Source organism: Erythrolamprus reginae, chromosome 1 (genome assembly GCF_031021105.1).
Source record: "Erythrolamprus reginae isolate rEryReg1 chromosome 1, rEryReg1.hap1, whole genome shotgun sequence".
In the NCBI taxonomy this organism is placed as follows: Eukaryota; Metazoa; Chordata; class Lepidosauria; order Squamata; family Dipsadidae; genus Erythrolamprus; species Erythrolamprus reginae.
Window position 1 is genome coordinate 230,750,832 of NC_091950.1, and position 71,923 is coordinate 230,822,754.

At 41.8% G+C, this 71,923-nt stretch overlaps 3 protein-coding genes across 3 annotated transcripts in view; all 3 read right to left on the minus strand.

The window, feature by feature from the left end:
- Window positions 1–1,209: 1,209 nt before the first annotated feature.
- LOC139156631 (cytochrome P450 2K6-like) lies at window positions 1,210–14,762 on the minus strand. Its single transcript, XM_070732487.1, has 9 exons — window positions 14,481–14,762; window positions 9,658–9,820; window positions 9,265–9,414; window positions 7,201–7,361; window positions 6,774–6,947; window positions 6,200–6,344; window positions 4,510–4,694; window positions 1,926–2,067; window positions 1,210–1,557 (listed from the first exon to the last, which is right to left on the minus strand). The coding sequence occupies exons 1-9, from the start codon at window positions 14,661–14,663 to the stop codon at window positions 1,370–1,372; spliced, it is 1,491 nt and encodes a 496-aa protein (XP_070588588.1). The 5' UTR covers window positions 14,664–14,762; the 3' UTR covers window positions 1,210–1,369.
- A 14,719-nt stretch (window positions 14,763–29,481) lies between these two features.
- Window positions 29,482–59,122, minus strand: LOC139172026 (cytochrome P450 2K6-like). Its single transcript, XM_070760713.1, has 9 exons — window positions 59,045–59,122; window positions 54,725–54,887; window positions 44,720–44,869; window positions 40,661–40,821; window positions 39,877–40,050; window positions 35,191–35,329; window positions 31,980–32,164; window positions 30,291–30,432; window positions 29,482–29,669 (listed from the first exon to the last, which is right to left on the minus strand). Exons 1-9 carry the CDS (start codon window positions 59,078–59,080, stop codon window positions 29,482–29,484), a joined length of 1,338 nt encoding a protein of 445 aa, XP_070616814.1. The 5' UTR covers window positions 59,081–59,122.
- Window positions 59,123–69,347: 10,225 nt separating this feature from the next.
- Window positions 69,348–71,923, minus strand: part of LOC139156632 (cytochrome P450 2K6-like) — a 12,707-nt gene continuing 10,131 nt past the window's right edge. Inside the window, exons 7-9 of the mRNA XM_070732488.1 lie at window positions 71,832–71,923; window positions 70,843–70,984; window positions 69,348–69,867 (exon numbers count right to left, since the gene is read on the minus strand). The exon at window positions 71,832–71,923 is cut by the window's right edge and continues 93 nt beyond it. Coding sequence (XP_070588589.1) covers window positions 69,698–69,867; window positions 70,843–70,984; window positions 71,832–71,923 — 404 coding nt within the window. The 3' untranslated portion in view covers window positions 69,348–69,697. The remainder of the gene's footprint in view (window positions 69,868–70,842; window positions 70,985–71,831) is intronic.

Below are 71,923 nucleotides of genomic sequence, written 5' to 3' on the forward strand. Positions count from 1 at the left end.
CTAGTATTGTGTGATAGAGAAAATAAATTTTCTCTATCCACCTTTTCTATCCCATACATTATTTTATACAGTTCGATCAAGTCACCCCTTAAACACCATCTTTCAAGGCTGAATTTACTAAATAAACTAAAATAGTAACTATAATTATCAAAGATGTAGCAACTATCCTGTGATAAAAGCAGAGTGGATAAATATTGATTATTTTATTTAAATTGATGGAATTGCCGGTGTCTGCAAATGGAGAGACATGCAAGAGGGCTCTGTCTATGACAGTGATGGTGAACCAAAGGCACACGTGCCCTATGTCAACTCCAGCATACATGCATGTGCTAGACAGCTGGTTTCTGGCCTTGGGGAAGGCCCTTTCACCCTCCAGAGGCTTCCCTGAAAACCCAGAGTGCGAAAAACCTCCCAATGGGCAAAGAGAAAGGTCATAAAAATGGACTTCTGGTTTGCCCGTTGTGCTGTTTTTTGCACACCGGAGGCTTCATAGAAGCTTTCTGAAGCCCCAGAGTGTGAGAAATGGCACAATGGGCAAACCAGAAGCCTGTTTTTCCCAACTTCCAGTTTGCCGATTTGGCTGTTTTTTCACCGTCCCAGGCTTCAGCTTAGGGTATGTGTGCATGCGTGGGGGGGAGGGAATGGGTGTTGGCACGTGCATGTGTGCTAATACATGCACACACACCCTTTTGGCACGCAAACCACAAAAGGTTGGCTATCACTGTTCTATGGCAACTTGCCATGAGGGACTCGGCATGGTCTACTTGCCGTTGCCACCTTGCTGCAGCCATTTCACCATGGAGCAAGAGTTACACTAATATCCAGGTCAGTGCCTCCATTCTTCCTCCATACTTTGGATCCTTTGTTGCCAAATGAGATGTAAAAGTTTCAGATCATTCTTGTAAAGGAGGTGGGATATTCTAGCAGATGTTTTTCATGTTTGATAGCCATGGTTTGAGTCATTCAGTGGTGTTGACAGTGCAATAACAAACAATACCAGTCATCATCTCCTTGAAAAACATCCATCTAGATATTCTCTTCCAATCTATCACCTTTGACCAGCTACTGTGTTTTCCTTGTTTCACCAATCTTTGCACAAAAGCTTCTGATGTTTTTACTGACTCCTGTTATTGTTCTACTGTTATTATTAGCTATTGCTTATTATATGCAGGGAATGTCACAAGAATTGAAATCCATTTTTAAACTAACTTTTATCTCAATTTCACTTTTATTGTGCTTTGCAAAATGGCATGTAAGCTTGGAAATGTATGAATAATCATAGCAGTGACAGGTTAGAAGAGAATATTGAAAAATTCAAAAGAACACATATGGAAGTGAAGGAATCTAGAAACTAAAATTGTGATTCATGTTATGAACGAGGCAGAGCACACAACTTATAAGGCATAGGAGGAGCTGTAAACCCAATTGCCGGTGTCATGTCCAGGTCTTCTTTTGATATTCCAGGGGGTGGCTGGAAAGTGAATCTCTGTAGGAGGCTGGTAAAGAACAAAAAGAGCTCCATTTTGGCAAGAGTTTCACCTAAGCAGATTCTTTGACCTGAAACCAATGAACAAAGATGGGGAAACTGGTTTCAGTGGTTCTTCAATAGCATTTTGCAGTTCTTGCCATGAAATGGTGGCTCAGAGATGACAAATCACATGCATGAAATGAATTTTACAATAGAGATTAATTGTATAGGAATAATGTAGTTTTTTAAAATGAACCTCCAGTATATTTCTTCTACCCTGAATCCCTGAAAATAGTTTGAGTATCCTATTATAGTTTTTGCCATTTGTAGAATGTTGAGTGGATTATTCTGGTGATTTCTTTACAAATTTCTTCCTTTGCAAAAGGAAGACATTTGCAAAAGGAAGAATATGTTATTGAAACTCTCATTCGCTGTATGATATGATAGAAGACTTTACCTGCAGAGAAAGGCATGAATGCATCCCTCTTCATAAATTTTCCTTCAGAGTCAAGAAAATGCTCAGGATAGAATTCATGAGATTTCTCCCACTGAGATTCATCATGGAGCACAGAGGTCAGCAATGGAACGATGTGCATGTCCTGCAGTTATTAATGAATTATTAAAGAATTAGCACTCCTCTTTGATTTAGTTGCTAAAAAGCCATTCCAAATACATGGATTTTCCAATGTGAATTGTGACTGTATGAATAGCTTTGCAGAATAACACTACAGTAGACCTGCCAGCTAGGAGCCAGGTTTGGCCGATAGAACATTTATTTGGAGGAAGGAAAAATTGGGGAATTATCAATATATGCTCTAGAAGAGCTGCTCCTCCCTAAAAAAAAGCCCTACAGTAATTTAATGTCTCAGGGGTAATTGAGTAGCTTCGGAAACAAGGATATATAATAATAGGCTTTTAATTTAAAGGCAAAAGACCTTCACCGGATTATGATATCAGAGGGTCTCAAACAGTAAAGAATAGTGATTTTTATAAAACAGATATTTTTCTTTAATGAAAGAGTCTTTGACATTAAATAAACTTAATTAGACTAGCATGGGAAGGCTGGCTATTTATAAGTGAGGACAATGATGGTGGATTTTACAAAACAAGGAGTTAAGAATACTATGAGCTTGTGTGCTTGCCTGTGATTATGGAAAGCCAGCTGAGACTAAAAAGTTTTAAAAATGGTAGAAAAATACAACAGGAAAAAAAAGCCTACTTTGTTCTCATCATAGTAACTGTTAAACTTCTACTTTCTCATGACAGCAACCACAAGAAAAACTGCCAACCTGGAGAAGGATCCTAGAACAAATTTCTGATAAGGGCATTTCAAGATATTTATTTTCAAGCATTTAAAAAATGACTGGAACGTTTTAAAAAAGAATTGGAGGAAAGATTTGCTGGGACTGAAAAAAAATCTGAATAACCAAAAAGAAAAAAGAAAATCTCTATCCTACATAAATAAGTGCATAAACATACAGAGTAAATAATGTTGATGCATGAGAAAATTATAGATCTATTGGAAAATTATCAAAGGAATGTTAAAATCAAATCAGAGACCAATTAATAGCAGAAGGGTATAGTTGCCCTACTTATAGTTTTCAGAAAAAAATAATATTGATAAAGGCTTATAATATGGAGTAAAATGAAATATACTGATAATGAAAATGGTTCTTTTCATTCATGGAGGAATGTTTGATGAGTTGGATAGATTTTGCTGAAATTGTAAATTAACCTTTTTGATTAAATAAATTATATTTTTATTTATTCAGGACTGAAAACCTCTTATGGACCTTTTGTATAAAAATAAAAAATGAACTTGTGAGTTATGTTTTCAATAATTAGGCAGGATAGAATACAGAAAGAAGCAGAATATGACTCAATTTTAGAGAGAGAGGTTAAAATATATTTGTAGAGTGGTACCTCTACTTAAGAACACCTCTACTTAAGAACTTTTCTAGATAAAAACTGGGTGTTCAAGACTTTTTTGCCTCTTCTTAAGAACCATTTTCTACTTAAGAACCCGAGCCCAGGAAAGGTTCCCAGGAAATTTGACAGCGGCATGAAGTCCTGGCCAATTTCCTGCCATTTCCCGCTTTAATCCAGGCCATCTCGGGCTTTTCTGGGCTGCCAGAGGAGTCTTTCTGTGGCGCTTAAGGAGGCTTTGGAAGTCCAGAGCAAACAAAGCATTTTCCTTTCTCTGGGCACTTGGAGAGAGAATAAACCTCTGCCAGTGCTCAGAGAAAAGAAACACTCACTTCGCTCTGGGCAGCCGAGGAGTCAGCACAGTGAAGGAAAGGTGGCGGCTACAAAGCGAGTGAGCGAGAGGAGAGGGGAGCCCTTCAGCATGGAAAGAAAGAGGCAACAGGTAACAGCAGCAGCAGACAGTGTATGGGAGGCAGTGTATGGGAGGTAGCCTTGGGCCGGGTGTATGGGAGGTGTGTGCTCCTCCTCACCGCCTCAGAGTCCCTCTTTTTTTTTTTAAGCCTTAAAGTTTTGGATTCTTTTTATTCCCCTTACCTCACCTTCTTCCTTTGGCAGTGACTCTCCTCCTCCTACCCAAATTCTGAGCTTTTATTTCGTTCCTAATGAGTTTGCAAACATTATTTGCTTTTACATTGATTCCTATAGGAAAAATTGCTTCTACTTAAGAATGTTTCTACTTAAGAACCTGTTCACAGAAATTAAGTTCTTAAGTAGAGGCACTACTGTACATATAACTGCTATGAAGAATATTAAAAACCATTTCTTTAATTATTTTCCCTCTTCTTGCACTTTTTGTTTTTTTGTGTTATTTCCTTTCTTTTCTTTTTAATCTCATTGTTTAATAGTTTGTATCAGCTTTACCTTCCTATTTAAAAGTTAAAAAATATACTAAAACGGATTGTGATTTACATTTCAGACATATAGAAATGTTGAACACTAATAATATCTATGACACAGATATCAAACATATCAAGAGGATAATATGATTGGACATATTAAGAAGAAATACACTAGCCATCACTAAATGAACAAAGCACTTATATGAGACTAATCACCTTTGGAATGAAATAGCCTTTGAAAGTTATATCCACTGTAGTTGCTCGTGCTACATTTGCTGGAACAATATCAGCAAATCTTTGAACTTCATGGATAACTGCATCAGTATAAGGCATTTTTGCTCGATGTTCAATCCTTGGCTGAGCAGATCCAATGATTCTTGAAATTTCTTTATATACTTTATCTAAGAAAATAAAACAATTATAAGATGCTTGTTAATGTTTTAATTTTGCATTAAATCTAGGATACATTTAACTGTGAAAGGTAAGTATCTTCTCCAAATTTAATTCCTAGCCAGATGTTTGTCAGAATTGTCAGAATTGTTTCTTTCTTCAAGCATTGGACAAAATTTATTTTTGCTAGTATGAGTACCTTATGGTGCTACAATAATGTTGATGCTTGAGCAGGCTACCTGCTGTTCTATGGTGCGTGGTGACTGGAGAATGGCACAATTGTCCTTGTAGCATCTCAGGATTTGCTGTGTGGCATTTACTTTCATATGGTGGGGGTTTATTTTCTGTTGATAGGCTCCTGTGGCCTACCCAAAGCAGCTTGATTTCCATGAGTTCTTTATTCTCTTGTAGCTCTTGTTTGTTTGTTTGTTTGTTTGTTTGTTAAAAAATGCACAAGATAGCAGGTATTGATAAAAACATAAACATAAGCAAAGTCGGTGCAGGTAAATCAGTAAAAAAAATTAGTAAAACTGCAGACTCCCAAAATCACGCAAAAGCATACCCTGTTCTTACATGATTTCTGGAGACCATGCAAGAGCAGGTCCTTATTCTCACATGTCTCCACAGCCTGTAAAATGTTTGTAAGAATGGGGCATGCTTTCAGGGATAGTTCTCAGCTCTTGTTTAAATGTTGGTATGTAATCCAAAACATCATGGCATATCACTTTTGACATGCATTATCAAAGGTTCTTTTTCAATGGCCTTGCTCAGTGATGGCAAACCTTTTGGGTGCTAAAAGCCCATATGTGCATGCTGTCATGCACACACGTGTGCCCACACCCATATTTCAATGCCCCCCATGGGCCACATCCCAATGCTCATACATGAGCATTTCCTGGAACCTGAGGAGGGCAAAAACGGCCTCCCCATCCTCCCAGAGCCTGTTTCACGATTTCCAGTAAGCCCGGTGGGCCCGTTTTTTGCCCTCCCTAGGCTCCAGAGGCTTTTTTGGGAACTCGGAAAGGGTGAAAACACCCTCCCAGAGCATCCGTGCAAGCAAAAAATCAGCTGGCTAGAGCACAGATGCACAGTGGAGCTGAGCTTGGGGCATACATGCCATAGGTTTGCCATCATGGGCCTAGCTAAATGAATGTTGGAGGTAACAAAGACAACAAAGGAACTTGGGGGGGGGATTTCACACCATTCAACACATTACACCTTGTCTGACAACAATTTCAGCCATTAAATTTTACTTTCGTAGATGACATGTTTCGTTGCATTATACCTTAATTTTACAAAATATTTGAATATTGAAATCCAACCAAATGAAAATAGACTAGACAAGACTAGACTAGACTAGAATAGACTAGACTAGACTAGACTAGAATAGAATAGAATAGAATAGGACACACAAAGAATTTGTCTTTGGTGCATATGCTCTCAGTCAGCTGAAGGGAAAATATACATTTGTCAAGAATCATGAGATACAACACTTAATGATTGTCAAAGTGCTTACTCTGAATGTCAGGATATTTCATCATTAGTAGTATGGTCCAGCGCAATGTGGTTGAAGTCGTGTCCATCCCAGCATTAAATAGGTTATTCACAACAGCAATTAGGTTTTCATTATGAAAATACCTTTCTGTTTTGTCTTTCTTCTCCTGCAATATATAAATAATCTATCTAAGCACATTCAGTATACTCTCAACAACTAAATAGCAGAAAGCTGGAGAACATTGAATAATAGGAACATCTCCCAGAATTTTGGATTTCAGTCTCCAGCTTTCTAAATCATTAAAAGGGATGGTGGAAATTGTAGTTCTAAACACCATAAAGTGCTGAGTTCCCTACAATTTGTGATTAAGACATTCATATAAATGGAAATAATGAGCATGAAATTCTTTAAAATGTCTTCAATAAATTCATATTTTCATAAAATCATAGGGTTGGAAAGGACCTTGAAGGTCTTCTAGTACAATCCCCAAGGAGGAATCTTCATTTTCTTCCTTATTTTTCCTGAAAATCCCAAGACTAACTTACAAAGGTAAATCACTGAGCTTTGGAATTCCTGGAATAAAACACTTCCTTACCTCTGCCTGTCGGACAAGAAATGAATCAATAAGGCTCCTCTGGTCATTTTCATCCAGAGCTTTGAGGTGTTCTATGAAAGTGGTCTTTATGAAACCATACAATTCATTTCTGTTATTCAGAACTATGTTACGAGCACCAAAAAGAAAACCAAACAGGGGGAACATATTATAGAACTGAAAAACACAAAAATGATAAAAAGAGTCACAAAGAAACCAGAATATTTTCATGTGCGCAATGTGAAGATTTTTATTAAACCTATTCATATTACAAGTGGGAAATGGTTGCATACAGTATATAAGACGTCAGGGCTTTTCTGTCATAGTGAACCTTGGAAAACATGGCATATTTATTAAAAATCCCACAGTACATTAAAGATAACACAATAAACGCACTATGAACTCTTTTTAAAATTGAAAAATAATTTACCAAGACAGGAGGGCTTCCTGCAAGCCGGACATTTTCATTGACTAACTTTATTAGTCTTTGAAATGTGGGGTCTTCATACTCATACCGCTTGCCAAGTACAATAGACACTATGATATTGCCAACAGCAGAATTCATAATTGCTGTATTCTCAAATGGTTGTCCTATATATTAAAATTAAACAAAGTTATTAAAATTAATTTACAGCTATGAAAGAACATCAGCTTTAAAAGATTGTTCGGCAAAGACTTCCCACCTTAGACCAGTACAATCATCTAGGACAGAGGTCCCCAACCGCCGGTCCGCGGACCGGGACCGGGCCGTTGGAGCTTTTCAGCCGGTCCGCGGCGCCAGGGCCCCCTCGGCCTTTCCGCATCACCAGCGGCGCTCCCCCCGCCAGCCAGCCAAGCCCCGCGCCCGCCGGAACCGGCTCCTCGCTCTCCCCCCGCCGCCCGCCGCGTTTGCAGGAGGTGGGGAGGGTTGGGCGGCCCGCCAAGGCCAGGAGGGACGCCGCTGCCCCCCCCCTCCTTCCCTCTCTCCGCCCGCCGCTGCGCCTCCTTGACAACGAGAGGAAATGCCGGCAAAGGCTTTCCTCAGCGGAGGCCGGCGAAGGTGATATTGAATGTCGGGGGAGAACGGGTATTTGCACGCGCTCCCTATCTCCCTGCTAGCCCACTCGGAATATTCAAAATAAGAAAAACCTTTGCCGGCGAAGGCTTTTCTTATTTTGAATATTCCGAGTGGGCTAGCAGGGGGATAGGGAGCGCTTGCAGCCGCCCGTTCTCCCCCGACATTCAATATCACCTTCGCCGGCCCCGCCTCTCCTCCAAACCCCCTTGCTGAGAGCCCGGGGCGAAAGTGCTCTCGCAAAGGTGAGGCGGGCAGGGCGTGCGCGCGTCATCGCTGAGAAGAATGGAGAGAGAACGAGAGTGAGTGAGAGCAACAGACAGCAAGATAGAGAGAAAGTGAGAAAGAGAGAGTGAGAAAGGGGGGGAGAGAAAGAGATAGCAAGAGAGAGAACAAGAGAGAGAAAGAGCGTGAGAAAGAAAACAAGAAAGAGTGAGAGAGAGAGAAAGCAAAAGAGACAGAAAGAAAACAAGAGAGAGAAAGTGAGAAGAAGAGAGAGAAAGAGGGGGAGAGAGAGAGAAAGAGAGAGGGGGGAGAGAGAGAAAGAGAGGGAGAGGGAGAAAGAGAGAGGGAGAGGGGGGAGAGATAGCAAGAGAGGGAGAGAGGGAAAGGGGGAGAGAGGGGGAGAGAAAGAGAGAGGGAGAGAGAGAGGAGATAAAGGAAGAGGAGAGAGAGAAAGGAAGAGAAAGAAAGAAAGAGGGATAGAAAGAGAGAGAGAGTGAGAGATGCTCAGTGAGCCTTTCTTTGAAGTTGCCTTTCTTTCTTTCTTTCTTTCTCTTTCTTGCTTTCTTTCTTGCTCTTTTTCTTTCTCTCTTTTACCTTCCCTTCCTCTATTTCTTCTTTTCTTTCTCCTTCCTACCTTCTTCCCTTACTCTCCCCTTTCATAAGTTTCCTTGCTTCCTTCCTCTGTTCCTGTCCCTTCCCCCTTTCTTTCTTTCTTTCTTTCTTTCTTTCCTTCCTTTCCTCCCTCCATTTCTTGCTTTCCTTTTCCTTCCTCCCTTCCTTCCTCCCTCATTCCCTTCTTTCACTCCTTCCTCTCTTACTCTCCCCTTTCACACCTTTCCTTGCTTCCTTTGCACCCTTCTTTTGTTCCTGTCCCTTCCCTCTTTCCTTCCTTCCTTCCCACCCTCCGTCCATTCATTCACCCATTCCTCTCTTGATCGCCCCTTTTACGGCGCCACTGACAGCTAGCTCCCCCCCCCCCACCGGGCCATGGAAAACTGGTCTAGCTTAAAGCCGGTCCCTGGTGCAAAAAAGGTTGGGGACCTCTGATCTAGGAAACTGATAGCCAAGGCTGGAGAACATGGAGATATTGGGAAAAGGATATTAAATAGGATTCAAGTATTTGAGGTAGCTGTAGAGGTGGATTCTTAACTTTTCTGCAATAAATCTGTGAATGTTTAGCTTTAGGTGAATCATCAGAAGAGAACATCAACTTACCTTCATAAGATTCAAATGCTTTTATCAAGATCCTGCACTCTTCAATTATTTTATCCTCTATAGTTCTCTTGCCCATTCCATAGTCCCGTAATGCAGATAAGGTAAAGCGGCGCATCATTTTCCAATTCTCCCCATGAGAAAAAAGGATACCTAAAGAGAAAGTGCAAAACTAAAAGATATATTTGCACTACTGAAAATTTTGCCTTTATAATGAAGAGAATGTTTATAGCAGTTGTTTTTCCCTTGTAGAGTCAGAAAGTTTCCTATGTCTCCTATGTTCTCCAACAGAAATCTCCTATGCCATCTCCATACTAACTTTAAAAAAAAATTCCACAGCTCTGGACAGATATTGACAAAGTATATTCCCTGATACATAGAATGAGAAAAACTTACCAAAGCCCTCGTGAATTTCATCAGAAAGCTGGATATTTGGCCTCTCTGCAAATGCATCAGCATGATTCACAAGAGCTTCCTTCACTGTTTTGTATCCAGCCAATACCACTATTTTCTGGAATCCCAGTTGAATCCTGAAGACTGGGCCATATACTTTTGACAACTAGAATTGAACACAAGGGGGGGGGGGGAAGCCACCCAGACTCCTCCAGGAGTTGGGCAGCATATAAATAAAAAATAAATAAATAAAAGTGAAGATCACCATGAAAACCTCTTTATGCATAGTAATATGCATCAGATGTAATTCATGTTTCACAGATATAAGAATATAATAATGATCTTTTTATTGTGAAAGCAATCTTGTGTGCTATACTTGCTGTTCAGAAACCAAAGATCTGCTGGGATAAAATAAAGGTGGCATAATTGCTTGTGAGGGATGTCTTCTTCAAAGGTGATGAGAAGTGGCAAAAATGGACAAATCCAATAAACTCATGCAGAAATATACAACTATAGAGTTGGGGCAGGGAACACCTTGCAGAGGGAAATTGAGGATAATGGTGGAGAACATGAGCACAATGGGAGAAAAGGGGAGAAATTGGAGAAAATAGCAAGAAGCACAGTAGCAAGTTACAGAGCGTGAGAGTTGTTCAGGAAGCCCACTGATAGAAATAGTGACACAAATGAAAAAAAAAAAGGAGGAATGTAGCTGGAATTAGATGCATTGTTCCTGATATGTCGGACTTTTGGAAACAAATTTTAGAAGAAGTTTGAACATTTCTGCACACATTGAAATGAAAATTGAAATGAAAAAATTAAAGCTTATTGGTTTATTTTGCTGATAAAATGTGCGCCTCCCCCATTTTTGTGAAAAGTGAAAATAATGGCACACAGCAAGGCCGAGGGGAGGGGGTGGCCATTTTGTGGCCAAAATAAATGAATAAGAATCATTTTTTTTTTCAGTTCATTTCTATTTTTATTATGATCAGAATTGTTCAATTTAGTATATCAAAACTTTTGGGGGGAAATTCCTTAGAGATTTGTAGCCTAAAAAATATATAAAGTGAAAATGGTTGCAAGCAGCCGGGGGAGGTGGGAGGCCTTATTTCTGATTTTAAAAAACCAATAAGAATCATTTCTTTTAGTTCATTTATATTTTTCTTATATTCAGAAATGTTCAAACTACCAATCCCACACCAGCTTTAGTAAAATTGAACACATTTTGCAAGCTAAACTATCTATAAATTGAAAAAATGTTCACAAATAAAGGGGGGTTCTGCCTTTTATAATCAAAATAAAGCAATATGCATAATTCTTTTCAGATCAATTTTCATATCATTGTGTGCAGAAATGTTCTGTCTACTTTTCAAGTGAAAAAAAGGTTTCAAATTGACCAAACATAAGCACTTGAAATGAAGAGTTTTTGGTCTGGGTACAAGTGTGACTTTTTTTCAGCAAGAAAGAAACCCTCCACCCCCCCAAAAAAAATTTCTCATAAAGAGAACCCCTGAAATGATGAAAAGTCATGAAATTTCAAGTTTCAGATATGCAGGGAAATTTTTTTACAGGGTCTCAAACTTTGATTTCGGGTCTCACAGACCCGAACAGAACAGCAGGGTTAAAACATATTTCTCATGCTATAGGCATGGATTTACATATTACTGATCAAGCCAGCTCTGCTTTACAGACTTTAGTAGCATCTTATCTTTCAAACAATTTATGCCCTTGTGGTTTCAAATAACAGACAGGAAATTAGAAATTAATGGGGGAAAGCAATTTCTATCTAAATATCTAATTATAACAATTCTACTTCCATGTCCATACATTATTTGGGGTTTATATAGTTTTCATATTCAGTTATAAAATATATTTAAGTTTTAGTAAAACTCATTACACTTTGCATTATTGCTTCCAAAACTCAGAAAATTAAAATATTTAATATATTGTGCAGTATATATTGACTTTAGTCAGATATATATATTCTGATGAATTTACGTCAAGCTCCAAGAATTTGTTCAAATTGATCTATCAGATACTGTATATCTAAACAAGTATAAATATTCAGTGATCCTCATACACTTTCAAATTAAACCGAGTTATCTTGGTGTTGGAATATTTTAGCCTGTTGGTTTGATCAGTGGCTCAAGATGTGAGTAATAAATAAATGCATATTTATATATTATAACCTAGGTTATTCTAATCACTGGCCTTTAATTCTATGGAACCAGGCAGGACAGGACTTACTATTGATATGAAATTTGGATGAAATATTTGTTTATAATTATTATTGTTATAGTAATAATTTATTAGATTTGTATGCTGCCCCTCTCTGCAGACTCGAGGTGGCTCACAACTAGACCTTTGCATATGACCAGAATGGAGCCTGCCCATTAAAGTTGCAGTTGCTGCTAGATTCTTTCTGATCTTATGTAAATCTTCCAGATATTTCTAAGTTCTTAATTGCCAGGCAGCAGAACTTGAGAAGTTTATATAAAATGAGTTTTGTAGCAGGAATATTTAATTTTCAAGTTGCATTTTTCCTACAAAATGCAATTAATCAATATTTTGAAACTGCAGTTTATCAGTAATCAGTGTTTACTTCTTTTCCCAGAACAATGTCTCCTCTTAAGCCATGACATGTTTTTGAAAATGGCTGTTTAACATGAAAAGTTTTGTTTTCTTCATAAAATTTTCCATCAAGAGATTGCTTGTTGTGCACTGAAAGAGTCCTCTATATTTGAGAGCTAAGGGGTTCAGTTGAGTCCTTTTTAGACTACTATAACTGACTTGCATTTTTTTAATTATTTATTTATTGCAATTAGAGCAATAAAAAACCAAATGAGTTAATTTCTGTACCTCTTTGCTTTCATCTAATGGTTTTCTACCCCAAGGGTGAAATGAGACAATATAGCAGTGTCAGTTAGAATTCTAGTAATTTCTGTGTTTGATACATCAAGCTTTCGAAATGAACTTCCTTTTAGGTAGATAAGATAATAACTTATCTTATTAAGATAGTGGGAGAAAGTACAACTTGAATAATGTGACCCATTACTGCCTGAGAGAATCATTATTTTTGGTACTCTTCCAGAAACTGAGATATCACCACAAACCCAAATGCACATTACAACTATTAGTCTGAAAGAAAATTTTCCATAATGGGAAGAAAATTACCCATAATGGGAAGAACAAAAAGCCATTTGCTTCCTTATCAATGAAGGCTTACTTATTTAATTGTATTGGCAACATCAATTCAAGGGTGGTCTGAAGGGAGAAATTGCTGTTTTTCATGTTCCATCCACATCTTCTTGATTCAGATATTTTACTGAATGAGCAATCCAAGGATAAAATAGAGAGCCGTAAAGAAACTGTATTTATTTCAAACACTTAATAGCTAAAATTATAAACATCAAATGGTTTGATCAGCAGTGCAGAGCAGTATTGTGCTCCACCATCTCTACATCTCAATACCTTGCACCTTCTTGATCTTACTGAACTTTTAACCGACTTGATGAAACCATCTAGTCAAAGTGTCAAGGAAAATCTTTTGCTAATAGCCAGCATAAAAAAACCCAGAAGAATGTTGACTATTTGTTGCTGCATTTGTTCATTTCTAGTGGCCATACATATATTTTAATATGTTTCTTACTCATTCCCTCTCAGAGATCTCTGTTTCCGAATCATAGTACAGTATGGTTCATTCCATAACTTTGATCCAATTTGGATCAAACTTTGATCCGCAACCCGATTTGGTTGTGACCTAAACCTAATTTTGGAAATTTAGTGCTTACAAAAATAATGGTGTGGAAGAGGAAATTGGCTACATGAGGAAAAATTAATAAAGTTTTTGGTCGGAAACCAATTTTGTTGTGGTCAGAAGCGTATATGAACAGAGGTTCTACTGTATTCCTAATGTAGGAACCAGGTAAATTTTAATGATGATGTTCATCCATCATGTTCAAAGAGGACCTTGACATTTAAATTGGGAGGATATCAAAACTTGAACATAAATTGGATTAAAGCAAGGGCCAGGTGTGCATAGTCAGCCTCACTCTCTCTTCCCAGATTTCATCTTGCTCCAATAGCAAAACAAGAGTTGAGACAATTGGTGATGGGCTGGGCTTAGTGTTTGACCAGAGCATCTTTTGTGTCTTACCATGCTCTTAGCATACCACATCTCTTTCAGAGATCACCTTACTGTCCTATTCTAGTAGATTCCATCCGCTCAGTCCAACATATGTTTGGGATAGACAAGTCCCTGTCTCACCAAAGGTCAATGACCCAACAGCTACTCTCAACCTTGTTTGGTCAGCCTGTCAAAGCTGTTGCCCAGGTTGTGGCAGCTGTTCGTGCTGCAGCTATTAGCAGCCACAGGTGAGAGCTGAGCAACAGGTGGGGACTAAATGTGAGCAAGCTGCCCTAAAAGCTGCCCTAAAATGACCTGCCATAAAAGGGCACGGCATGCCCCTACACCAGAGGTCCTACCCCTCCCTGAATACCCCATGCACCCTAAAATTTAATACATTGTAAGACAGTGGAGCAATCTTATTCTATCACCTCTTACAATTCACCAACATTTACCTGGGAAAAAGATATTAACCCCACCCTTCACCTAAAAAACAACCAAAAACCTCTCTCAGTTTAACTGTCCATTGATTAGATTAGGTCCACAATACAAATAACTGAGCTTGTAATTCTAAGCATAATATAGCACAGTTATGTACAATCACTATTAAACAATAACATAAAATCAGAATATCTCCAAAATCTCTTGACCCAATTTTATCATGTTAGTTTAGTTGTTTTGGGTCATAATTTTAGCATATTACCTTTAGCATTGTTCTGTGTGGTCTTTTCATATCCATAATAAGGAGATTTCCAAGAAAGGGTAAAATTCTTGGTCTTGGTGGAAGATTTTGAGAGTTGTTATTCCAGGAACTATTCATTTTCAAAAGGAATATAGTCAGAAGAATAAAGAAGAGTGATATAGGAACGAGTTGAGTCCAATCCATTTTCCTTCGGCAAATACTTTCTGTAGTATTTAAAATGGAAAATGCAATACAATTTGATCAAATATAGTTCCTGCACAATATAATACTGCACAAATACCTAAAACTGTTGCACTACGATGGAGATAATTTAAATATGTTTTCAGTGAATCATTATCTTTCCTAGAACAATAAAAATCCCATGAGCATCTAAGAGCCAAATTGTTGGATTGACTGACAAGGTTGACTGACCAACTGATGGAATCCTATGGTCCATTAACCATAGTTTGTGGTCAAAGTCCTGCCTTGTTTGTTCAGCAAAATGATAACCCCCCTCTCTCCTTCTCCCTCTCCCTCTCCCTCCCCTACTCCTTCTAAAAAGCCTCACTGCTAATTCCTGGTTTATGTAGTAGCTTTAACAGGTTGTTTTATTATGATGATTATCCAAATGTTTTCATCAAAAAAGGTGGACAGTAGGAGAGTGTTGTGCTTTTCTTTATTCAATTGTAATGATCCATTCCCTTTAAGTCTTTGCCGGTGTCTCAATGCCTGGTATGCTGGAGGTATATCAATGTGTCTATTAAGTGAGTTGTTCAAAAACCAGGCTTCTTTCAGGAGATGGCCTCCTTTTGTTTCATCACGAGCCACAACTTCAGTCTCTTGGAAGTTAAACTCAAGACCTTGCTCCTCCATATGTATCCAAATCTGGGAGCTTTGTTCCTGGCATTGGACTGCTAGTTTGTGTTCGTGCACCCTAGTTTTTCGTCATTTTGCCATTAATATGATTGCTACAGTTAATGTTGCTACAGTTACGGTTGCCACAGTTAATTGCTACAGTTAATGTGGTAGGATACTAACAGGCACCTGCTTCAGCACCCTAAATTGCAGAATACTCCAAGTATCACAGGAGACACGCAGGCAGAAAATTAACACCCTTTAAAAAAAGGCAGAGGCATTGTGTGCCCTGAGGACCCAGCAGACAGATCAAAGTCGAGTCTACGGAGAGGGTCGGCATGCAAATCTAATAAATAAATAAATAAATAAATAAAGCATTGGTGCACAATCTGTCCTCCAAAGTACTTACGGACACACAGACTTGGGTCTCGCAACGGGATGCTGGTTTCAACCAGACTGATGCCAAGGCCATTGATTTTGCTTCAGCCCTAGAGTCAACCATTTATCAGTTCAGAACCACAGAAGAAACAAAAAACTCCATCAGGCAACATCTGGTAGGGCTCCTCATAAGCCATAGGCAAAGCAAGATGCTGTCAAAATCAGAAACATTGGTCCTTCAGGAATTGAGGAATGACAATTCAATTATAGTGCTACCAGCAGATAAAGGCAGGGCAATGGTAATCATGGACAAGATAAATTATAATAGCCAAGCCCATGACCTGCTTAATGACAGGAGTGTTTATCAACTCCTGGATAAAGTCCCTATGGTGTCACTTAAAAACCAAATTAAAAATATAGTTGATAAACTCAGGAGACAAGGGGAAATAGATAAGGAAGTGAAAGATGAGGAAGTGAAAGCCAAAAGATTCAGCCATGGCATGATTTTATGGGTTGTCAAAAATCCATAAGGTGGAGATACTCCTACGCCCCATTATCTCCCTCTCTGGCACCCCCCCATTTGGCCTAGCCAAGGGGCTATATGGCCAATTGCAATGCCTGGTTGCGGGGACCACCACTACTATAAGATCCTCTATGGACTTTGTACAACGGCTGAAAGGAGTAGTGGTGGAGAAGGATGAGATAATGGTGTCATTCGATGTCACCTCACTGTTCACATCTATCCCGCATGAGCTAACTATCCAGACCATCAAAAATCTATTGTTAGAAATGGAACCAAGAGATCACAAAACCCTAGCACAGATTACCTCATTCCTCTCTTGAAATTTTGCCTCAAATATCTATTTTACATTTGACGGCCATATATATGAACAAACAAGGAAATGATGAAGGAAAAGATGATTATACGGGCAAGGAATTTTGGTCATACTATAGAACTGGATAAATGGCAACAGCTTTGGGAAAGAAATAAACTGACAATGGCAACAGCATATAAAGGAAAGTTGAATAAAATGTTTTATAGATGAAACATGTCCCTGGAAAGATAGCTATAAATTTTTAATAGATAAATCTATGAAATGTTGGAAATGTTACCAAATACTTGGTTGTTTTTATCATATGTGGTGGACATGTGCTAAAGCCAAAGTGTATTCAAGTTCAATTCAAATATGGATAGAAAAAATATTGAAACAACATATAGAATTGAAACCAGAGATATTCCTGATGGGTATATTGTCAGAAATTTAATAAATAAAGTACATATTTAATTATTCATATAATTACAGCAGCTACAATTGCATTTGTGCAAAACTGGAAATCAACAAAAGCCCCTTCTGAAAGGGAGGTAATTAAAAAAATACTAGATTGTGCGGAAATGAATTGATTGATAATTAAAAAAATTAAAGATAAGGAAGACTCTGAATACTATAATGTATAGGGAAAATTTTATGATTGGTTAGAAAATGAATATGTAACAATATATGGTATATATATAATATGTTACAATATATAGTATTATTGGTTACATTGGAGGAAAATAGAAAATTGAAGATGGTAGATCCAGGTGACAAAATTAGGTAGCTGAGTGTTCTGTCTGGGTTCCCCCAGACCTCAACACCAACTGGAAAAAACAGCCAGACACTCTGGTAAAAGCCAAAAGTATTTTATAACTGGAAAAAATAAGCACAGAGGAAAACCTGTTCTTCCCAACAGACAGGATATAATACGGTACACCAGGGTCCTGATGTCCAGACAATACAGCAAGCTTCTTGCTGGCACCCCCCCCCCCCAAGGTTTCAATAGTCAAAGGCACAAACCAGGATTCCAAGACACCAAAGTTCACAGTCAGGTCTCACGACTCTCAAAGATAAAACTCCACAAGCCAGGAAGGGTGGGTCTGCCTTTTAGCCTTTCCCAAGAGCACCACACCCAAACCCAGCTGTTGCCACTTTAATGCTGAAAGTATTTAGCCAATTGACTCCGTCTCTGAGTGGCTCTTCGTTGTCGCAGATCAATTATGGCTTGTGCACTTTCCTCTAAGGAATCCAGGCTGCTTGCTGGGGAGAGCTCCCCCTGGTGGGACTCTGGCTGTCCTCCCTCTTCTTCAGCCTGGGATTCCTCCTCGTCTGTCTGCACCTCCTGTTCCTCAGCCTCTCCTTCTGAGCTGGAAACCGACAGAAGGTCAGCCGTTCCCGGAGGGGCCTCAGACGGAACCACAACACCGAGGAGGCAGCATTAAGATGGTAGTTAATATACCTAGGAAAATATAAGATATATGTATAAATATGAATACTGAAAAAAATAAGTTTAGGAGTTGCACTGGTAATTAAATGGAATTAGGGATATAAATTACTGTACCTGTCTGTTAATTATAAGATGGATTGAGACTAGATACACTCAGGGAAGGGAGAAAAGGGAGAAAAGGAAGTAGAGAAGGAAGGAAAGAAGGGGAGAAGGAGAAAGAAGATAGAGGGGGAAAGGAAGATAGAGGAGGGTAATGATGACATGGAGGGAAAACAGGTGGGCAACAAAAGTATAAAAGGTACAAATTAGGATGTTGATTTATGTTTTATTGAATAGAAATGTATTAACTAGGTATATTTGGTTATGAATTATGGTATATGTATGGATGTATAGTGGAGAAAAATAATAAAAATCTAATTTAAAAAAGAGACAATGAGGAGACACATCCTCTATTGGTTGCTGAAGAAACCATGGTCTGAGGAGTTACACACAGATGAGGTTGGGCTGTCTGGTAAGCAGCAGGCACAGCTGCCATAACTGCCTGAAGATGAGGAGTCTGAGCTATCCTCATCTTCAGGACTCACCTTATGAAGAGCAGAGGAAAACAGAGGAACTCTGCAGAGCTCTTCTATTTAAGAAAGAATTATTACTTGACTATCAAGAAACAGCAAGCTCAAACCTCTGGGTGGATGACTGGCTTTGTTCATCCATTCAATGCACCTTCCTTCCTGGTTGGAAACCTCATGACTTTTACTCTAGATCTGCCAGCTGATGACCCTTTTGCAATGTTTGGACTTTTGGAATTGCACTGTTGTGTCTGCTGTTCTGAATTAGAATTTTTATTACAAGCCTGCTGAACTTTAGGGGACTTTTTTCTCCATTGGGGGGAGCAAGTTTGCACATTTGTGCTTCTTGTTTCCTTGGCTCTTTGCTTCTTTACTTCACAAAATGTATCAGTTAATTTTGCAAGCACCTCTCAGTGTATTTCTGTGTGCTTGGCCTGGGACTGGACATTTGCTGTAATTATAGTAGCAGTCATAGTTCACCTCTCTCTTCTTCCAGTTTTTCTTCTTGAGTTTTCTTTACTTAAAATCATGACTGATTAGAGTTCTGAAATCTAATTAGTAGAAATGTACTCCTGGACTTTAGGATCTTTGTCAGAATATTCCCACTCAGTGCAACTTTTAAACTTATTTAATCATTGCATTGGTTATTATTATAATCCTATTTAAGAATCAGAGAAACAATGTGTCGACAAGCATTATACACAAGCACATACATAGACAATACCTCCCAGTGGCTACTACTTTAATTAGAAACATCAGGAGCTTAATGATGAACATGATACATTAAGAGAGAAGCCAAGGTTCATCAAAGATCACTGCTCTGTTGTTCCATAGGACTCCATTACTAACTAACTAAACACGTTTGGCAACACTTGACAAATTCCTTCCTCTCAGCCATTGCTGTAAAAAGGTTTTATCTAGGAAAAGATTGTAAAATGTGTAACTTGCATATTTAGAAGCTGGAAATGCAAAGCAAGAAAGGTAGAAGTCATATTTGAAAAGCAGTTGATTTTATCTGTGGGTGATTGTATAAGTGGTTGTCTTCTGAAGTAATATGCTAGAAGTTAGTGATACATATTGTTTGCTTATAAATAATATTAATATCTCCTTCTTTTAACCCAGTTGTCTATGTCAGTGGAACACTGTAGCAATAGCAATAGCACTTGGACTTACATACCACTTCATGGTTTTTACTGCTCTCTGTAAGTGGTATACAGAGTTAGCATATTGCATCACAATCTGGGTCCTAATTTTACTGACATCGAAAGGATGGAGGGCTGAGTCAACCTTGAGCTACTTAGAACGGAACTCCTCGAGTGAACAGTGAGTTAGCCAGCAGTACTGCATTCTAACCAGTAGTGGGCTACTACTGGTGCGCACCCAACTGTGCACCAGTAGCGGCCGCCAGATTGTACAATTTGCACACAACCACTCTGGTGTCAGTTCTATGGACGCTGTCATCTTTTTTCTTCAATTTTTCATAATTTTTTTTGCTTTGTGCGCAAGCACAGAAGCAAATTCTCACTAGGGGATGCGCACAAGAGAGAGATTTTGGTGATATTTTGCTGAAATCCCTTTCTTGTGTGAGATTTTGATGCATTTTTTGTTTCCTGTAAATGTGCAGAAGCAAAAACCCGCTTGGGGCATGTGTGCACACGTGTACGACCAAAAGCAATCCACCCCAATTCTAACCACTTGCCACCATGCCTCTTGTACATGTTAGAGAGGAGTTTTGAGGGGGAGATGTAACCCACAAAAATAAATCTAAGTTGCTCTCAAAGGAAAAAAAAGGTAGGGCTTCTCTGACCCAATGTCTAGAGAAAAGCTAGGTCTTCAAGGTCTGATGGAAAGAAGAGATGTATAGGCCCTCCATATTTCAGGCTGGAAAAGGTTCACTTATGAGCCAGAAGATAGTGTTTAATAGAGTGAACCTAGAGTGAACCTACCTATACAGTTCAGCTGGATTGTATATACAATCCATGAATCCTTCAAATAACCAGGTTCCATGCCACCTAGGACTTTAAAAGTGGCAACCAGCATCTTGAACTACCTCCAGAAAAAAAACTCACCCAAAAGTAATGGAAATAACTTTGGGGCCTATGTGTGCTGCTGTGTTCTTGCTTAGTTAGAGTTGCTAGGTGACTTGGGGAAGTGGGCTCTGATCCATGAAACCCTTGTGACTAACAAACTGGAAAGGTTTTAAGATAGTATAAAACAGAGATGGGTTCCTCCTGGTTCGGACCGTTGGAGTGAACTGGTAGCAAGCCACTGGTGACATCACAATGACAATATTGACCTGGTTCAGTCAGCGCTGGTCCACCAATTTTTTTTAAAAAATATTTTTTCCTTTTAAACATGTACAGAAGCCAAGTTACTGGCACTGTGCATGCGGTCTCCATCTTGTTTTCAGCTTTCCCCCCCCCCCCCGTTTTTTTTGCCACTGCACATGCACGTGCAAGGTGTGCCCATGCGGTGTGGGAGGAAGCGAATTAGCTCCAGGGTAAGTAGGAACTCACCCCTGGTATGAGACCATTTTGCCTTGGACGGGAAATGAACACTCGGACACCAAGCTGGGTAAAATGGGTCACTTTATTAAATATTAACAGAAAGACCTGCAGGGGTCGCTAAATGGGGCGGAGTTTCCTGAACACAACATACTTGGGCAACTCAAATGGGCGTTACTCCATGCCTGGTCAGGGTGAGGCATGCCCCGCCTACTCCCGACCGGAAAGCCAAGCCCAACATGTGGGAGGGCTCGCCTTGCATGACCCGGTAAAAGCTAGGGGGGGTTAAAAAACACATGCCCGGGTGTCTGATCACTTTGCCTCCCCCTGCCGTGTAACCCATATCCTGGTCCCGTCAACTGCTGTTGGTATGACGGCGACTCCGCATCCCCTCCATGTGGGGGTATCAAAACCACACACCACGGCCGTAGGCCCCGTACGACCGGTGGTTCACCAGGACATGACATCACTGTGGCAAGTCCACCAACAAATTGTATGTCGAGCCATATGCTCTGCAAGCCCCGGGGGTCTGCCATGACTTGACACCACTGAGCCAAGTCCTTCACCAGCACCAGGTCGTTGTCACCAGTGTGCAACACCAACAATCTGGTCCATATGCTCTGCAAGCCCCGGGGGTCTGCCATGACTTGACACCACTGCCAAGTCCTTCACCGACACCAGGTCGTTGCCACCAGTGTGCAACACCAACAATCTGGTCCATATGCTCTGCAAGCCCCGGGGGACTGCCATGACTTGACACCTCTGAGCCAAGTCCTTCACCACCACCAGGTCGTTGCCACCCGTGTGCAACACCAACAATCTGGGTCCGGCCCATCACTGCTCCCGACTTTTCACAACGGAAGAGGCCCGTCTCCAACGAAGACCTCCGAGCTCAAGCCTTTCCGCTGAAGCCCCAGCGACTCAGCAACCTCCACATTCCTGAAGATAGTGTTGCAGCTCAACGTTCAGCCACCAAGCCACGCTGTGGCCGCAATTCACTACTGTGGGCAACGGAAGGGCAGCTCCTTCGCACTTTGCACGTAATAAAGTGGAGCAGGGCCAGGACCTAGAGAAACAATAAGGATACAAAGACAGTGTTAGCCACCGGATCCCAAAAGCGCTTGTACTCAGGTGCTCTGAATCTACTTCATGAAAGCCACTGACTTCCATCTGCCCCCGGATTCATTACTTTGCTGAGAACTTGTTGAGACCTGCATTCAGTATTGTTGAGGGAATACCACCCGATATCCTGCCGATCCTCCTGTAACGGCCCCTAACTGTTATTTATTCAGTGGAGGCCTGTCTTATGGTAAAAAAGGCACCATTCCCTGGCTTCATTGTTTTACTTGCACTGAGTCCATCATACCCCGGCATATATCCTTGTTTGATATACCAGGCCAGTGATCAATCCACCATCTGCGTTACTGGTCAGCCACTGTGCATAACCAACGCAGTTGCCGCAGCCCCCATTTAACATCAGTTTGCAGGCCCAGGGAACCTTGCATGATCCACTACTATGCGATCATGACAGCACCTTGCAGACCTACCATGTCCCAAAGGCCATTTTTATGGCTGTCGTGTGAAACCGCCTCGCCTCGTTGGGTGAGGATCTGGGTCTCATCCAATGACCGCTGCCCTGAAACTGGGCCATGTATAGCGGCTTACTAATTTCTCCCCAATCTGAGTCCTTTCCTTGGACCATCTCCTGATCATTCCCCCTATCCTCAAATAGTTTGACACCGAGGTCTTTTGTTAGGAGAGCTAAGCCCACCTGTTGCCCCTATGTGATGGCATGTAACCATGTGGTCCAACCTGCACTCCTTTGCTTGAGCGATGGCGCCATCCACCAATTCTGGGTACCCTGCGCCCCAGCCTATGCCATGTGGCTGCCAACCGCCTGCCCATGCACACGTACTCCCTGTTAACGGACTGGGCCTCCTGTTGCTGGCTCGATTCACTCCACTGATGGGCCAGCTGTACACCTTAGTCGCAGCCCCCTGTTCCTGTATTCCTCTCAGGAAATCATAATACTCTTCCTCCAGCATTAAAACGCCAGGGAGATTAGCCAATATGCTCTGTGGCCTTGCCTGCTCACCCAGGGAGTAAAATAATTGCAAGAAATTTATGAAGATAAGCAAAGGCCCATGCCAAAGCTTTCTTTACCGTTAGTGCATGGATTAGTTTTACCAACATGACTTAATCGATATACCATAATATTAATGGTACCCTCCTGACACCACGACTTCAATATTGCTTATGATAATACCATTTTCTGAATTATTAATTAAAAACAATATAATGCTTAATACTTATATTAAGCTTAAAATCAACTCAAGCGTGAATTTTATTCCGATAAACTAAAGGGGCTGAGATAAGCCGACTAATTTATTTATTTATTTATTCGATTTTTATGCCGCCCTTCTCCTTAGACTCATGGCGGCTTACAACATGTTAGCAATAGTACTTTTAAACAGAGCTAGGCTATTGCCCCCACGATCCGGTTCCTCATTGTCTTACTTATGAGAGGATTAGCCAGGACTTGGGAGATTTCCAACCTTCAGCATGGTAATGACATGGGGATCTGCAGGCTGTAGTTATGGTGTTAATAGTATCTTTCAGTTTTGCTTGTACAGAAAAGGGGGCCTGCTACCAACTGCACCCGTACTGTTATAGCCTTCAGTACAACAACTTTACATTTGGAAATGTGGCGAAATTCACAATATTAGTAGCACCATTCGGGGAGACATAATGACTTCCATGCGCAACTGCTCCAGGATCCGGCGCATCATGAAATAGGAATAATAATAATAATAATAATAATAATAATAATAATAATAATATGCCCAGGAGCAAGCACCTAAAACCCTGTTACCAAGTAATCCTTTAGTGCAGTACATCACTAGTTAAGTATGGCCATAAAATTACCAAAGATAATTCCTCAGGGCATCCTTGACCAGGAGGATTGCAATTAAGCCAACTTGAAAGTGAAGAGGAAAACATACAAAAGTAAACCTCCGGCCTGATAACATGTATATATTCTCAACAAAAGCTTTAATAAGCAAATTTTTACTGTGCAAGGTGTAGAACATAGCTCGTTAAGTTCCACATGCCATAACCCTTTATATTAACACTGTCAACCCTTATTAAAGACTGAGAGCAATTATTTATTTATTTATTTATTTATTTAAAATTGAGGTTAAGGGAGCCGCATGAGGCTATATTTACTTACCTCCCAATAACCTAATTGCTATTTTCAATGTGGTAAAGAAACATACGCCGGGCCTGTCTGCCAAACAGCTTCTTAGGTCCCCATTCCACAGTGCCTCAAATAAAGGCCAATATATATTTCTGCACAGTGCTCTCGGTAGGAGTTCCTTACGTAGGAAGAAACAAATCCTTTATATTCAGCAGCGCTGTTCCAAAGGGAGTGCAGAGATTTATAATATTTGATAGAATTGTAATAAAGATTAACAGCCTCCCCAGTAGCCGAAAGCACTCATCATTTGTTGTAATGTTTCTTCTAAACCCACTTATGAGCAGAAGCCAAGGTTTTAACTGCAAGGTTGCTGTCAGAAGCCAGCTAAGTCCCCTGAAGCTATGATGAACCAAAGGGGCCAAGGTCTATATTAAGGCTACAGTCTCTTGATTGCTAAAAGCCATTCTCACTGACAAAGTAGTCTTTCCATAGATCCAGTTGCTCAAACACCACCTAGCCTGGTTTCATGGCTACTATCCCTGATTGTTATTGTCCCTCTTGTGCGAAAATGCCATAGGAGGGCGCCATTATCCACTGGGTATGAAAGAACTGATATCCAATGGTAGTGAGGGCGGGCTGCTGAAAAGCCTTTCGAATATGACATTTTTGATCCCCATACCATTTCTATGTCCCCCACATTATGGCTCGATTATATATCTCGTCCAAACCAGTGCTCATAACCTAGCGGCTTGTTTGGCCTACCCCGATATTTAACTTGCGTACAGGGGCCTTATTTCTCCAAATATGTGTATGCTAAATGTGTGTATAAATTAAATTGCACAACATTGAATCAATATATACCTATGTATATATAAACATCTATAAACACCAATATATATATACACACTTACATACAAAACCATGCATATCTACATATATACCCCCCTAATGGATGAATTAATAGTAGGTTAAATAAAACTGAACCAGGTGGTTCCATTAATCCAACCGCTTGAAGCTTTCTAAAACTGAGATAAATAGCCCATCCAGCCCCCATTGTATTTATTCTGCTAGGTAATAAGGGCTAAATCATAGAAATCCCTACCTCGAGTGGAAGTCCCACTTGATTCAACTTGATTAAGAATATTATTTTTAAATTCATTGTTCAATAAATCAGTCAAAATTAGAATGCGTAATATATAAATGTGGTCTTCATATTGTCAATATGCCTGAATAGATCGGGGAATAGTTCAATATTGGTAATCAATGCTCACGTAACCCTCTTAGATAATACAGGACCACAATGCATTACAACAACATTTTTTCCTCAGGTTTAAAGCATTTTACAAGCTTGTTCTCTCTAACTACAGTATCAACATGGAATATCACTTATTGTGGCAATTGTGTGGGATTGCAGTGACATTTATTTAAGGGATCAAACCAATCAGTTTCAATAATAAATTGTTTATGAAATTATATAATTAAAAAAGATTTTATTGATCCTTAAATCCATTTACCAAATTATAAAATCAGTCTATTCTTATAAGCAAATTGAAATGGGTTAATAATCATCAGCTGCATAATAACAATATCAGATTGTGAATTTACTAGTACTGTATTTCAATTGCTCTAATGAAAATACAATTACTGCAATAAAAACACTCTTAGATCCAATTTCTGGCTTAGAAAATTCAGTATTGGCTTTCTTCAATCTACAGTACATGTTAATATTCAATGGAAATTAACAATGGGACATTTAAGTAGTAATAGGCAACTACTTTGATAAGGTAAATGGAGTATTTTACTGAGTAATCATAAAGATTTCTAAAATATAGAAATCTTGCCACGTGGATCAAGCCAGGCGCTGCCCCGCGCGCGACCCACTCGAGGCCCCTGGACTCCGCGGCCAAACACCAACCACGTGGGGGAACTATATTCCTGGACTCAGGGAGCCCCCGTCGATGTTCCCCCACTGCCCCGCTGCAAACCCTAGCTGCCCCAGGCGATCGCCGTCAATCCCAGGGACTCCAAAACGGTGGCTGCCCACAGGAAGGACCTCACACGCCGCCAGCCGCCCCCGGCCGTGAGTAAATACAGTGATCCCCCGATCATTGCGAGGGTTCCGTTCCAGGACCCCTCGCAATGATCGGTTTTGCGCGAAGTAGCGCTGCGGAAGTAAAAGCACCATCTGCGTATGCGCAGATGGTGTTTTTACTTCCGCCGCACCAGCGAGGAGCCGAAGATTGGGGTTTCCCCACTGCCCACGCAAACTCCTCGCTGCTGCCGCGCCCGCCGCTCGCCCGCCCTTCGCCCGGCCACCCGCCGTTCGCTCGCTGCTCGCCCAGCCACCCGGGTTCGTTTGGCTTCAGGACATGCCGGCGGCGACGTTTTAAAACAGCCGCGCGGCTTCCCAACTGAGTCCCGAAGTTCGCCTTTGACTTCGGGACTCAGTTGGGAAGCCGCGCGGCTGTTTTAAAACGTCGCCGCTGGCATGTCCCGAAGCCAAACGAACCCGGGTGGCCGGGCGAGCAGCGAGGCGAACGGCGGGTGGCCGGGCGAACGGCGGGCAAGCCGGGCGAAGGGCGGGCGAAGGGCGGGCTGGGGAATTCTGGGAGTTGAAGTCCAAATTTCTTCAAGTTGCCAAGGTTGGGAAACACTGCTTTAAGGTAACCAGATGTCCCAATTTCTGTGGGACAGTCCCGCTTTTTGCCAATTTGTCCCATGTCCCACTGGGTTTTTAAAATGTCTCGATTTTTTCACATACCATCCGGCAGCTTGAACACTGGCTGGAGATTGTGTTGGAGCTGCTTGCCATGCAATTGGGTGGCTTGAAGGGATCAGCCGACAAGCAGCTCAGCTTTCACCCTGGGGGACTGGTCTGGATGCGAGGGATGTCACGGAGGCTAACTCAGGGGCACAGCCCACTCGTTCCTGCCACACGGGTGGAGTGGCTCACGAGGAGGATTCCCCTCAGCACATCCAGCCACAGAGGAGACCCATGGTGCAGCGCTGATCAGTCCCATGGGAGGGGGCTCAGCTCCATCAGCCCCCACTCCAATCTCCCATCTTCAGGAGCACCCCAGGGCCTAACTGCCCTCCGCCCGCCAAGGGCTGCCCGGCAGCCTCAGCCACATTCCTCAGCTGCGGAGAACTGGGCAAGTCCCCTCAGCGCATCTTGGGGGGGGGGGGCAGAGCCCAGCCAGAGACAGATCGTAGCAATGGCTGTAAAACCCGGAAGTGGTGCAGTTCTGTGTGAAACCAGAGGAGAAGCTAAGAAGAAGTGGCGTAGGCTGCTGTCTTGTCCCCGGAGAGACAGAGATGGAGGGAAAGAAGGGTGGGGGAATGAGAGTGGGAGGAAATGTGAGAGAAAAGGAGAAAGAGAAAAATGAGAAACTGATGGAGGGAAAGAATGAAGGAGAAGAACAAACAAATGAGATAGAGAAGGAGAGAGAAGGAAAAAGAGAGGGAGAGGGAAGAGAAAAACAGAAATGAAAGGGGGAGAGAGAGGGAGTGGTATACAGAAATGAGAGACCTGGAGGGAGAAAATGAGAGAGAGGGAAAAGAGAGAGAGGGTGGAGAGAAAGAAAGAGAAGGGAAAGAGAGAGGGGGAAAGAGAGGAAGGAAGGAGGAAGGGAGGGAGGGAGGGAAAGAAGGAAGCAGAGAAGGAAAGAAGGAAGGGAAAAATTTCCCACAGAAAACACTGGGAGCCACAAACCCACCCCCTCATGGCTGGACACCAAGACAACTAGACACAAGAACAGTTTTTCCCCAAACGCCATCACTCTACTAAACAAATAATTTATTTTATTTATTTATTTATTAGATTTGTCCCTCAACACTGTCAATTTTTTTTACTAAGTCTGCACTTCTATTTCTACTAGTTTTTTCTCATCATTCCTATCACCCATCTCCTTCCAGTTAGGACTATATGATTGTAACTTGTTGCTTGCATCCTAAGATTTTTATTAATATTGATTGTTTCTTCATTGCTTATTTGACCCTATGACAATCATTAAGTGTTGTACCACGATTCTTGACAAATATATCTTTTTCTTTTATATACACAGAGCATCTGCACCAAAGACAAATTCCTTGTGTGTCCAATCACACTTGGCCAATAAAGAATTCTATTCTATTCTATTCTATTCTATTCTATTCTATCCTACTATTACTATTTAATACTACACCATTTGGTTCAGAATATTTTTTTCCTTGTTTTCCTCCTCTAAAATCTAGGAGCGTCTTACACACTGGTGCGTCTTATATAGCGAAAAATACGGTGCACCAAATTTTTAATCTAGATGCCCCCTCGCTCCCCCCCCCCATCAATGGTGTCCCTTTTTAGCAATGTTAAAATCTGGTCACCTTACTTTAAAGACAAGTGTAAATTAAACAAAAACAAGAGAACTGTTCTTTTATTGTCCTTATCTAGTGATTAATATAACAACTAAGGGCCAATTCTGATGTATCCTCTTTGTCTGCTACTGATAGTATTACTCATTTGGGAACTGACTTTTCCTCTTGGAAATTGATTATCATATATTCCAATTAAAAAATAATTTTTGATGTTTGCTACTTAGTGTTGGGTTAACCCAATGAAGTTCGGGTTCGGCGAACTCACCTGAACTTTGCTGTGAAGTTCGGGAGAGTTCGCCGAACCCGAACTTGAACCCAAACCCGAACTTTTGCTTGCAGCAAGCAGCTGTGGCATCCTTTTCTGTAAAAATAAACAAGGAGGTGGGGAATTCCCCACCTCCTTTTGGTTTCTTTTATTTTTACAGAAAAGGATGACGCAGTGGTGCTGCAAGCAAAAGAAGGTGGGAAATCCCACGAAGGAATTCCAGGGGCAGGGCCTTGATGTCACGGAGACTCTTTCCTCCCCGTTTCGGCTGACCAGGAAGTAGTCTCTGTGACGTCAAATCCCCACCCCCGGAATCCCTTCGTGGGATTTCCCACCTCCTTTTGCTTTTTAAAAAATTCAGGTTCGGCATGCCGAACACTGCAAAGTTCGGCATGAACCCGAACTTTGCAGGTTCAGTTCACCCAACACTATTGCTACTATGAATTTTGATGTACCCTTGTCTACTACTGATCTTATGGGACTCCGATTTATGATATTCTTAACATTTAAGAGACAATATGTACAGTATATAGACCACTAAAAGACCATATCCAAAATCAGATGTTGCAGGGGAGGGGGAAAGCTCCAAGAGAGATAGATACAGCTGAGCAATTCAGACTCGACTCTCTGAATATCCTAGTTTTTAGAAATGTGGTAGAGCACATAATGTGTAAGTCTTGGGTGGTGTGGTAAGCCCAACTGCACGCGTCATGTCCAGGTCTTCTTTTGATAATCCAGGAGCTGGCTGAAGGGTGAATCTCTGCAGAACATTAGTAAGGAACATGAATAATTCTGTTTTGGCAAGGGTCTCACCTGGACATGCTCTCTTACCTGTAACAAGGAGTAGAGAATGGAGGATTTGAGTTTATTAGTATTCCTAACAGTATTTTATTTCACCTTCTCATGACATATTGCTTTGAAAGTTCACTGTAAAATTCAGAATGACAAATCCAACCCAAGAAGGAAGGTTAGAATGTAGCAAAATCATGCTGACTAATGATACTGAAGAATAATGTAAATTTTGAAAGACTGATGTACTGCCACTGAAAATGCCCTTACAATTGGTCTGTAAAACTGAAGTAAATCATGAATTATATTACAGTGCTGAAACAGCAGGTATAAATATTTCTGTTTCCAAGAGTGATTATTTATTTAAAAATCTTAGAATGCCCTGCCAATGAAATTAAAAGTAGAGATGTTTACATCTGGAACCTTTAATGCCTGTGGCGATATTTTCCCCCCCTAGACTGTGAGCATATAAATTTAATAAATTATTTTTATTAATATTATTATCACCTTCGTCACAGGAAATTTCTAAGTTAGGAGTGACTTGGAAAAATAACAACTAAAAACTATTGCTAGTAAGGTTTACTTCTACTAGCCACTTTGAGAGATTTTAATCAAGGAGAAAAGCTGAGTCTCCTTTTAATACTATTTAAAATAAGATGCTACCTGCAGAAAAAGGCAGGAATGCATTTCTTTTTACAAATTGTCCTTCAGTGTTGAGAAAATGCTCAGGGTAGAAGTCATAAGGTCTCTCCCACTGAGATTCATCATGGAGCACAGAGGTCAGCAATGGAATCACTTGGGTGCCCTATAAAAAGACAGGAATGGGTGATTTAAAAATCAAGATGGCATATAATGTACCAAGTTATTCTATAATCCTAAAATCTCCAATGTGGTACACTTTGCCCAATCACCTACTCTGGACTGTATAAAGAGATTTTTGAATTGTTGAACTACACTGTGCATTTATTTCTGTCTGCAACCATAAAATTGACTTATAAAAGACTTTTCTGCTGCACTTCAAACAGGAAAAAAACCCTTCAGCTGTTTACTGGATAGCAAACAGCACTTGGTTCCATGGTTCTTAGGGTGCTAATATGAAGTAGAAGGTTTCTTAATCCAAGGAAATTTTTCAAACATGAAAACTTCAAAGTCTTCATTCCAGTGCTTGTTTTGTATGGATAAAGGAGTCCTTACACAGCAGATTCTCATACATTACTTGTGGGTGGCAAATTGAAAAGGGTCAATACATACAATATTCTCTGAGACTGTATTAGGATCTATGAAAAACATTATCACTTAAATTATTCTGAAGCATATCTTGCATCCCTATCTGATCATTATGGTGATATAAGCTCGGTTTTTGTTGGCTGTCATAGATTAATATAGCTTCCCCATGCAATATACACCCTACTCTATCTGTAAGCAAGCTTGTGCCTCCATACAGTATGAACAAAATCAAATACCATATTTTTCAGAGGATGAGACGCACCCTTTCCCCCCCCCCCAAAAAGAGGATGAAAATCTGAGTGCATCTTCTACTTCAAATGTACCCCCGCCCACATGCTCTGTGCCATTTTTTGATGGTTCCAGGCAGTGGGGATCCTCACATCCACATGGAGCCCAGGGAGCTGCATTGAGAGCATCCCTAATTTGGAGGAAAGGGGCTTAAGTTCAGGAGGAGGGAAAAGGAGATGCTGCACTGGGATCGTTCTAGCTGCCAAAACATGGGGCATGATTCCTAATGGAGCAAAGAGTGCCGGATGGAGGGAGAGGCAGGAGGAGGCAGCAGTGGCCAGGATTGAAAGTGGGACGCAGAAGTCAGGGGTAACTTGGGTCCCTGGAGAACTGCAAGGGGGCTCGCTTCCCTTGTAATTATGGCAGGTCTGTATTCGAGAGACGTGGGAGTTCTCAAAGACGAGGAGCTTTCTGATCAGATCATTTTAAACAGGAGGCAAAAAGCGTTGCTGCCTGGGACAGACCGTTCATCTGAACACCTAACTAAGCAAGCTCTTGGGATCTCCAGCCTTTATTGATCCCATGTCACCGGCAGAATGAGAGCAAAGGATTTAATACAAAGTTTTCAGGTGGCAGATCCCCCTCTGTTTTGGGAGAAGGGGAATCTGCCACCTGGTTTCTCTTTCCTCCATATCTTTGCATTTCAGGCACCCTTTTTGCAACCTGGGAGGGAGATCTACTCCAAAAAATATAGTATGGCCGATTAATATATTCCTAAAATTAATAGCATCTGTTGGAAGTGATTTATGAAAGCTTTTGAAGACTTTCTCATTATTTTACTGTAATAAATGGATGTAACTAGCCAGGATTAGAAAGAGAACAATATAAATACATCACCCTTGGAATGAAATAGCCCTTAAAGTTAACATCCACTGTAGTTGCATGTGGCAAGCTTAAGGGAAGGACATCGGCATATCGTTGGACTTCATGGATTACAGCATCTGTGTATGGCATTTTTGTTCGGTGTTCGGCTCTTGATTGAGCATAGCCAATAACATTTGTAATTTCTTCTTGGATCTTTTCTGAAATAATAACCAATGACATCCAGTAAGATAATCTCATTTTATTGGTTATAGGTGCTGCCTCTTGCCAATCTTAAATTGAAATTGCAGGAGATGTAAATTTTCTCTGGAAATTGAGGTGGAACAGTACATTCACTAGTTCAAATTAAAGATATAATACTGTGATATATCAGATCAAGCAATGCAGTAGCTTAGAGTGAAAATACCTCCCACTCTCAATGGTTGACAGTTCAATCTTAGATATTGACATATGTTTCTCTGTCAGGGTACAAAGAGAAAATATCTGCTGCAAACTCTGTGTAAGCATCAGGAAGAGCATTAGGCCACTGAACACTCAGCTCCTGTCAGTCACCCTGAACCCACCTCAAAGCAAGTGACTAGAAGTCTGTAAAAAGAAAAAAAAATCTATGATATATCAAACAACACCCTGGCAGAATTCACCTGACTATCTAGTTTGTAAAGAGATGGTCTGTCATTGGTTCCCTTCTTGAATAGGTAGAGGGTGAACCAGACAGCAGGGATTCTGAGTGGCAGACCCCACAGTATGGAAGAATCTTCTTTGGAGCCTAATCCAGTGTTTCCCAACCTTGGCAACTTGAAGATATTTGGACTTCAACTCCCAGAATTCCCCAGCCAGCGAATACTGGCTGGGGAATTCTGGGAGTTGAAGTCCAAATATCTTCAAGTTTCCAAGATTGGGAAACATTGACCTAATCCATTGACACCACCATAAAGTTGTCTAAGTTGTCAGCTGATGGAAATCATAGACACAAAGATATGTCTTATTTCATTACTAAAAAGGTTTTTCAACAGAAAAAGGGTTGCTGAATCTCCTCAGGTTGATGACTCTGCTGTAACTCCTCTTCATCTTCCGAGTCTGAACTGGCCAGGACAAAAGCAGTCCTGATTCAGCAGACATTGGTACTCTAAGGGGGCTTAAGCTATTGAGTACCATATTTTTTACAGTATAAAATGCACCTTTTTAGCCCAAAAAAGAAGATGAAAACTTGGCTGCATCTTATACTCCAAATGTAGCTCCACCAAGCCACCTCCATCCTTTGGCCTCTGCCTCCCAGCAATATGCCTCCTTGCAGCAAACAGGACAAAGCCTGTTAAGCCAAACAACTGATTAGCAGCTTCCCGACCCTCAGCTGACTGAGGCTGCAAGCAAGCCATGTGCTGAAACTGAAAGTAAAACTAGAGCTACAATGAGACAAATTGCTAGGAGATAGAGGCAGAGGCAGATTTTTATTTTCTTGTGCTAATCAGACTGCTGAAACTGGATAAAAGGAGATAAATCAATAACTATAAATGTCTGCAGGTATTCAAATTGTTAGGCCTATTTTTTAAAGATTGATTTATTATTGTTTTAGATAACTTAACAAAATGAAGAAACTTTTCAAAATAAATGCTTGCTCTGAAGAGGCCCAGTGCTTTTGTACCTTCTTTTAAATAGCAGAGAATAATATATACTTCCAGAAAGCCACATCACTTTTAGCAGCATCTATAAAAGTATAGTCTGAAATATAACAGTATTCTGTTTAGTATGAAGATATAGTATTCCTCTCAGGGCAGTTGAGTAATGATCTGATCGCTTATGTGATCGCTCAGATCTGGACTGGTCTTGACTCCAACTGGAATGCAGAGTCGGCTGACCTTAGAACACCATCTTTTGGCTGTGGCGAGGGGGGCATTTGCCCAGGTTCGCCTGGTGCATCAGTTGCGACCCTATTTGGACAGGGAGTCTTTGTTCACGGTCATTCATGCCCTTATCACCTCGAGGTTCGACTACTGCAATGCTCTCTACATGGGGCTACCTTTGAAGAGTGTTCAGAAACTTCAAATCGTCCAAAATGCAGCTGCACAAGCAGTATTGGGCCTCCCGAAGCATGTCCATATCTCAACATCACTCCACGGACTGCACTGGCTGCCAATTGGTTTCTGGACACAATTCAAAGTGTTGGTTATGACCTATAAAGCCCTACATGGCATAGGACCAGATTATCTCTGAGACCTCCTTCTGCCGCACGAATCCCAGCATCCAGTGAGGTCCCACAGAGTTGGTCTTCTCAGGGTCCCGTCTACCAGACAATGTCGACTGGTGGGGCCTAGGGGAAGAGCCTTCTCTGTGGGGGCCCTGGCCCTCTGGAACCAGCTCCCCCCAGAGATTCACATTGCCCCCACCCTCCTTGCTTTCCATAAAAGTTTGAAAACTCATCTTTGCTGCCAGGCCTGGGGCCATTAGATCTCTCTCCCCTGACCAACGAATGTATTTGGAATGATCTATTGATTGAGTGAATGAAAATTAAATGTTTTCAAGTTTTTAGGATGTTTTTAAGTCTATTAATTGTTATTAATTGGGTCAAATTGTTTTATTATATATTCTACGTTTGTTGTGAGCCGCCCCGAGTCCACGGACAGGGGCAGCATACAAATTAATTAATTAAATAAATAAATAAATAAATAAATAAATAAGGCAGCTGAGTTAAACCCTGACTTAGTCATATTTTGAGTAGATCTATTTAAATAATTGGGAGGAGTCAGTGTGAGTACATTTAAGAAAACGTTCTGGTTTTAATTATTCTGGTTTGGGTTTGTGTAGATATGACTTTGTTGTGCCCTGCTTGGAGTATCTGTTGGTCTTACTGGGCTTTACATATTGTAAGAAATATAACAGACATCAATTTCTCACACGATCACAGTTTTCTACAGTAGTAACTAATAACATGTATTCACTAAATTCTAAAGCTATACCATTCTTTGGATTTGGTGTCCAAAACATGCTCTGGAGCATAGAGAAGGATGGAAAAGAAGCACTTCCTTTAAGGCAGGTTCTCCATTTGTATTTCTGCATGATTCAAATCAGTACACAAAATTGGAAATTGAATTATTTGTCCTTTTTGCTTCCTTCACTCAGATATCATTCAAAGCCATTGTCACTTATCTTAGTTACTCCACATTTAACACTGTATACCTGAAATCAAGGTTCTGAAATAATAGATGTTGTCAAATTGTAAAGCACTTACTCTGAATTAAAGGGTACTTCATCATTAGAGTAAAGGCCCAAAATAGAGTGCTTGAGATTGTTTCTATACCAGCAAGAAATAGATTTGTCCCGGACTCTACTAGATTTTTATGGTGGAAATACCCATTGTTCTGGATCTTCTTTTTCTAGAGTTAAATAAAAGAACTTGGTTTTAAAATTGTTTTTAAAAGGACACACTCCTGGACACATCACAAAGAACGTGCAGCCTTCTCTAAAGTGATCTCTATTTGCACCTAAACAAATCAGCAACTTTCGAATCACCCTGGTGTATTGAAGGAACATCACAGCTCCTTTTTTGCCTCTCGGCCCAACCCAGGGCCATTTCCAAGGCAGTTAATTTTATTGATAGCTGACAATTCTATCTATATGTGTCACATGGTTTTTTTGCTGAATTTGAAAATTAAGGGAGACTAGGATAGATCTATTTCGGCCTTATTTTGGCCTCATCAGCTAGCCATACCCACTGGGACTTGAACCTGCAACATTTGCCTTGTAAGGCAGAGAATTATCCTCTAGGCCACAGTATCCAATCCCTTCAGCTCTGCACCAGGGAAGGGTTACATATTTTTGTGTCGAATCACCCTGGTGTATTGAAGGAACATCACAGCTCCTTTTATATATATAAAACACAAAATGAATTAACTTCATACTTTACAATTCTGTTTCCATTGTAGTTCAATGCTTTTTTCCTTTTCTATCCAACTATATAATTTCCCCCAAAATGTGTAGTAGCCTTTATTTTGTTTATTCTGTAATTTGTATTAATTTGCTTAATTTAGCACAATCTAGCATTTTCCTAATCACCATCTCTTCATTTGGTATATGTTCCTTTTTCCAAGTTGTGCAAACATCAACCTTGCTGATGTTAATATATGTGTTATCAAATAGTAATCTTCCTTACTATGCTTTCCTCTAATTATTCCCAAAAGATACATTTCTGGTTTCATTTCCAATTGATAATTTAACATTTCTTTCAACCAGTTTTGAATCCTAGACCAAATTTTTTCTGCTTCCAGACATAACCACCAAATATGATAATATATACCTATGGCAGATTTGCATTTCCAGCACTTATTACTTATGTTTGGATGAATTTTGGCTAAACGTGCCAGAGCATAATGCCACCGATAAAACATCTTATGTAAATTTTCTTTATACGATACCGACAATGTCATCTTATAATTAATTTTCCATAATTTTTCCCAATCGTCTAACTGAATAGAATAACCAAAATTTGTCATCCATGCTATCCTCTGTATTTTCGTAATTTAGTAAGTAATTGTACATTTTGGTAATACATTTTTTATCTGATCCTATTAAGATTTTACCTATTTCACTAGGTTTTTTACATATTCCAAATTCAATCAGTCTTTTTTATATCTACTTTGTACCTAAAAATATGGTAACCAATCTAACTCCAGGCCTTCACTTTTGAGTTTTTCTTTGGATTTTAAGAATCCCTTGGAATCTAAGAGTTCTTCATATGTTTTAATTTGGTTTTTATTAATTATATTCGGATGTATTTGAGCTTCCAATGTAGTTAACCATCTAGGCACTTCTCTATAATGTTTTTTCCTTACTTTTCTCCAATATTCAAGTAAGATATTCCGTATCTGGTGTTGTCTAAATTGTGAGTGTTTGATACACTCTCTTTCCCACAGGTGTGCATGCCATCCCTCACTAATATTATGTCCCTCTATTGCTATTGTTGTCCAGTTTTATCCATTCTTCAATCCCCGGTAATATTGTCGCCTGATAATATAATTCTAAATTCGGAAGACCAAATCCTCCTCTCAGTCTCGAATCCTGCAGTGCTTTTATACTTATTCTTGGTTTTTTGTTATGCCAAATAAATTTAGAGATTTTTCTATTTATGTTTGAGAAAAATTCTTTTTCGAAATCAGCAGCTTTCTGTCAATTTCCACTCTTCCCTCCGTGGAAATCTGATTTGTCCAGAAGATATTTAAATGGTTCGCATAGTAGCACACAAAATGTTTTAAGCTATATATTATTATATTATTATATAATATTACTATGTTACTATTATACAAATATTATCACATGGCAATCTTATAGATAGCAAAGGATTATAACAATAAAGCCAGGGGGAGGGAGAAAAGATGCAACTTTAACAATTCATCATATTCAATCAGAAACATAAAAGAACAAATAAAGAAATCAAGAAGAGAGGAAGGAGGAATAGAGAGAAAAGAGAAGAAAAAAAAGAAGAGGGAGAAAATAGGAAAAAGGAAAAAATGGAGAGAAAGGGAAGAGCAAAAATATCTCAAAGTATATTTAGAGTCTTATTTTGTTTAGTCCAGTTACTTCATCCTTCCAAGTAGGTCCCAAAAGATTTTTTTTGAAAAAATTATAAAAAGAGGTGAAAGGAAAAAAAGGTTTATTGTAGTTAATTGAAACCCACAATCACTGGACCATCACATGGCATCAGACAGAATACCTCCGGGTAACTTTTTCTACAGGTACTGTGTACCTGACCAAATTTTCGCTACCAATATTGCGCACCTGACCGTACCTGTAGGAGCCCATCACTGCTTCTGCTGCTTCTGCTTTTGGCTGCATGCAAGGAAAGCAGCAGAACTCTTTCTTTCTCTCCCCCAAACTCCAGCTCTGCGGCTTCCAAATCCCAGCCAGGGCAGTGGCTTCTCTGCAAGTGTGCTTCCCACTCTATGGTGGCAGCCATTGGAGGCCCCCCTTCCCTCTACTCCTCTCTGCTCCAATCTCCCCCACCTGAACACTGACTGACTAGCATGCCCGCCAGCATGCCTGGAAGTCCCTCCACATTGGGAGTCACCAGAAGGGATGGCGATTGAGCTGGCCTCTTCCTGGTGAGGGGAGCCTCACAGAAACTTTGCCTGCACCCTCTTCCTCCCACAGGCCCTGTTTCTCTTCCAGGCGCTTGGCAGCAAAATACGAGGCAGCCCCAACAGATGCAGCTCGGCCAGTTTGGCCATGGCCTGTTCTTCCTGCCTGGAGCTGAGCTTGCCCTGAAGGGGCTGGCTGGGGCCTCCATAGGTGGTGGCAGTGAGGGCAGCAGCAACATCCAAAGTGCCTCAGCCATCCCCACTGAGCAGAAGCAGCCAGCGACAAAACCCAAGCTTATAGCCAAACGTCAAGCCAGGCGCAGCGACAAAAGCAGCCAGCAAATAAACCTCTTGGTGGCGGAGGTGGGGAGAGAGTGCACATAAGACACAGCATTGGGACAGTGCTTTTGGCTGCATGCTACATGGAAGAAGTATTTCTCCTCTTTAACTCCAAGAGGCTGCACAGGCGTGATGAGTATTATGAAGAGTTTGGAAGAGAGAAAGATTTCTTGCATCTCATTTCTCCACTGTCCCATCCCTCCCACCTGGCACTTCCTCTCTGAAGTAAACCCAGAGACAGGGTTAGGTGAGAACGGTACCTTTATTCAGCTCTGAATAGGTAAGTGACTTTCAGCTAGTACCGTCTGCTCTACCTGGGAGAAACCGCTCCTTTTATACATTTGCGGTTCCCGCCAAAGCAAGAGCAGCGCGTCTGAGCCAATCAGGAGCGACTTCCTGATTCTGACTCAGACAGCGCTTTAACAAGGAACAAACTATTTACAGAGATACAAGGTAGCCATTACAGGATACAACACTCTCATTGGCTGAGATTGGCAGGCCAGATTTGAGGACCTTCCATAAAGAGAACAACATGAGTAATGGGCTCCCTTGCAGCACCTCCTCTCTCTCTTCTTCTCCAGAGTGGCAGTGATGCATCTGGCTCACCAAATCTGGCTTGCTGATCTCTGGACACACAACTACCACTCGAGAGAAGAAGAGAGAGAAGAGGTGCTGCAAGAGAGCCTATTACTCATGTTATGTTCCCACGCAGCAGCAGCTCATTCAGAAATTTTTATTTATATTGGAGTTTCCCTGCAGAGACTGGCTGAGAGAGTAGTAGAGGTGAGAAGCCAGATGCTGGTAAGATGCACATCTTGCAGCCTGCCCCTCCTCCTCCCCTGCCCCATCTGCCACCCCCAAATTGTGCCCAAACATCTTACCAGCATATGGCAACTTCACCACTTCTCTTTCTCATCAGGTCTTTGCAGGGAAACCCCTTGAAATGTGAAGAAAAACTTATTGCTAGTGTGAGAAGTTGCTAAGACTGGCCAAGAAAGAGAAGTGGTCAGCTGCCAGACTCTGGTAAGATATTTGGGCACAATTTGGGGGTGGCAGATGAGTCAGGAGATGTGTATATGTAGTTAGGAAAGGGAGCTTAGTTTTTGGAGGTGGCTTATTTCAACGTAGGTCCTGAAAAGTCCTGTTGGGCTTATTATCAGGACATGTCTAATTACAGTATATGTGAAACACAGTAGGTGCATATAAAAAGAGTATTATTGGGGCAGGTACAGTATCTCAATTGCAAAGAAAGTAATATACTGTAATATACTGTATTATACTGTTACAACAACAACAAATTCAATATGGAGGTCCTAATATTATAGTATACAAGAGATATATAAAAAGATTATTATGGATTATTATTTTCCTAGAGTTCTCAACTGCTTGGAAGATTAGATTAATTAGGTGTTGATCAATTACCAACTTCTTGCCAATTGAGGGTTGCAAACATTTGCAAAATTTTATGGAAAACTTCAAGCTGCCATTTCTGCACATTACATTACCTGTTGCTGTTGTACAAGATATGAATCAATAAAGTTTCTGGTATCATTTTCATCCAGAATATTGAGACATTGGATGAGGTTTTCGTTGACAAAAGCATTTAATTCTCTTCTGTTCTGCACGGCTTTCTTACGAGCACCAAAAAGGAAGCCAAACATGGGAAACATATTATACAGCTGAAAGATACAAAATAACAGATATAATAAGGAAGTCACATAACTAGAATATCATTTTGAATAGACTTTACAAATGATATCTGTTTACATATAACACCAGAAAACGTAATAATACAGAGCAATTACAATTCAGAGATAGACTTTCTTTCAGTTTCCTTAAAGATAGGGCTTGCAATATGCAGTGTGCAGGAAATTTTCCCAATATAAATTTTGTGGGGAATTTTGGCTGTCCTGTCATAGACAGGTAAAATTGTGGTAAAATTTTCATCTATTTGTTCTTAGTAATCGAAACATACTTGAAGTAAATTCTACTCTTTCTTACACTTCTTCTGTAAATTGACTGGAAAATGGAACCAGAGTTGTATCAAGTTCCCATTGCAAGTTTGATATAGGATATAAATATTTGACATACCTATCTCCATAGATACTTGTATTCTGAAGTGGAAGAACAATGGAAATATTGTCACTTAAAAAGAAACATTTTGAATCATCACAAAGTTTATCTATATTACATTAGATTCTGGATTTTGCAATTAATCCTGAAAAATGCACATTGCCTTGCCTACCCACTAAATGAGCTCCTACTGCTTTTCAGATAAGTAATCATTACCTGCACTCCTGGGCTTCCCATAAGGCTGGCATTTTCTGTTGCCAAGCTCAATAATTTAATAAATCTTGGATCTTCATAGTCATATCGCTTCCCAAGTAAAATGGATACTATGATATTGCCAACAGCTGCCGTCATGATTCTTCTGAATTCAAATGGTTTTCCTAGACAACAAATATGGACTTTCATCAAAATGTTCATACAATATAAAACTATCATAACTACTAACATTGTATTTTTGTTGTCTTGATTCTAGCATCAGTTGGTTTCTTTGATCAGAGTTAAAATACTGATTTTAAAAACTTCTGGAAACATTTATGGACCTTTTGCTGACATTTGGACAGAAATCACAATGGGGTTTGGATTTGTGAATGGATAAGGAGGGATAGTTATTGTTGTGAGTGGTCCATGTCTGGCTCAGCTGGTCACAGATTTCCAGGACCAGGAGGCAGATGAGTACTTGCATCACAAGCCAGGGTTCTTGCCATCTGAGTCTGAGAGTAAGGAAGAGTTAGGGACTGAGGAACCACCAGAGACTGTAGAACCCCCAGTTAGGATATTGTCTGAGTCAGAGAACGATGGGGACTTTGAGGACCCCTTGTTAGATGCAAAAGTAAGGAGGAGACAATCCATGTTATGTGGAGATTAGTTTTTCAGCTTTTGCAGTTCTCCAGAATCATTTTGTCAATTAAAGGCTGATCTTTTGTGCCTCTGCTATTACATTTGTTGCCTTTCTGTTCATCTGGTAAAATGTCATTCTCCTCAAGATAATCTTGAATTCTGTCAGCTATAATTCCATCAATGGTTTGCACATAGTGGGTAGACACGCTACTGGCCTGTAGTTTTCTAGTGCTGCTTCTTTTGCTGGATCTTGTTGTATCAGATATGTTCTCCGAGTTCATTGATACTTCCTTATGCAGCATCTCATTGAATTGTTAGGCCATTTTTTCATGTAGACTGGTCATATATTTGAGCTAAAATTCATGCACTTCATCACTGCCAGGTGATGTCCAGTTCTTTACTTTACACACTTGTTTGCTGATCATTTCAGTTATTATTTCCATCTGTTCCATTTTGTTCTGTGAGAATTTTTCCTCAGACTTTTTTATCCACCCAGAATTTTTATTATAGTTCTTCTCATTTTCCCAAAGCTCTTTCCAAAATGCAGTCATTGCAGTTATCTCACGTTTTTCAACTACTATGTCTGTTGATTGATTCAAACACTGGTAGAACCATCTTTGGTCTAATTGAAACAGTTGGTTTGTACTGTGTGATTCTGGCTTCATATGTTTCAATTTTTCTGGCTGTTGCTGTAATTTGTTCTTTCACAATTTCTAGAGCTTCTTCAATTTTTATGGTGTTCAGCCAGCACTTTCTGATCAGTTCTCATTTTTCAGGTTTTTTGTCTTTCATACTCTTCACATTGCTTGCATCCGATCGTAAACTTTTGATTTTCAACTCCAACCTGATCTTCCATTTTGGTTTTCTATTCGATTTTCTAGGAGGCTACAGTGGCTGTAGGAGCCCAAGGTCTTCTGTTACTATAACTGCTGTATTATAGGCAAGCTGGTTTATTTGTTCAATGGATGTTATTTGGACAGTAGTGAGTACAGTATTCATATATTTCATCAGTGATGCAAGTCATTTTCTGGGCACAGTTTTCAAACTTGGAAGCCATCTTCTTACTGCATTTGATGCAGCATGGATTGTGAGTTTATTTTTCAGTTCTTGTTGCCTTGTTGTCAGTGTTCCTGGTGTTTCAACAAAGACATCAAGTTCTAGTTCCTCTTCATTTTCTTGAAAAAATTCCACATTTTCTTCTGGTTCAGTTTATTCAATGACTTCTAATGTTACTGAAACATCAGCTACTGTCTGCACAGTAGCCTGATGTTAACTTGCTTTGAAACTTTTTCAAATTTCTTCAAGCTCAACTTCACTGTATACTTTGTTTCTCGCTATGAATCTTCTTTGATCAGTCAATCAAAGTTCACTTATCTTTGAGCCAGGGTATACTTGTTTCCACAATTGGTACATCCTTTTTTGGTAGCCACACCTTTGAGGTTCTGATTTGTACTAACATTTCATACTGTCCGATTCTCTGACATAGTGTATTTCATCATCATCATCATCATCATTGTAATGAATATGGTTGTAAACATTGTGATTAATATTTCCTAAAATATTAATCATATTTCCTAAAATATTAATCATTATATTTCCGAGTCTGTGCAAATGTAATAAATTAAATTAAATTCAAACTATTTATACCCAGATAACACTCAATTTAATTGAAAATTGAATTTTTGTATGTTATAAAATAAAAAACCTGAAGCAAAAAAGTTAAAAAATTCAGTGGAAAGAGTTATCTACTTAAACATTAATAGAAATGAAAGAAATCATGATTATATTATTAAAATCTGAACAGTCACCCCCCAAAAATAATTTCTGTATGTTGCAAGAAATGAGCCCCTTCTTTAAATATTTTTCTATCTTTGTTTTCTTTTCTTTTTTATTTTTCTTTTGAGATTGTCTCTTTTTTATCTTTTTCTCTCTCTTCTTTTACTTTGTTTGTTTGTTTGTTTATTCAATTTCTAGGATGCCCTTCTCCTGAGACTCAGAATAGTGTACAACATGTTAGAAATCTAAATAAAAATACATTTTAAAATCCCCATAGTTAAAAATTAGACAAACAGATTCATACCTCATACATCCTATATTCATTCACTGGGCAGAGAAAGATATCAAAGTTTCAGTGGCCTCAAGGCTGCTGGTAAAGGTGGATCTTTAAAGTTTTATGGAAGGCAGGGAGAGTGGGGGCAATACAAATCTCTGGGGGGAGCTCATTCCACAGGGCTGAGACTGCCACTGAGAAGACTCTTCACCAGTCCCCGCCAGGCGACATTGTCTGGCTGATGGGACCTGGAAAAGGCCAACTCTGTGGGACTTGACCGCCTGCTGGGATGTATGAGTCAGAAGATGGTCCTGTAAGTAATCTGGTCCTGTGCCATGTAGGGCTTTATAGGGCACAACCAACTCTTTGAATTGTGTTTAGAGACTAATTGGCAACCAGTGCAGCTCACGAAGTGCTGTACTGCAGACCACTGAAGCTGACTGTAGATCTGTAGGTCAATGGTTCAAATCTCATCACCTGCTCAAGGTTGACTCAGCCTTCCATCCTTCCGAGGTGGGTAAAATGAGGACCCGGATTGTGGGGACAATATGCTGGCTCTGTTAAAAAGTGCTATTGCTAACATGTTCTAAGCCACCCTGAGTCTAAGGAGAAGGGCAGCATAACAGATAGATAGATAGATAGATAGATAGATAGATAGATAGATAGATAGATAGATAGATAAACAAGCAAGCAAACAAATAAACAAACAAATAAATAAATGTCTCAGCAGGCCCATGATTGCTCGCGTGGCTGTGTTCTGTACTACCTGCAGCCTCCAACACTCTTCAAAAGTAACCTCATGCAGAGAGCATTGCAGAACTTGAACTTTGAGGTGATAAGGGCATGAGTGACTGTGAGTAGAGATTCCCTGTCCAGATAGAGCCCAACTGGTGCACCAGGTGAACCTGGACAAATGCCCCCCTCTCCACAGCTGAAAGATGGCATTCTAAAGTCAACTGTGAGTCGAGGAGGATGCCCAAGTTGTGGATCCTCTATGTGGGGGGTCAAATGTTCATCCCCAGAGTGATGGATGGACAGGTGGGATTGTCCTTGGGAGGCAAAACCTACAGCCACTCCGTCTTTTCAGGGTTGAGTCTGAGCCTGTTAACACCCATCCAAACCCTAAGAGATATGACACCGGCACATTACTTCCATTATTTCACTGAATGGACATGGGGTGGAAATGTATAATTTTGTATTTCTTCCATTTTATATTTTTTTCTGATTTGAGTTTTTATTATCTTTCAGCATTGTGAATACCTTTCCATAAAAACAATTTTTTCTAAAAATAAACTTCTAGAAGTCTGGATTATGTCATGAAGAAATCTCAACCAATTTAAGATAACATAAGATAGACACATTCTTTAGCCCCAGAAGAAACACCAACTCACCTTTGTAAGATTCAAACTTCTTTACCAGGACATTGCATTCTTCAGCTATCCTGCTTTCCATAGATCTCTTACCCATCCCATAGTCCCGTAATGTGGTTAACATGAAACGCCTCATCACCCTCCAATTCTCACCATGGGAAAAAGTTACTCCTGAAAAACCAAAGTAATATGCAAAAATTCAACCGATTGTGAAGAAAGGTACTCCCTACAATCATCCAGTTGGCTCTTCCAACCCAAGGAGCATTTCATAAGCATTCAGTTAAGTTTTCTAATATTGCTATGTGTTTGTCTAAATTAGTTTCTCAACTTTTTCAACTTTAAAATGTATATACTTCAACTCCTAGAATTCCCAGCCAATTCTGTAAATTGAAATACACATTTATTTGTTTGTTTGTTTGTTTGATTGATTGATTGATTGATTGATTGATTTCTAGGCCACCCTTCTCCAGAGACTTAGGACAGCTTACAACCTAAAGAATAAACACATAAACATAGCATAGTAAAAACAGAAGTTAAAACCCCACTAATTTAAAAACTAAAATCCATTAAGCATACTAAAATCCAATTTAACAAACCTAAAATTCATATCAGTAAAATCATTCAGTTACATTCATCCATATCTCTGTCATAACATGGGCTGGAACAGAATATCTATGTTCAACAGTCCCAAGCCTGCCAGTGTCTTCAACATATTCCAAGAGGTTAGGAGAGTGGGAGCAGTATGAATCTCTGGGGGGAATTGATTCCAAAGGGCTGGAGTCACTACAGAGAAGGCCCTTTCCCTAGAGCCTGGCTGCTGGCATTGCTTGGCTGATGAGACCTGGAGAAGGCCAACTCTTTGAGCCCTGACTGGCCGATGAAGGCAAGAAACAGTCTCATAGGTAATCTAGTCCTAATTCATGTAGGTTTTTATAGGTAAAACCAACACTTTAAATTGTGTTCAGAGACTAATCGGGAGCCAATGTAGCTCGCAGAGTGTTGATGAGACATGGGCATACTTGGGAAGGCCCACAACAGGTTGCGTAGCTTCGTTTTGGACTAGCTGCAGTCTCCAAACATTCTTTAAAGGTAGCCCCAGATAGAGAGCATTGCAGTAATCAAACATCGAGGTGATGAGGGCATGAGTGACCGTAAGGAGATACTCCCTGTCCAAATAAGGCTGCAACTGGTGCATCAGGTGAACTTGTGCAAATGTCTCCTTTGCCACAGCTGAGAGACCTAAACTCAGCTGTGGATCCAGGAGAACTCCCAAGTTGCGGACTGAAGTAAACCCAGAGGCAGGGTTGGATAGAACGGTACTTTTATTCAGCTCAGCATAGGTAAGTGACTTTCAGCTAGTACCGTCTGCTCTGCTTGGGAGAAACCGCTTCTTTTATACATTTGCGGTTCCCGCCAAAGCAAGAGCAGAGCGCGTCTGAGCCAATCAGGAGCGACTTCCTGATTTCCAGCTCAGACAGCGCTTTAGCAAAGAACAAACTATTTACAGAGATACAAGGTAGCCATTACAGGATACAACACCCCTCCCTCCTTAGTTGGATGCATCCATCACGAAAGCCATGTGACGAAGTCATCCAATCTGTTCTGTCGCCGCGAGGCTCGCTCCGACCTGCGCAGTTCAGTTGCGTCTTCGCTATCGGCGGTGGAGGTTGGCTCGCTGTTGCTCCCCCGGCGCGGCTGGGGCCTAGTTGGGGCTCCGGCCTGTTGATTCGGCCTGGCCGGCACGATGATGGCTTCGGAGGAGGACGATGGTTCGGCGTCGCTGGAGGATCCCCCCTGACCCGATAAGTCCATTTGAATGTCTAGTAAATCGGGTTGCGAGTTACAGTCTGCTGGAATGGGAGAGTTTTTGTCAGCGGTTTGCTCCAGGGGGTTTCCCATGCGTTTCCGAATGTGATCAATGTGTCGTTTCCACATTCGACCATCCTCCAGTTTCACCAGATATGTTTTTGGAGCAGTCTGTTTAACAACAATTCCTTTCATCCAGTTTACACCTCCATCAAAATTTTTTACAAATACATTTTGTCCCAAGTACATTTGTCTTTCCGGGTTTACATATATTGGGTCATTGGTACAAAACCTTGGGTGTAACCTATCTAGTGGGGACCTTAATTTCCTTCCCATTAGTAACTCAGCAGGACTCACGTGCGTGTGAGAGTTTGGGGTAATGTGCTGGGTTAACAAGAACTGGTCCAAATTCTGTTGTACATCTCCTGGGCCTGACCTGCGTAATGCTTCCTTAGCCACGCGAACATAACGTTCCGCCAACCCATTAGCCCAGGGCGAGTAAGGTGAGATGAGTGCATGTCTGACCCCTAGGTTATCTAAAAATAATTCAAACTGCCTGGCCGTTAATTGAGGCCCATTGTCAGACACTAGGATATCGGGGCAACCATGGGTAGCGAACAGTCTGCGCAAAACCTTGATGGTGGCACTTGTGGTTATGTTGTTCATTGCTATGATTTCCACCCATTTGGAAAATGCATCAACCACTATTAGGAAATATTGTGACCCCACTGGCCCTGCAAAATCAATATGGACCCATGACCAAGGCCCTGCAGGTTGCTCCCACTCTGCTGGAGTTGTTTTGGGGGGGTTAGGCCGTGATTCTTGGCATGGGTCACATTTGGCTACCCAATTTTCAATATCAGCATCCAAAACTGGCCACCATAAATGCCCTCTAGCTAGGCCTTTCATCCTGACAATCCCAGGATGGCCCACATGTAACATTTCAAGTACCTTTTCCCTTAGGCTTTTAGGAACGATCACTCTATCCCCCCACAATAGACAACCCTTTACATATGACAATTCAAGTCTTTTGGTTTTGAAGTCACACAATTCAGGTTTCACAGAGTCATATTGCCATCCTTTTAGTACACAGTTAACCACCTGTTTTAGGATTGGATCTTGCTGCGTATGTGCAGCCACTTCCTTTGCAGTAGTTAGTGGGTTGTCTTCGAGCTCTATCATTAATACATCCGCAGAAGGGGCAGGGTCCTCCACTAACTCTGCCATGGGGCACCTACTGAGGCCATCTGCGTGGTTGATGGTTTTACCCCCTTTATGGGTGAGCTCATACTGGTATCCTGAGAGGAAAAGGGCCCATCTGATTAATCTTGGGGACATAAATGGAGGAGTAGGCTTGTTGGGGGCTAAGAGGCCTAATAAGGGCTTGTGGTCGGTAACCAATTCAAAACTCCTCCCAAAAAGGTAATTATGAAACTTTTTTACTCCTGCCACTAGAGCTAGAGCCTCCTTATCTAGCTGGCTATAGTTCCTTTCAGTATTGGTCATCATTCTGGAAAAGAAAGCAATTGGGGCCTCTGTTTTGTTAGGCAAAACGTGAGCCAAGACTCCTCCCACACCGTACGGGGAGGCGTCGCACGTAAGCCTGATAGGTAGCGAAGTACTATACTGGACTACCACACTTTTAGAGGTCAATAACTGTTTTATTTGTACAAAGGCTTCGTGTTCAGTTCTCCCCCATGTCCAAGGGGTTTCTTTCTGTAGCAAACGGTGTAGAGGCTCTGCTGCTGTTGCCTTCTGTTTTAAAAAAACGGAGTAAAAGTTAAGAAGGCCTAAAAAGGCTTGCAATTCAGTCTTATTTTGTGGCTCTGGGGCTTCTCTAATAGCTCTCAGTTTCTCAGTGGTGGGGTGGATACCTTCCCTGTCGATTTTGTATCCTAGGAATTCTACACTGTTGGTTCCCCAAACGCATTTATCAGGCTTAATTCTCAACCTTTTGTCTTGAAGTCTCTGGAGTACTTCCCTAATCCTTTTGTTGAGCTGTTCTTGGTTTTCCCCTGCAATTAAGATGTCATCAAAATAGGGAATGGCCCCTTTAATTCCTGATAACAATCTTTCCATTATGCTTTGGAATATCCCTGGGGCTATGCTTACTCCAAACTGTAATCTGGTACATTTAAAGGCACCCCTGTGGGTCACAATCGTTTGCGCGTTTGCTGTCGCTTCATCGACCGGCAGTTGCTGATAAGCCTGGGCGAGGTCGATCTTTGCAAACCTTTTCCCTTCCCCCAGGGAGTGCAGGAGTTGTTGTACCACAGGAATGGGGTAAGGGTGGTGTTGGAGGGCCTTATTTAGCGTAGATTTATAGTCAGCGCAAACTCTTAAGGAGCCATCCGGTTTCAGAGGGGTGACTATGGGTGTTTCCCATGGTCCCTGCTCCACAGGAACTAAAATGCCCTGGCTTATGAGCTTATCCAGCTGCAGGTCAAGTTTGGGGAGTAGCGGAAGGGGTACCCTGCGAGGTTTGAGCCAGACAGGGGGGACCTTGGGATCGATGGAAAACGAGATAGGGGGCCCTTTATACGACCCCAAGGTGGGGCTAAACACTTCAGGGAACTCTTGTAAAAAGTTAGGCATGCTATCACAGTTAACATTGCATATACCAGAAATTTCAATTCCCAAAGGTTCCATCCAAGCCAACCCCAAGAGAGAGTGTTTAGCCCCTGTAACAACAATCATGGGTAGGGTACATTTAACATTCTTAAATACGATAGGTACATTCACTTTGCCCAGAACAGAGATTATTCCCCCTTGAAAATCTCTAATTACCAACGAGGTTTGCAAAAGCTCAGATTTAGACAGGCTAGGCATGTACAATTTAAGCTTTTCCCACGGCATAATGGTGTATTTAGACCCCGTGTCAAGTTCCATAGAACATGGCTTGTTATTTAAAAGTAAGGAAATAACAATCTTGCCCCCATTTTCTGTTGCCGTGGTATTCACGGAAAATTGAGTGTTACCTCTTGAGTAGTCGCGGTTAGCGGCTGAGTAGTTCTTACGGCTCGAAAAACGAAAAGGTCGGTTTTCTCGCAGTTGAGGTGTTTGATTTTGGGGTCGTTGGTGGCGCGGTGTGGAGAAGGTTTCCTCCGGTGCAGATGCTCTGCAGGCTTCGGCGATGTGGCCCCATCGGTTGCAGCGGCGGCATATGGCGTCCCGGAAAGGGCAACGTTGGCGCTGATGGTTTCCTCGGCAGCCGGCGCAGGGGGTGGCGGGGTGAGGAAGTCTGTGTTGTCTCGGCTGGTCTTGCAGCAGGAAACAGCTGTCCTCGTTGCGAGCTGGTGGGCTGCGGTCATCTGGGTCCTCGGCGCGGGAGAACATGGAGTCTATCTTAGCGATGACTTCTTTCTTTTCGTGATCTATCAGCTCTTTAGCAGCGGCGTCGGCGACTTCTGCGGTTTGCGCTAGCTTAATCACTGTTTGTAGGGTCGGTTCGTCTTCGGTGAGGAGTTTATTTCTGACCGCGGCGTTTCTCATGCCAAAAACTAAGGCATCGGTGAGGCGAGCTTCCGGGTTGTCAAACTTGCATTTCGCAAGCACCGTTCGAAGTCGCGTTGCAAATTGGTTGATTGATTCCGCTTCGCGCTGAGCCATTCTCGAAAACTGGTGCCGGAAAACCATGGCTGGTTTTGTTGGCCTGAAGTGGCTCGCGAGCTTGTCTTGTAGGACGTCCCAAGTGACGGATCTTGCCGGCAGCGGGTCGGTGAGAGTCTGGGCGAGGGCGCGGATTTCTGGACCGCAGTAATTTAGGAAAATGGCCCGTCTTCGATCGGCGTCGGCGTCCCGTATTCCTGCTGCCTCAAGGAAGATTTTGAAGCTGGCTAGGTAGTCGTCCCAGGAAGTCTTTTCTGGGTCGAAGAACTCAGGAGCCCGGCCGATTTGGAGATTGTTCATGTTGCACGCGTAGTTTCTTTCGTCCGTCGTCGCCAGTGAAGTAAACCCAGAGGCAGGGTTGGATAAAACGGTACTTTTATTCAGCTCAGCATAGGTAAGTGCCTTTCAGCGAGTACCGTCTGCTCTGCTTGGGAGAAACTGCTTCTTTTATACATTTGCGGTTCCCGCCAAAGCAAGAGCAGAGCGCGTCTGAGCCAATCAGGAGCGACTTCCTGATTTCCAGCTCAGACAGCGCTTTAGCAAAGAACAAACTATTTACAGAGATACAAGGTAGCCATTACAGGATACAACACGGACCTTCTCTGAGGGGTGTCACCTGGTGATGGGCAGACAGATGGTAGTGTCCTTGGGAGGCAACACCCACAGCCACTCCCTCTGAGGTTGAGCCTGTTGGTTGAGATTCAGCTTGAGCCTGCTGGCACCCATCCAGACCCTCACAGCCTCCAGACACTGGTACATCACCTCGACTGCTTCACTAAATTGGCACAGAATGGAAATGTACAGCTGAATATCATCAGCATACTGATGGTAACTCACTCCATGTCAATGGATGATCTTACTCAGTGGTTTCATATAGATATTGAATAGCAGGGAGGAGAGGACAGACCCCTGAGGCATCCCAGAAAGGGGGGGCCTAGGGGTCGACCTCTGACCCCCCCCCTACTAACACTGACTGCAACCAACCAGATAGGTAGGATGGTAACCACCATAGAACAGTGCCTCCCACTCCCAACCCCTCCAGCTGCTGCAGAAGGATACCATGGTCAATGGTATCAAAAGCCACTGAGATGTCAAGAAGCACCAGGATAGAGGACTGACCCCTATTCCAGATCCACCAGAGACCATCCATCAGTGTGACCAAAGCAGTCTCAGTGCTGTAGCCAGGCCAGAAACCAGACCACAGAGGGCCTAGGTAATCGGCTTCATCCAAGGACTGCTGGAGCTGGAGTGCCACCAGCTTCTCAACAACCTTCTCTAAGAAGGGAAGGTTGGAGACAGGATGATAGTTGTTTAAAATAGCTTGATCCTGGGAAGGCTTCTTGAGAAGGGGGTGCACAATTGCCTTCTTTAAGGGAGCCAGAAAGGACCCCTCCCTCAGAGAAGCATTGACAACCTCCTGGATCCAGCCCATTTCACCTCCTGGCTGGTCAAAAACAGCCAGGAGGGACATGGATCCAATAAGCTGGTAGTGGAGCTCACAACTCCTATGGCCTTGTCCACTTCATCAGGTGTCACCAGGTCAAACTCCTCCCACACAACTGGACTAAGATGGGATCCTGTCACCTTGACTTACTCGTTATCAGTTGACACTGCATTCCAATCGGAGTCCAGTTGTGTCCGGATCTGAGCATCTTTATCTGCAAAAACTAAATGAAATCCTCAGCAATACCCTGCAAGGGTTCATCAAAAACCCTCCCCCATGTTAAGGGTGGTTGGGTGAGATTCCACTGATGCAATTAAGGCAGAATGATAAGCATATCTTGCCACCTTGAGTGCCAGTAAATAAGTCTTAATATAAGAACTTAATAGGGTTCAATCAGATCCAGATTTACTGTCACTCCAATACTTCTCTAGATGTCTCATTCATTCATTTATTCATTTATTTATTTATTCATTCATTCATTTGTTTATTTATTTATTTGACTTTTATGCTGCCCAATCCCAAATGACTCAGGATGGCTTAAAACAATAATATAAATACAATGTAAATAGATACAAGACAATAAAAAAGAATTCGAATATTATATCTAAGACTAAAACCCCATAATAAAAAGCCATTTGTTATAAAAAAAACGGTCATAATCATATGCATGCACACCATTCATACAGCTTGGCCATGAAATATGTACAATTCATGGTCCCCACCTCCCTTGGAGCCCAGCCAGGTCAGCACGCCAGGTTGGCCTCCTCATCCCAAAGTAAATCCCAGATGAGGGGAGCTTTATTCATAACCGACCTAGCAGCCACTTGAGCCCAGGGTCCAGGATTCGTTTATCATGAGTACTATGGGTAGAGTCATCCGAGGGGCCAGGGCAAGGAATCACTTTTGGGCAGCATGTCCTTGTTCCCTGTGGGCAGCCTACCCACCGGCTCCTGCCATTCTTGCTTCTCCCAATCAGATCTGGTATGCTCCAGCCCTCTCCCCCAGAGATAGCCCCCCATCCCCCAGATCTCACTCATCATCAGCAGGCCTGCCAAGGTCTCATTCAATCCTTCAATCATCCACCCTCCCAAGCATATCTCAACAATTTTAAAAAACCCACTCCCCGTTAAAAAAATAAACCCTTAAAACCAGAATTAATTAAAACAGTTAGTTAAAAAACACAAGGCCACAGATAGAAACAGTTGCCCCCCCCCAACACACACCAGAGTGTGTCCTCTCTCCTCTAAATGAGGAGGCAATAATGCTTTTTAAAGGATTTTTCATTATAAATAATCCTACATAAAAAGGGAGAAATCATTTCTGGGTTGGTGCATAAAATTTTGAATCTGACATAGTCCATATATTTTTTACTGATATTTACTACCATGGGGATTGTTGTGGTTCCGTCTGAGGCCCCTCCGGGAACGGCTGACCTTCTGTCGGTTTCCAGCTCAGAGGGAGAGGCTGAGGAACAGGAGGTGCAGACAGACGAGGAGGAATCCCAGGCTGAAGAAGAGGGAGGACAGCCAGAGTCTCACCAGGGGGAGCTCTCCTCAGCAAGCAGCCTGGATTCCTTAGAGGAAAGTGCACAAGCCATAATTGATCTGCGACAACGAAGAGCTAATCAGAGACGGAGTCAATTGGCTAAATACTTCCAGCATTAAAGTGGCAGCAGCTGGGTTTGGGTGTGGTGCTCTTGGGAAAGGCTAAAAGGCAGACCCACCCTTCCTGGCTTGTGGAGTTTTATCTTTGAGAGTCGTGGGACCTGACTGTGAACTTTGGCGTCTTGGAATCCTGGTTTGTGCCTTTGACTATTGAAACCTTGGGGGGGGGGGTGCCAGCAAGAAGCTTGCTGTATTGTCTGGACATCAGGACACTGCTGTACCGTATTATACCCTGTCTGTTGGGAAGAACAGGTTTTCCTCTGTGCTTATTTTTTCCAGTTATAAAATACTTTTGGCTTTTACCAGAGTGTCTGGCTGTTTTTTCCAGTTGGTGTTGAGGTCTGGGGGAACCCAGACAGAACAGGGGATTAAATTAATTAAAACAGCAAGAGCCCAAAGTTCAAAAAATCTAAAAGAGTAGGGCATAAACACAATGCTCAGATCACAAGTGTTCTCTGTTTGCTGATGACGGTTAGTGATGGTGTATGCTAATATCCTCGAGTTCAATTTGGGGCCACGCTCTCCCATCTCTGGATGCTGCAACTAATATAATACATGTCTTAAAGTTGGTGTGTGTGGAAACACTGATTTAAGTCATGCATGGGAGAGAGCCAAGTAATTCAGCCCCAAATATGCTGATAATTGTTAGAGGAAGATGTACCGTATATGGTCCCATGTTACAGAATGATTACAAAGATCATCCCAATGCAGAAAACTGGCTAGTAACATTTTAAAACTAGCAAAGAAATATACAGGGGTGACATTCACATTTTTCCCTACTGGTTCTGTGGGCATGGCTTGGTGGGCATGGCTTGGTGGGGGGGTATCATGTGACTGAGTAAGCATGATCAACTTGACATCACTCACAGCAAGGTAGGGCAGCATCACACCCACAGAACTGACAGAAAAGTTCGGCGGAGTCTTCTAGCGTTCAACCTGGCTGCTTCTCACACTTCTTCTCATATTTGCTCTGTGTGTATGAGCCCGAGAAGGAGTGAGCGGGAGGGGTGGGACAAGGTCAGTCAGTGGTGCGATTTACTGGTTCTCCGAAGTGCACATAATTTCCACCACCGTAGAACCTGTCAGATCCTGCTGAATTTCACCCCTGGAAATATGTCATATTTTTGAAAAACTTACCCTATGGTATTATTTATTCCAGAATATACAGAATTATCTAACTAACAACACTAAATCTTAGCAAGAGCTATAATATACTATTTTTCTGTAGTTGCTTCCTATATTTAGTTTCTGACATAGGTTTTCCTTTTTCTGTTGCTACAGTATGTATAGTTTTTTTAAAATTCATTTTTCTCTGTTTCCTTACATCTCTTTCAGTTATTACTTTGGAAACAGTTTAGTTATTTCTAAATTAAAAACCAGTTTCAGTCAATTCAGTTTCAGTCAATTCTAATTTCTTCTGCTCATGGGATAACTTTGTTACAAATGTTCCATTGTATAGTTATGTGTTTCCAAATTGTATTGACATGAAATGAAGGTCCTCACCAAAATCCTGTGAAACCTCATCAAATATGGGGATAGAGGCCCTCTCAGCAAACACATCAGCCTTATTCACCAGAGCTTCCTGTATGGCCTCATATCCAGTTAGCACCACTATTTTCTGGAGTCCCAGTTGGATTTTAAACACAGGTCCATACTGTTTGGATAGCTGGAAAAAAGAAATGGAGAGAGAGAGAGCGGTGATCAAAAAAAGGGACCCTTTATAACGAACACTGAGAATATAACTTACACATCATAGATCAAAATACAAGTTTGCAATTATAAAAAATATTTATTTAACAAAAAAGATAATTTATGAAATGTACAGGCCAATAATAATTATAATAATAATAATAATAATAATAATAATAATAATAATTATTATTATTATTATTATTATTATTATTAAACAATCGATCACATACTCAGCTGCTGCAAAAAGATCGCACAGACTGACTACAAGCATAGACATGATGCTGTGGCACAGATGATCCAATGGAACTTGTGCCGGAACTACCATCTACCAGTGGCAAAGAACTGGTGGGATCATAAGCCCGAAAAAGTGGTCAAAAATGAGCAAGCAAAACTACTGTGGGACTTCCGACTTCAGACTGACCGAATTCCTAAGCATAACACACCAGGCATCCTGATTGTGGAGAAAAAGAAAGTATGGATCATCGATATCGCAATCCCAGGGAATAGCAGAATTGAGGAGAAGCAGCTAGAGAAATTAGTGAAATACGAAGATCTAAAAATCGAGCTGCATAAGCCAGTGAAAGTGGTCCCAGTGGTATTTGGCATGCTGGGCGGAGTGCCAAAGGATCTCAGCGGACATTTGAAAACCATTGGAATTGACAAAATCTCCATCTGTCAATCGCAAAAGGCCGCTTTACTGGGATCGGCAAACATAATTCACCGCTACATCACGCAGTCTTAGGTGCTTGGGAAGCGCTCCCATCATTAAAAACGTATAACACAAGCATACCATACATAAAACTATATAAGCCTGGGGGAGGTATCTCAATTCCCCCATGCTTGGTGATACAGGTGGGTCTTAAGGAATTTACGAAAGACAAGGAGGGTGGGGGCAGTTCTGATCTCTGGGGGGAGTTGATTCCAGAGGGCCAGGGCCACCACAGCAGATTCTATGGTAGATTTCAGTAATATACAATAGAACTAAGTTATTAAAACTGTGTTTGAACCAGAATATCCATAGCTCACTGAACTTAAGTGTCATAATCATTTCCTTCTAGCAGGAATAGAATAGAACAGAATAGAACAGAATAGAATAGAATAGAATAGAAATTCTTTTTTCACCAAGTGTGATTTGACACACAAGGAATTTGTCTCCAGTGCTTAAATTCTCAGTGTACATGAAAAGCAACAAAGTCTTCGGAGAGGGGCGGCATACAAATCCAAATAATAAAATAAGATACCAATAGGAGAAGATAATAAAAAAGATGAGAAGGATAATAGTATTGCAACCCTACGACATGAGTAAATATATTTAGATATAAGGCAGTACTATGGTAGGTGATGGTACCGTGGTAGGTACATGAAGAGGTTTGATAGGTAGGTGCAGGAACAGAAGATGTAGGAAGTAGGTGTTGAAACAATGCTTCAATACCCTCAACCATTTCCCTGCAGTTTTTCTTCACAGAATGTCTATGATAAAAGTTTTCCACTAGCACACAGGACACAGAGGTATCTGCTTCCAAAATATTGTTAATTTGGAAAGCAAGATATGGGACAGTGAGGCCAAGAAGTTTGTGGAGAATGATTGAGAAGAGATGATGGAAGTAGAATTCTCTGGGAAAAGAGATAAATGTAGTGGAAAATAGATGGAGGGTGGGTGATTATGAGAAGCAGTCCTGAACCTCTCAAGCTCGGTGGTCTGGTGTGGGGAAAAGGGAATGGTTCCAGGTGAGCAACAGGTCCACATGTGAGTTCCTGCAAATAATGCTTCATGCAGGAGACCGAGCACCCATCACTCAGACAAATGAAACTTCACATGTGAACATGAGCGCCTGCTGCTCACATGAATGGACCTTTGTATGCAAATATGAGCACCTACCACTTGTGCAAGTGGAGCTGCATCAGCGATGGGTTGCTCCTGGTTCGGACCAGTTCTTAGAACTGGTAGTGCTTGCAGCAGGAGGCTCCACTCACCTACCCGGAATGCTTCTGCACATGTGTAGAAGCTTTTGCACAGAAGTATTGTGCACACTCAAATATGCACAAACTGTTAGCAAAATAATTTTCAACCCACCACTGAGCTGTATATACACATGCTTGCTCAATATTTGCATGACATCCAGTAGTGGGCTACAGCCCAGGCTTGAGGATCCCTGATAAAGAGAATATGAGAAAGCCAAGGGAAGAGAGGAGAGGATTGGGGAGTTTTAGGTATTGGATCAGTTTCAAAGTTGTGACTGAGGCATGGGCGCTGTCCCTTTTTGTTACCCACCCATCTTTTTTGGAAGGCATTTAATCACTTGCTTTCATTCATGAAATTCTTTGAATCCTCTGAACATTAAATAAATGGATTCATTTTGGTTTCTTCTGTTAATCAATTTTAAAGATAGGCTTAAGATACAGAAAGATCTTGACAGACTTGAACATTGGGCTCTATGTAACAAAATGAAATTCAATGGTGAAAAAAAGTGAAGTTCTACATTTAGGCAAGAAAAACAAAATGCACAGTTACACTATATGTGATGCCTTGCTCAATATTAGTAACTGTGAGAGGGGTCTTGGAGTCCTAGTGAACAACCATTTAAATATGAGCCAGTGTGTATGCAACTGCCAAAAAAGCCAATACAGTTGTAGGCTTCATAAACAGAGGGATAGAATCAAGATCACATGTAGTGTTAATTCTACTTTATAATGACTTGTTAAGGCCACACTTGGAATATTTTGTCCAATTTTGTTTGCCACGATGTAAAAAAAAAGAATTGAGATCTACAAAGAGTGTAAAGAAGAGTAACAAAGATTATTAGGGGACTGGAAGCTAAAACAGTTGCTGAAATTGGGTATGTCTCGCATAATGAAAAGAAGGACCAGGGGAGACATGATAGCAGTGTTTCAGTATCTCGGGGCGACCACAAAGAAGAGAGAGTCAATCTATTCTCCAAAGCACCTGAGGGTAGGAAAGAAGCAATGGGTGGAAACTAATCAAAGAAAGAAGCAATGTAGAACTAAGGAGAAATTTCCTGTCAGTTAGAACAATTAATTAATCAATGGAACAACTTGCCTCCAGAAGTTGTAAATGCTCTAATACTGGAAGTTTTTAAGAATAGATTGGACAACTGTTTGTCTGAACTAGTATAACACTTCCTGCCTAGACAGAGGGTTGGAGTAGAAGACTCCAAGGTTCACACTGGTTCTATAGAACTGGTAGCAAACCACAGGTATAGTCACGGAGTCATTTATTTCGGTGCTGGTCTATGGACACAATAATCTTTGAACCATTGTTCAAATATACTTTTGGGGTGCAATTAATTTTTGTGTACATTTCTGAAAGAAATACATTTTTGTTTCAATTTACCCCTAATAAACAGCTTGGGAAACATGGTATTTCTAATATAATGTATTTATACATTATACATTATTTATATGTATATAGAGAGAGTTGTTTACTGAAAATTATACCATGTTTTTGTCTGAACATGAACTGAGCATTATTGCACATATTTCAAAGCCCTCATCTCAAAATGATCCATTTTGTCTTTTTCTAGTAATATATTTTGTTGTTGCCCATCTTGATCTATCTAGGATCAGGGATTAGATTAGAAAAAAAGAACGAATAGGACATTCTTTTATTTGTTGGGAATGAATGAACAATTTGGTCTGGGGTATGTTCTAACTTACCTTGCTACTGTTTCAATTCCTCCTGTGCCATGCAGCTATGCCTTGTGGGCACGCATGCACTTTGCATGTATGCACATGTACAGTTCTGGAATATCCAACAACCCCCCCTCCCCAAAAAAGCCAAAAACAAGATGGTGGCACATTTGCAGTGCCGGAAATGTGGCTTCTGCGCATGCTCAGAAGAAGAAAAAATTAAAATTCCAAATAAAAGATGGTGACGTCCATGGGCCGGCACCTACTGGACCGGTTCTTGGACATCATTGTGATGTCACCAGCAGATCACTACCGGTTTGGGTGAACCAGTCTGAACTGGGAGGAACCCACCTCTTATTTGGTCTAATAAGAGTATTTTATTCTCTCATTTCTTTTGGGTCAGAGCAATTTTTCATTTCCCTCACCTACCAAAGTCACAGAATGCTACAATTTTGACCTGAAACAGAAAGATGGAAAAATTACCTCTAACATTGTCTTGTAAGGTTTCTTCAGATCCATTATGTGAAGGTTTCCAACAAGAGGCAAAGGCCTAGGTCCTGGTGGAAAAAGTTTGGAGCTCTTCTTCCAGGGGTTGTCCATTTTAAAAATGAACATAATCACAAGTATAGATAGGAACAGTATTGAAATAGAAACAATCCAGTCCATTTCTTTTTAATTGAGAAGTTCTTTTGTAGTTGTAATAAAAGTTTGCCACACAATACGACCAAGGAGAGTGTCTGCCAACTGAAAAGGTCCAAATATGATAGAAGCATTAAATTCCTGACTCAAGCTGAAAGCTAGGATTAATTCAAGGAACAGACCCCTTAATGTTAAAAAGGCAGGCTGAGTATCTCACAGTCAGCATTGCTAATGATTAAACTATAGATGAACTATAGATAATAAGATATCTTAAATACACACCAAAGCTTTCCTGGCATTCCTCCATTTAACTCTTTACAGGTTTGGAACTGTGAACATATTGAGGTTTCTCCTCACCAGTTAAGTCCCCCCAAAAAGGGATGAGGGGGAAAATGCTATTTTATTTGAGCCATTTGAGAGCCATGTCCTCTGCATTTATCTTTCTCTGATTATGGTCCTATACACACAGGGGCTCGTGCTTTATGTCTGGCTTTATATTATCAGATCAGCTTCAGAGTTATCCAGTAATGGCTCAGTTTTGATTCTTGTATGTTTAGAGGGTAATTGGTTTATACAAAAAAGACCCCTTGGCCTACACAAGAGATTGCGCGTCTAGGGTCTGCTGAGAGGAAGATATCTGTGGATCTCATTGGCCCAATAGAAACATAGAAGTCTGATGGCAGAAAAAGACCTCATGGTCCATCTAGTCTACCCTTATACTATTTTCTGTACAGTATTTTATCTTAGGATGGATATATATTTATCCCAGGCATGTTTAAATTCAGTTACTGTGGATTTATCTACCACGTCTGCTGGAAGTTTGTTCCAAGGATCTACTACTCTTTCAGTAAAATAATATTTTCTCATGTTGCTTTTGATCTTTCCCCCAACTAACTTCAGATTGTGTCCCCTTGTTCTTGTGTTCACTTTCCTATTAAAAACATTTCCCTCCTGTACCTTATTTAACCCTTTAACATATGTAAATGTTTCGATCATGTCCCCCCTTTTCATTCTGTCCTCCAGACTATACAGATTGAGTTCATTAAGTCTTTCCTGATACGTTTTATGCTTAAGACCTTCCACCATTCTTGTAACCCGTCTTTGGACCCGTTCAATTTTGTCAATATCTTTTTGTAGGTGAGGTCTCCAGAACTGAACACAGTATTCCAAATGTGGTCTCACCAGCGCTCTATATAGCGGGATCACAATCTACGTCTTCCTGCTTGTTATATCTCTAGCTATGCAACCAAGCATCCTACTTGCTTTCCCTACCGCCTGACTGCACTGTTCACCCATTTTGAGACTGTCAGAAATCACTACCCTTAAATCCTTTTCTTCTGAAGTTTTTGTTAACACAGAACTGCCAATACAATACTCAGATTGAGGATTCCCTTTCCCCAAGTGCATTATTTTACATTTGGAAACATTAAACTGCAGTTTCCATTGCTTTGACCATTTATCTAGTAAAGCTAAATCATTTACCATATTACAGACGCCTCCAGGAATATCAACCCTATTGCACACTTTAGAGTCATTGGCAAATAGGCAAACCTTCCCTACTAAACCTTCCCCTATGTCACTCACAAACATATTAAAAAGAATAGGACCCAGAACAGACCCTTGTGGCACACCGCTTGTAACCTGTCTCTGCTCAGAATACTCGCCATTAACAATAACTCTCTGATGTCTATGCTTCAGCCAGTTGCAAATCCATTGAACTATCCAGGGATTAAGTCACTAATTTATCTATCAGCTCTTCATGTGGAACCATATCAAAGGCTTTGCTGAAGTCCAGGTAGGCAATATCCACGGCACCACCTTCATCCAACACCTTTGTGACATAGTGAAAGAAATCAATGAGATTAGTCTGACATGATTTGCCTTCAGTAAAGCCATGCTAATTTGGGTCCAATAAGTTATTGTTTTTTAGGTACTGATGTATCCTCTTTTTGAGTAGAGTCTCCATCATTTTAACTACAACTGATGTCAAGCTAACTGGCCTGTAGTTACCAGCTTCTTCTCTACTGCCCTTCTTGTGGATAGGCACAACACTGGCCATTCTCCAATCCTCAGGAACTTCTCCTGTTAACAAGGATTGGTTAAATTTAGTCGCTCTCCATAGGTTTAGATTTCAACTTCCATAATCTGCTAAGAAGTATTAGCATAGATATATCAGATGTGGGGTGATAGGGAAAACTGCCCAATTACACATATTTACAAACATTCCTTCATATAAAAATGGTGGTGGATTGCATTTTTTTAAATTGGAATGAAGGCCAGATGTGTTTTTTAGGTTTGTGCCTTGGCATGCATATTTTCCAATGAGATAGACCAGGATTGGAAGATCATTTAATTACAATTTACTAGAATATTCTGATAAAAGGCATTCCTCTCATTTGAAGAGGGAAACTAGGCCCTTAGTTTACATTCCATGTCATAGCTAACACATCAAAGAAAATGCAAGGGAAAAGTTAACTGGACAGGATAAAATGAACCCCTCCTTTGCACAGTAAATCAGCTATATATAATCACACGTTGCATGTATATCCATTTAAATGAGATCTTATGACAGAAGAGGGCAGTGATGGGCTGCTGCCCCCATGGGGTGTGTGTGTGCAGTGGGGGTACTAAGTTTATGCACTATTTATTGAATACTTAATTGTTTTTATTGTCCTTCCTTCTCTAGTACCTTAGTATGATCCTTAATTACTTTTAAAATAGGAAATAATAGCATGTTTTTTACTATAAACATTTTAATCATTTTAATCATTATCTAGAACTAAACTTTTATAACAATTAAAGAAAATTGAGCTACTTGCCTGATCTGTTATCATATTGAACTTTGTGGGTTCAGTACAAAACCTTAAAATGTTACTGTGTTCCTCAACAAATAATGCTGCCTGTCATTTGTCCTTTTTTGTGGCTATTCAAATAAAGTGATTTAATCAACTGAAAAAGAGTCTTGGCACCTATTTGAAAACTTATTTTGGTAAGCCAGTCCCACCCAGTCACATGATCTTTAAGCCACTTCGGTCACATGACTGTCAAGCCACTCCTACCCAGCAACATGACCATCAAGCCACACCCACATAATAAGTCACGGCCACAGTGTGGCAGTAAAAAAATATGCATCCCTTTACTGGAAGGGGCATACATTTTAAGATGTTTATATGGGAAAAGGTTGTTTGAAATTCACAGACAGACCTGACATCAATTAGCACTAACAAGCTTTCTTTTATCAGAAAATATTCTGGTAAATACCTAAAATGCAACATAAATTGTATACATTAATATTCAGATGACCATTAAATATTAATTTATAGTTTATTTTGCATTTTAGGTACTTTGGGGAGTTGCATTTTATTCTACAAAATAAGCTGAAAAAATTGTGCAATAAACATTATTCACACACACACAGAAAATATCTCTCACAATTTGATGCCTAAAAGTGGACATAATGAAGACCCAAGACTGAGCAAAGATTACAGCTCTGCTGTTGCAATGTGCTCTATCACTGCCTAATCAAACATTGTTATCAAACAATTAATATACTCTTCCCTCTCAGCAATCACTAATGTCAGGAGGTTTTCTCTAGGAAGTTATGTAATTTATTAAATGTGTAGTATTCATCTTTGTAGACTGGGAATCAGGGCCGCCGATAGGCCAGTATTACTGCTACTGGCATCAGGGGCCCGGCCAAATTGAAAAATAGGGGGGGGTTGGCCTGCCACCGTGTGCCGACCCCCTGGCGCCCGCAGCAGTCATTGTGCCACTGTTCCCTGTAGGCTGCGCACGCCTGTGCCAGCGCACCCCAAAATGCCCCCCGCGCGCACCCTTTTCCAAGGGTGGCATGGAGCTGCGGCCACCCCCGCTCCCCCCGCCTCTAGCCCCCTCATGCCCCTGGCTACTTGCCGCTGCCCCCTGCCCGTTCCGCCTCTCTTTCTCCTCCTCCTCTCTTCACTTCCCGCCTTGGAGTGCGGCTCCTCATGCAGCAGGAATGTCCGCCCCGCCGCTCTCGCAGTCCCTTTGCCAAGAGCGCTTTCATCCCGGGCTCTCAGCAAGGGGGCTGCAGGAGAGGCGGGGCAGGCGTTCTCACAGCGGGGGCCGGTGAAGGCGATTTTCAATGTCGGGCGCACGGGCCGGCACGCGCTCTCCCCATCCCCCTGCCAGCCCACCCGGAACATTCAAAGTAAGAAAAACCTTCGCCAGCGAAGGTTTTTCTTACTTTGAATGTTCCCGGCAGGCTGACAGGGGGATGGGGAAAGCGCACCAGCCCACGCGCCTGACATTGAAAATCGCCTTCGCCGGCCTCCGGAGAACGAGAGAGAGTGAGAGCGACAGAACAAGATAGAGAGAAAGTGAGAGAGAGAGGGGAGGAGAGAAAAAGATAGTAAGAGAGAGAGAATGAGAGAGAGAAAGAGTGAGAGAAAGAAAACAAGAGAAAGAGTGAGAGAGAGAAAGCAAGAGAGAGAGAGAAAGAAAACAAGAGAGGGAAAGTGAGAAAAAGAGAGAGAGAGCAAGAGGGGGAGAGAGAGAAAGAGGAAGAGAGATAGAGAAAGAGAGAGAAAGAAAGAAAGAGATGAGAGAGGAAGGAAGAGAGTGAGAGGGAGGAGGAAAGCAAGATAGAGAAAGAGAGAAAGAGAGAGAGAGAGAAATGAGAGAGGAAGGAAGAGAGTGAGAGAGAGGAAGAAAGAGAGAGAGAGAGAAATGATAGAAAAAAGGCAACCTAGATAATGATAAATTCATGGCTCTATTCATAAATAATAATAATAATAATAATAATAATAATAATAATAATAATAATAATAATAATTTATTCGATTTGTATGCCGCCCCTCTCCGAAGACTCAGGGCAGCTCACAACAATAATAAAAAACAATGTTATAGCGAAACAAATCTAATATTAAAAAGAAGCATATAAAACCCTATAATATTTAAAACCAAACAACACATACATACCAAACATAAATATAAAAAGTCTGGGAGAAGATGTCTCAACTCCCCCATGCCTGGCGATATAGGTGGGTCTTGAGTAGTTTACGAAAGACAAGGAGGGTGGGGGCAGTTCTAATCTCCGGGGGGAGTTGATTTCAGAGGGCCAGGGATGCCACAGAGAAGGCTCTTCCCCTGGGGCCCGCCAAATGACATTGTTTGGTCGACAGGACCCGGAGAAGGCCAACTCTGTGGGACCTTATCGGTCACTGGGATTCGTGCGGTAGCAGGCGGTTCCAGAGGTACTTTGGTCCAATGCCATGTAGGGCTTTAAAGGTCATAAACAACACTTTGAATTGTGACCGGAAACTGATCGGCAGCCAATGCAGGCCACGGAGTGTTGTAGAAACGTGGGCGAATCTTGGAAGCCCCACGATCGCTCTCGCTGCGACGTTCTGCACGATCTGAAGTTTCCAAACACTTTTCAAAAGTAGCCCCATGTAGAAAGCATTGCAGTAATCGAACCTCGAGGTGATGAGGGCATGAGCGACTGTGATCAATGACTCCCTGTCCAAATAGGGCCGCAACTGGTGCACCAGGAGAACCTGGGCAAACGCCCTCCTTGTGACAGCCGAAAGATGATGTTCCAATGTTAGCTGTGGATCGAGGAGGACGCCCAAGTTGCGAACCCTCTATTAATGCCCATTTCCTTTTCTAAATGGAAGGCATGATTCTTAGATATTATTTGACATGAGAACTTTTGGAATCATTTCTCCCAGTTTCAAGTTCTTATTGCCTGCTTCTCTAAAACACATTATTTGAATCTGCAATTTGTATACAGTGGAACCTCGACATACGAGCAGCTCTACTTACGAGCTACTCGAGATAAGAGCTGGGAGAGGAGAGACATTTTTGTTCGTCTCCCGAGCTCAAATCCGCGATACGAGCCGAGAAGAGCCGGGCTGGCTTACTTTCCTTCCTTCCCGCGCTGATGCAGAGCCACTCGAACAAAGCGTCACGCCCCTCTGATGCTTTCGGCGGCTTCCGAAGCGACGCTGGGCTCTTTTGCCGCCAAAAGCGTCAGGGGGGCGTGACACTTTGTTCGAGTGGCTCTGTATCAGCGCGGAAAGGAAGGAAAGTAAACCAGCCCGGCTCTTCTCGGCTCGTATCCCGGCACTTGGTGAGTGGAGAGGCGGTCACCTCCCCTGCTGCCCCACTTTGGGGCTCCTTGGCTTCTGCTGGGGGTGGGGGGGGTCCGCGCACATCGAAGAGGCACCTCTCGCCTTCTGCCGCTGGCCGCCCGCCGTGCCGCTTTCCTTCTTCCCGTCGCACCTTCCAAAGCAGCGCTGGGCGAAAGAGAGCGGGCGGCCAGCGGCAGAAGGCGAGAGATGCCTCTTCGTGCGCTCGATCTCGGGGGTTGGGGGCGAGCTTGCCACCAGGCTCGGCTGGGGGGGGCTTGGCTTATGCTAGGGGGGGCGGCGGCCGGGTCCGGCTCCCGCCGCTGACGCGCCCCTCTGACGGCGTTCGGCGGCTTCCAAAGCACAGGGAAGGGCTTAAGCCGCCGCCTTTTCCCTTCCCCGTGGGAGTGCCAGACCTCTTGTCTGCCCGGCCCTAGGCACGAAACCGCTGTTTATGCTGGGCGGCTCGCCTGGAATGCCAGCAATGCCACCGGGCCGATTGCCGAGCGGGGGCGGGGTGCGGTAGGAGGCAGCGCCCTTCCCCCGGACCCCTCAGGCCGCTCCGTCCGGGATGGGGCTCGACCCGGGTGGAGCGGCCTGAAGGGTCCGGTGCGGCGCTGCCTCCTCCCACCCCCGCTCGGCAATCGGCCGGGCGGCATTGCTGGCATTCCAGGCGAGCTGCCCGGCATAAGCAGCGGTTTCGTGGGTGCTGGCAAGCCCCCAGGTCAGCTGCAGTCTTTTAAAACAGCCCCGCCGCTTCTCCGCTGACTCCTGAAGCCAAAAGCCAAAGGCGAACTTCCGCGCTTCAGGAGTCAGCTGAGAAGCGGCGGGGCTGTTTTAAAAGACTGCAGCCGACCTGGGGGGCTTGCCAGCACCCACCCCACCCCCCAACTCGGAACCGCGGCTGGCGGCGGCAGAGGAAGGCTCTCTTTTGCCCAGCGCTGCTTTGGAAGGCGCGACGGGAAAGCGCTCCGGCGTTGTCCGGACTTCTCCCGCCACGCGCAGCCCAGCAGCGGCGGAGGAAGGCAAATGCGGCTTGGAAGCTCGGGAGGGGGGCGGAAGAGCTAAGTGGCCAAAGACGTTCCGCCCCCCTCCCAGCTTCCAAGCCGCATTCGCCTTCCTCCGCCGCCGCCAGCCACGGTTCCAAGTTGGGGGGTGGGGGATGGGTGCTGGCAAGCCCCCCAGGTCGGCTGCAGTCTTTTAAAACAGCCCCGCCGCTTCTCCGCTGACTCCTGAAGCCAAAAGCCAAAGGCAAACTTCCGCGCTTCAGGAGTCAGCTGAGAAGCGGCGGGGCTGTTTTAAAAGACTGCAGCCGACCTGGGGGGCTTGCCAGCACCCACCCCACCCCCCAACTCAGAACCGCGGCTGGCGGCGGCGGAGGAAGGCTCTCTTTCGCCCAGCGTTGCTTTGGAAGGCGCGACGGGAAAGCGCTCCGGCGTTGTCCGGGCTTCTCCCGCCACGCGCAGCCCAGCAGCGGCGGAGGAAGGCGAATGCAGCTTGGAAGCTGGGAGGGGGCGGAAGAGCTAAGTGGCCAAAGACGTTCCGCCCCCCTCCCAGCTTCCAAGCCGCATTCGCCTTCCTCCGCCGCTGCTGGGCTGCGCGTGGCGGGAGAAGCCCAGACAACGCCGGAGCGCTTTCCCGTCGCGCCTTCCAAAGGAGCGGTGGGCGAAAGAGAGCGGGCGGCCAGCGGCAGAAGGCGAGAGATGCCTCTTCGTGCGCTCGATCTCGGGGGTTGGGGGCGAGCTTGCCACCAGGCTCGGCTGGGGGGGGGCTTGGCTTCTACGTGGGGGGGCGGCGGCCGGGTCCGGCTCCCGCCGCTGACGCGCCCCTCTGACGGCGTTCGGCGGCTTCCAAAGCCCTCCCTTCACTCATTCCTCTCTTACTCTCCCCTTTCATAAGTTTCCTTGCTTCCTTCCTCTATTCCTGTCCCTTCCCCCTTTCTTTCTTTCTTTCTTTCTTGCTTTCTTTCTTTCTTGCTTTCTTTCTTGCTCTTTTTCTTTCTCTCTTTTACCTTCCCTTCCTCTATTTCTTCTTTTCTTTCTCCTTCCCACCTTCTTCCCTCCCTCCCTCCACTCATTCCTCTCTTACTCTCCCCTTTCATAGGTTTCCTTGCTTCCTTCCTCTGTTCCTGTCCCTTCCCCCTTTCTTTCTTTCTTTCTTTCTTTCTTTCTTTCTTTCTTTCTTGCTCTTTTTCTTTCTCTCTTTTACCTTCCCTTCCTCTATTTCTTCTTTTCTTTCTCCTTCCCACCTTCTTCCCTCCCTCCCTCCCTTCACTCATTCCTCTCTTACTCTCCCCTTTCATAGGTTTCCTTGCTTCCTTCCTCTGTTCCTGTCCCTTCCCCCTTTCTTTCTTTCTTTCTTTCTTTCTTGCTCTTTTTCTTTCTCTCTTTTACCTTCCCTTCCTCTATTTCTTCTTTTCTTTCTCCTTCCCACCTTCTTCCCTCCCTTCACTTATTCCTCTCTTACTCTCCCCTTTCATAAGTTTCCTTGCTTCCTTCCTCTGTTCCTGTCCCTTCCCCCTTTCTTTCTTTCTTTCTTTCTTTCTTTCTTTCTTTCTTGCTCTTTTTCTTTCTCTTTTACCTTCCCTTCCTCTATTTCTTCTTTTCTTTCTCCTTCCCACCTTCTTCCCTCCCTTCACTCATTCCTCTCTTACTCTCCCCTTTCATAGGTTTCCTTGCTTCCTTCCTCCGTTCCTGTCCCTTCCCCCTTTCTTGCTTTCTTGCTTGCTCTTTTTCTTTCTCTCTTTTACCTTCCCTTCCTCTATTTCTTCTTTTCTTTCTCCTTCCCACCTTCTTCCCTCCCTCCCTTCACTCATTCCTCTCTTACTCTCCCCTTTCATAGGTTTCCTTGCTTCCTTCCTCTGTTCCTGTCCCTTCCCCCTTTCTTTCTTTCTTTCTTTCTTTCTTTCTTTCTTGCTCTTTTTCTTTCTCTTTTACCTTCCCTTCCTCTATTTCTTCTTTTCTTTCTCCTTCCCACCTTCTTCCCTCCCTCCCTCCCTTCACTCATTCCTCTCTTACTCTCCCCTTTCATAAGTTTCCTTGCTTCCTTCCTCTGTTCCTGTCCCTTCCCTCTTTCCTTCCTTCCTTCCCACCCTCCGTCCATTCATTCACCCATTCATCTCTTGATCGCTTAAAGCCGGTCCCTGGTGCAAAAAGGGTTGGGGACCTCTGTCCTACAGGATTGGGTGGCAGAGAAGTTGAACATATGTAAATTTAAAAGTTTAAGAAAGTTTACAAGTTAAATGAAAGAAACTTCATTATTCATTTATATGTACATGTACATTTCTTCATTAAAAACATGTCTTTCTGCATAATTTAGACTAACTTTGTGAGTTTTTTGAGGGCTGGAACCAATTAAAATTATTTACATTAATTCCTATGGGGAAAAGTCGTTCGAGATAAGAGCTGCTCGACTTAAGAGCCCAGGTCCGGAATGAATTAAACTCGTATCTCGAGGTACCACTGTACTATATCTTTATTCCTGTAACCAAAGGTGGGTTCCTCCCAGTTCTCACCGGTTCTATAAAACCAGTAGCAAACTGCTGGTGACATCACAGAGCCAGTCCTGTCGGTGCTGCTCCCTGGATGCCACCATCTTTTTTGGGGGGGGGATGATTTTTTTTTAATTTTGGGAGAACGATTCTTATTGCCTGCTTCTCTAAAATACATTATATGAATCTGCAATTTGTGCACTATATCTTTAGTTGATGTACAGATATGAATAGTGAACATGTGAAAACTACATTTCTGTGCAAGCTACTGATTTGATCTGGAGATGTTTTTATCACCTTTCAGGATGAATGAAAGTGGCTTCACAATTGTCCTTCTGTTCAATGTGTTTCCCTTGTTGGCTATTATTTCACTTCACAGATGACTTAGCAAGAGAAGCAGGGAACAGTCCTGTTTTCAGGAGTACATCAAACCCAAAATAATCTGTTCTGGTATGTGGGGAACAAATTTCCCTCTAAGATTTATGATTAATCTTTGGTGAAGTGGGAAAATACAGCAACAGTGAGTAAGTCACAAGCAAAAGAGGAATTGAAGTTAGTTCACATTTATTGTTTTCTCATTGCCTGTTCCTACTTATATAAATCACCTCCTTATATTGCAGCCATGCTACATGGAAAGAAGAGAAAAAATTTCAAGTTTAATGTAATCATTAATCAAAATTATTGAACCAGTTTGTTGATTGTTCTTTACTGACACAATAACTACGAGTTTATTTTAACATATCCTTTGTCTACTACTGATTTGATGGGGCCCATCAGAATGATATGTGCTACCTTTAAAGTTTCAGAGAAGGCTTAAATGAAGGCCACTAAAAGGCTCCAAGAGAGACAGATGCATCTAAGCAATTTAGATTAATGAATGACTAAATGTTCCTACTCTTAAGAATATGGTAGAGCACATAATGTGTAAATATTGAGAGGTGTGGTCATATCCAGCTCTTCTTTTGATAATCCAGGAGCTGGTTGAAGGGTGAATTTCTGAAGAAGACTAGTAAAGAACATGAATATTTCTGTTCTGGCAAGGGTCTCACCGGGACATATTCTTCGACCTGTAACAAGGAAAAGGATTATTAATTTTGTTAATAACATTTTACTCTTCTTATGATACATTGATTTCAGAGTTCATTATAAAATTGAGATCTAATCATACAGAAGAATGAGGCTGATCAGCTGCCACTAATGGACCACTAATAAGCTGCCCTTATAATGGATCTCAGAAGTGTGTCAATAATTCAATAAATACATTGATAAAATTACTATTATTATTCCATTATGCCATAAATCATTCCATAAACTTTCTGATGTTTCTACTGACTTCTGTAATTTCTAGGCACGATTATCCAATGGCAGAGAGTCAAATGCCATTTTGTAGTCAATCCATGCTACATTCAGGTCTGATTCAGGATGTTGATCTTTCCAGAACTCATGGGTTTGTTTCAAATATTTGTTTCTTGTTGGACTTGATCTGTAATAACAGGCCATTATTCTCTGTTTTCAATCATTGTGTATGTGTGATGGGTAAACGTCTGTTTTCTACACTAGTTCTGCAGCTGTTGGTTCCTCAGTCAACTCTCTGGAGTCCTGGAGTTCATTTTTCACCAGATATTCAGGAACTCCAACACCTACCATGGACCTTGTTAACCTGGGTGACATCTGAGTATGTAGCAGGACTTGGAGCAGAATAAAACCTACGTGATATCGTGCATTAATTCTTGCACTATTAGCATCTTTGGGAGATTTTAATCAGAGAGAAAAGCTAACTATTTTTGATTCATTATTTTTTTAATGGCTACTGAAAAATACTGAGGCAGTCAGCTTCTTTAAATCTCTTTATTCTCAGCAGCAGGAAAGAACATTGCAAAAGTGACTTCAGCTCTAGACGCGACTGACTGAAACAGTGTCAGATCGCCTCTTTTATACTTTCATTTTCCCGCTTAAATGTAACTGTCACTTTCTCAACCAATCACATTTCAACTATCTACATTCAACTATTTACATTAACCTAATACATATTCAACAGCTACCTGCAGAGAAAGGCATGAATGCATCTCTTTTTATCAATTTTCCTTCAGTATTGAGAAAATGTTCAGGATAGAATTTGTGAGGGTTCTCCCATTGAGATTCATCATGGAGCACAGAAGTCAGCAAGGGAACCACATGGGTGCCCTATGAAGAGAAAAAAATGGATAGTTTAGAAATTAAGCTGCTACATAACGTACCAAGTTATTGTATAATCCTGAAATTTTTAATGTAGTACTATTCTCCCCAGACACCTAATATTGAACTGTATTTTCAAATTGTTGAACTTGCTTGGGTCTTTGTTTCTACTTGCAACAATAAAATGGATTTATTTTGTGCTGGATTGCAAGCAGAAAAATATACATTTACTTCCTCAGTAGTAAATGCCAGTGAGTTTCATAGTTCTTAGTTTTAGGAAAGTACACTGAGGACTTTTAACTTCTCCATATACTCTCTCATTCTCCCTATGTTCTCATCTATATACAGAGAATGAAATATCTGCAGTGGACAACTTCTTAATCCAAGGAAACTTTCCAAACATTAAAACTGAAGAGTCTTCATTCCTGTAGATATTCCTTTATACAACATATTTTCATATGTTACATGAGGATGGCAAAATGAAAAAGGCTTCACTTTGTATACATATTCTCTGAGAATGTATTAGGATCTATGAGAAACATCATCACTTAATTATTCTGAACAATAATTTGCGCTCCTATGTGATCATTATGGCTATATAAATTCTCTCTTTTTTTGGCTATCATAGATTGATATAGGTCTTCCCTGCAACATACACCTACTCTATCTATAAGCAAGCTTGTGCCCTCATACAGTTTAATTTAAAATGAATATGCCAAATTACTATATTCCTAAAATTAATAGAGTCTGTGGCAAGTGATTTATGAAAGCTTTTGAAGAACGTTTATTGTTGTACTGTAATAAATTGACAATGTAACTAACTAGGACTAGAAAGAGAACAATACAGATACATCACCTTTGGAATGAAATAGCCCTTAAAGTTAACATCCACTGTAGTTGCGTGTGGTACACTTAAGGGAAGGACATCGGCATATCGTTGAACTTCAT

Excerpts from the sequence above, each read along its gene's own strand:
- LOC139156631 (XM_070732487.1), bottom strand. The coding sequence starts at position 14,663 with ATGGATTGGACTCAACTCGTTCCTATATCACTCTTCTTTATTCTTCTG. Across the intron at positions 9,821-14,480 it reads CACACAGAACAATGCTAAAG|TTGTCAAAAGTATATGGCCC; the intron begins GTAATATGCTAA and ends GTTCAATTCTAG. Across the intron at positions 2,068-4,509 it reads AAGGCTATTTCATTCCAAAG|GACATGCACATCGTTCCATT; the intron begins GTGATTAGTCTC and ends TAATAACTGCAG.
- LOC139172026 (XM_070760713.1), bottom strand. The coding sequence starts at position 59,080 with ATGGATCTGAAGAAACCTTACAAGACAATGTTAGAG. Across the intron at positions 35,330-39,876 it reads ATCTTGTACAACAGCAACAG|AAGATCCAGAACAATGGGTA; the intron begins GTAATGTAATGT and ends CTCTAGAAAAAG. Across the intron at positions 32,165-35,190 it reads GAAGTACCCTTTAATTCAGA|AAAAGATCCAAGAAGAAATT; the intron begins GTAAGTGCTTTA and ends TTATTATTTCAG.